Here is a 71,708-nt window from a genome sequence, read left to right as displayed (position 1 = left end):
TGATAACAGGGAAATCTGAGCAGGAGTCTTTCTCAACTTTTCTACGATGAGTGTTTTAGGTTTCCTTAACTCTTCCGGGGCAAAGCATCTCCCCGGACGAGTTAATCCCTGGGCCTCGTTAACTTCCTCTTTCACTTACTTCCCCTTATAGGTCACTATCACTCGCTCATAGTTCCATGGGACAGTCTTGGTATTAGCTACCGGTGGCTGGGTCATAGGTTTGATAATGATAGGGTCCGTGCGAGCACCCTCCACAATTATGACTGGCTTACTTGCTACCCGGGCACGATCACCTTTGGCTTTTCTTGCTTTGCTACAACATCACTTGGGGACCTCTTTTTAACTACCACAGATGGCTTATCATTTGGCATGCTCAACTTGTCTACCGATTCTTCAGCTATTGAAAAGGTTGCTTTTGTGACGACTGGGTCCTTGACTGACTTACTTTCACTAGACCGAATCATCATGATAGATTGTGAAGGCTTCTTGGGATTCCCATATTTGTGCACTATCTCAATCATGTGTATTTTAGCATGGGCTGGTAATGGGTTCTAATTGATGTTGGGTGCTTCTAGGCTTTGGACCACAATCTGGTTCGTATTAATAAGCTCTTGGATGGTGTTCTTTAAATGCCAACACTTTTCTGTGTTGTGCCCCGGAGTATCAGAAAAGTACACACATCTGAGAAAATAATCCAGGTTCTTGGGAGGGGGGTTTGGTAGTTTTGACTCAATTGGCCTCAGAACATCCAATTGCCTCAACCTTTGAAATAGGCTGGTATAAGATTCCCCAAGCGGGGTGAAAGTTTTCTTCCGTTGCAACCTTTCATTCCTGAATACCGACTTGGCCTGAAATTTGGACCAGTAGGGTTTCGATATGTTTGTGGAGGTGGGTAAGGGTTTTGTGGAGCTGGGGCACACCATTGTGGGTGAGTAGGGGGTTGAGCATATAACTGTTCATGATGGACATGATATTGGGGTGGCCTGACTGAGTACTAAGGCTCTGGTGGTGGGAAGTAGTGTTGGTATGGATTATATGGAGTTGGGGTATAGGTTTGAAGTTGGGGTCGAGGTTGGGTGTAGTGGGTAGGAGAATCCCCCGGTCCGTTCCATGATCCTGAAATGACCATAGCGACATCCTCTTTCTTCTTTTTCCCAAGCACGCCTCTGGTGCCATTCTGGATTGCCTGCGTAGTTGCTTTGATGGCAGAGTAGCTCATGATCTTGCTTGATTTGAGCCCTTCCTCCACCATTCCTCCCATTTTTACTACTTCTTTGAAAGACTTACCTATGGCCGAGATTAGATGACCAAAATAAGTAGGCTCCAAGGCCTGAAGGAAATATTCCACCATTTCATCCTCCTCCATTAGAGGGTTAACCCGTGCTGCCTGTTGTTTCCAGCGGAAACCATATTCCCTGAAACTTTCGCTAGGCTTCTTCTCTAACTTAGTCAAAGACAAACGATCTGGAACAATCTCTATGTTGTATTGTAAATGACAAGCGAATGCTTGGGCCAAATCATCCTAGGTATACCATCCGTTGTGATCCTGATGAGTGTACCACTCCAATGCCGTGCCACTCAGACTCTGGCTAAAGTATGCCATTAACAGCTCATCTTTCCCACCGACTCCTCTCATTTTATTGCAGAATCCCCTTAAGTGGGCCACGAGATCTCCGTGTCCGTCATACAAGTCAAATTTGGGCATTTTGAACCCAATAGGTAGATGTATGTCGGGGAAAAAACACAGATCTTTGTAGGCTACATTCACTTAACCTCCCAACCCTTTCATGTTTCTGAGCGACTATTCTAGGCTTCTCACCTTCCTAAATATCTCCTCATGTTCCGGGTTCTTAGGTGGTTTCTCAGTCTCAATAGGAAGGTCGAACGAGAAGTGTAGGAGTAATGATCTGGGGCCTTGAAAGTAGGCTCTGGGGGATAGTACTGATTATCTTGGGTTTGAAATAACGGCTCACTGGAAGATCGATGAAGCGTACCTGGTGGAGGTGCTAAGAAAACAGGGGTAGTTGGTGGAGGGGGGTATGGGGTTGTTTTGGCTGGTGGAGCTTGTATGGTTGGGAAGTGGTTCCATGATAGTGGTGGTAAGGGATGAAGCTTGGTGCATGTTGTGGGGGTAAATCAACAATGGGAGGTTCTTGGGATTGAGCCAGTGGTGGGACGAAAGCAAGGTTGGCGGGGTATGATGGTGGGGGATACCCTTTCATCCATGCCTGGTACATTTCGGCCATCTGGTGTTTCAACTTATGTAACTCTTCTTTCAAACCAACCTCCACCTTTCTCGGTGGATCAATAATACTTGCGTCCAGTTCTTGGTCAGCCATGATTAACTTGTTTTTAGACCTAGTGTTATACGGATGGGTTGCCAGAATGCCAAACAAACTAACCACCTTCTTGTTCTCAATGACAACAGCAACTTGTTAGTGTTTAAGATTTAACAAATAGGCAACTGCACATTTGGAATGCAATGCACCTAAACAGTTAAAGCTTCTATCATGTATTTGAACGGCTGCAAGCTTCATCCCGACTGTTAACCAACTCTTCTCATTTTGCGCTTTGATAATAGGTGAAATCTAGGTGATTTAGCTATTGTTTATGCTTCTGCTTGATTATATTCCGATGTCATATTATGGTTAATTGATGGAAAAACAGGCTCTACTCAAAATATGTATATCTTGCAGGATGATAAGCCTAAATGATGCTTTCAAGAGGAGATTGGAATGATTTATGAGCAAGAACAACCCCTAGGAGTCGAGTGTGTGCAAGGACGAGACGGAAAAATGGACAAAATCGAGCTACTGAAGCGCGCGAACTACTGCACGAAGTTCCAAACTTCGCGCAATAGTTCGGGAATGTTTCTGCCTGGAAGCCAATAGTTTCTATGATTATGAGTAGCTAAAAACTCTAATATTCTTGGGTCATGGATGTTAGATGATCTTGTTATTTGAAGCTTAGATTGAAGATCTTGAATCTATCGTTATGGGTTGTTTATTTGATTCTGCTTCTAATTATTTTACTGAGTAGCTAACAGTGAAATATTATTTACGAATCTTGAATTAAACTTGAAAAAGGTAATTCTTGGTTGCATAAAGAATCAAATAGAACAAGTTTTGAATCTCGAGCATCGGGTGAAGAATTCGCAATTAAGATAGACATATACTTAATTGCGTTGTTTGGTTGAAAAATAGGAGTTGTAAATGCATTCTTGCTAATATTAATACCATAGACATATAGGTATTAGTTTAACTTGAATAGATGCATAAGAACTCGAAAGATTCTTATGAATATTATTAACCCTATAATCAATAACCCCGATAATTCAATAAATCAATCTTAAGCTAAAATAGTAGCATGATCTCTAGCAAGCCCATGACCCGGGAATATATTTACCCAAATTGTTATCAAAATATTGTGAATTTGGTGTAGTAATTTTGTATTGAATTATTGTTTAATTACTAAGTAAATTGTAAATTGGTTCTTTATATAGTTTGTGATAATTAAGCTTAAATTGATAATTGTTTGAATCTACATCAGTCAAGAAGTTGATCACAATTCCTCGTGGGAACGATACTCTACTTACTACTATATTACTTGTCGATCGCGTATACTTGCGTGAGTGTTTTGGTCGCAACAAGTTTTTAGCGCCGTTGCCGGGGAGTTGAAATTAGCTACTTGACTGTTTTACGATTTTATTAGCTGTTAATAAAAAACCTAAATTTTCCATCTACTTTGTTTGTGTTGCGCAGGCTCTTCTCTTGAATGCGGAGGAGTAGAAGCACAAACAACCTCTTCCCTTTTGATCCTGAAATTGAACGAACAATTCATAGAACAAGGAAGGAGTGGGAAGCTAGAAACAAAACAGAAAAAGAGTTGGATATTCAAGTTCAACCACAACCAAAGTGATGGCAGGTAATCCAGAACGTGCGGTGATAGAAGCAGCAAGGCCAAACCTTGCTAATATGACTCAGGCCATTGTGAAACCTGAAATCACCAGTCACTTTGAGCTTAAACAGTACATGGTGCAGCTGATACAGTCCACTGGGCAATATGTTGGTCTATCTCATGAAGACCCACAAAGGCACATTCAATTTTTTTGGAAATAACGGATACTTACAATTATCCAAATGTTTCCAAGGATTATGTCAGGCTGACCTTATTTCCCTTTTCATTATTGGGGGATGCTAGAGAATGGTTGCAAAAAGAGCCAGCTAATTCAATCCACAATTGGGATGATTTAGCAAAGAAATTCCTAATCAAGTTTTTCCCCACCAAAAAGACAAAGTTTTTGCGGAGTCAGATTCTTGGGTTTCAACAACGGGATGGTGAAACTCTTCGCCAAGCTTGGGAAAGATACAAGAAACTACTTCGGGATTGTCCTCATCATTGTCAAACTGATGAAGTATTGGTCCATACTTTTGTTGATGGATTAGTCGAAACTTCCAAAATGAATCTTGATTCAGCTTGTGGAGGTAGTTACATGGCAAAATCATACAGTGAAATACAACTTCTGCTGAATAACTTTACTGCTAATGATCATAATTGTCAAGGTGAAGGAGAACCAAGGAGAGCAATGAAACAGAAAGCAGGGTTACTTGAACTGGATGACATTTCCGCCATGAGAGCAGATTTAGCAAAATTGGCAAATCAAATGACCAGAATGACAATGGGACCATCACAACCAATGCAGCAGGTTCAACAAATGTCAGTTTGTTGTGAAATGTGTGGCGATAATCACACAAGTGACATGTGCCCAACGAATCCTGAATCTATTTATTATGTGGGGCAACAAAGCAGAGGGCCGATGAACCAACAGGCACAATATGGGAACACTTACAATGTAAATTGGAGGAATCATCCTAATTTCTCTTGGGGTGGAAATCAATCAAATCAAAATCAATATAGACCCCAAGGAAATTTTAATCAACCTCAAAGGCCACCACAACAAGCAGAAGAAAGTACAAATGATTTGTTAAAAAAATTGTTGCAAGACAATCAGCAACTCAGAACGGACTTCAGAAATCTTGAAATGCAAATGGGACAACTAGCTGTAAATCAAAATACTAGACCTGCAGGGGCACTTCCAGGTGATACAGAAAAAAATCCTCAAGTGAGTGCAATTACACTTAGAACAGGAAAGGAGTTAGAATAAGTTCCATCAAAGAAAAAGAACAAGCAAATACCTGAAGGTGAATTAATTCCCAAAGAAGCACAAGAGGAAAAGAAAGATGATATAATTCCAGCACCTGTAAATATTCTAAGACCACCACCACCATTTCCACAAAGGCTGCAGAAAAAGAATAACGATTGCATGTTCAACAAATTTCTCTCTATGTTGAGTCAGATTCAGTTGAATATTTTGTTGGTAGATGCGATTCGTGATATTCCAAAATATGCCAAATACATAAAAGACATTGTGGCTAACAAGAGGAGACTGACTGAATTTGAAACAGTTTCACTTACTGAAAAGTACACTTCAAGGGTCCAAAATAAGCTTCCTCAAAAGCTTAAGGAACCTGGCAGCTTTACTATCCCTGTGAGAATAGGCAATGTTGATGTAAACCATGCACTTTGTGATTTGGGAGCAAGCATAAATTTGATGTCATTGTCTTTGTACAAACAATTGGGTTTGGGAGCTCCAAAACCCACCACTGTGATGTTGCAACTAGCAGACAGGTCCATAGCTTACCCGGAAGGGGTGATAGAGGATGTGCTACTGAAAATTGGGAAATTTATTTTCCCGGCTGATTTCATTATCTTGGATTTTCAGGCCGATGAAAAAGTTCCTATTATATTGGGAAGACCTCTCTTGGCTACAGGTGATGCTATAATTAAAGTAAGAGAAGGAAAAATGATCATGAGAGTTGACAACGAGGAAGTTGTTTTTAATGTATATAAAGCAATTCAACTTTCTCGGCAGTATAAAGAATTGTCTATGATATCTGTCATGGAGATTGATGAACAACTTATTACCTCAAGTGTAAATTTGAAGGATTCTTTAGAAAAGCAATTGTGTTGTTTGAAAGTTTGGATATTAATGATGAGGTTGAGGAGATGAAACATACTTTGAATGCAACATGTGAATATATAAAAGGTTTTAATCCCTTTGAACCTTTGAACAGGCCAGATGGTCCTCCTCTGAAGCCCTCAGTTGAAGAAGCTCCCAAATTGGAATTAAAGCCTTTACCTTCTCATATTCATTATGCTTATTTGGGTAGTTCTGAAACGTTACCTGTTATTATTTCGGCTGACTTGTCTGAATTGCAGGAGGAGAAATTGTTAAGAGTACTACGTGAGCATAAAAAAGCAATTGGGTGGACAATGTCCAACATAAGAGGTATTAGTCCAGCTTTTTTCATGCATAAAATTCTCATGGAGGAAGAGCACAAGCCAAACATAGAACAACAACGCCGCCTAAATCCGAACATGAAAGAGGTGGTAAGAAAAGAAGTGATTAAATGGCTTGATGTAGGTATTGTATTTCCAATATCTGATAGCAAATGGGTAAGGCCAGTCCAATGTGTTTCAAAGAAAGGAGGAATGACCATAGTAACAAATGAAAATAATGATTTGATTCCCATTAGAACTGTTACTGGGTGGAGGATTTGCATAGATTACAGAAAATTGAATAATGCCACCCGAAAAGACCATTCTCCCCTTCCCTTTATTGACCAAATGCTTGATAGGTTAGCCAGGCAGGAATACTACTATTTTTTTGGATGGATACTCGGGATATAATCAAATTGTTATAGCCCCAGAAGACCAAGAAAAGATAACATTTACATGTCCCTATGGGACATATGCATTTAAAAGAATGCCATTTGGTCTTTGCAATGCACCTGCGACTTTTCAAAGGTGTATGATGGCTATTTTCACTAATATGGTTGAAAGATTTGTGGAAGTATTTATGGATTATTTTTCTGTATTTGGATGTTCTTTTGATGAATGTTTAATGAATCTGGATAAAGTCCTTGCTAGGTGTGAAGAAACAAATTTGGTACTAAATTGGGAAAAATGCCATTTCATGGTAAGTGAAGGCATAGTCTTAGGACATAAAGTGTCCAAGAATGGATTGCAGGTGGATAAAGCAAAGGTGGAAGCAATTGAAAAATTACCTCCACCAACATCAGTTAGAGGCATTCGCAGTTTCTTAGGCCATGCGGGTTTTTACCGTCGTTTCATCAAGGATTTTTCAAAAATATCATCTCCTTTGTGCAGGCTTCTTGGGAAGATACATCTTTCAAGTTTGATGATGCTTGTCTGAAAGCATTTGATGAGCTGAAACGAAGATTAGTTACTGCACCGATTATCATTTCTCTAGATTGGAAACTTCCATTTGAATTGATGTGTGATGCAAGTGATATAGCCATTGGAGCTGTTTTGGGACAGCGGAAGGAGAAAATATTTTGTTCTATTCACTATGCGAGTAGAACTCTTAATTCATCTCAAATGAATTACACTGTTACTAAAAAAGAGTTGCTCGCAGTAGTATGGGCATTTGATAAGTTTAGATCCTATCTAGTGGGGACAAAAATCATAGTTTATACAGATCACTCCGCTATAAGGTATTTATTTGCAAAGAAAGATGCCAAGCCAAGGTTAATTCGATGGGTTCTTCTTTTGCAGGAATTTGATTTGGAGATTCGAGATCGAAAGGGAACAGAAAATCAGGTTGCAGATTATTTATCCAGGCTGGAAAATAGAGGCCATGTCACTGAAAGAGAATCAATCAAAGAAACATTCCCTGACGAACATTTGCTAGCCATCACTTCGGATGAAACCCCGTGGTATGCTGATTATGTGAATTTCATTGCAAGTGGGGTGACTCCACCAGAATTCACAGCTGACCTTAGAAGAAGGTTCTTATATGATCTGAGATTCTACATGTGGGACGAGCCTTTTCTATACAAGCAATGCACAGATCAATTGGTAAGAAAGTGTGTCCTTGAGGAGGAGATGAATGCAATATTGCATGACTGTCATTCTTCTCTTTATGGAGGTCATCATGGTGGAGCCAGAACTGCACAAAAGGTTTTGCAATCAGGTTTTTACTGGCCAAAATTATTTAAAGATGCACATGCTTTTGTTAAAAATTGTGACAGGTGCCAAAGAACCGGAACAATCACGAAGAAGCACGAGATGCCTTTACAAAATATTTTGAAAGTAGAACTCTTTGATGTCTGGGGAATAGATTTCATGGGACCATTTCTGTATTCTAATGGGCACAAATATATTTTGGTTGCAGTGGATTATGTGTCTAAGTGGGTTGAGGCCATTGCTCTTCCTACTAATGATGCGAAGGTAGTGGTAAGTTTTGTGAAGAAACACATTTTCACACGCTTTGGAACTCCAAGGGTGTTGATAAGTGATGGAGGAACACACTTTTGCAACAAATTGTTGAAAAATGTTCTAGCAAAATATGGTGTAAGACACAAGGTTGCTACTGCATATCACCCTCAAACGAGTGGTCAAGTTGAAGTGTCAAACAGGGAAGTAAAACAGATTTTGGAGAAAACTGTGAGCGCAAATAGGAAAGATTGGTCCGGTAAGTTAGAAGATGCATTGTGGGCTTACCGAACTGCATACAAGACTCCAATAGGTACTTCTCCATACAGGTTGGTTTATGGAAAAGCATGTCATTTGCCTGTTGAGATAGAACATAAAGCTTATTGGGCAATCCAAAAGCTAAATATGAATATGGACTTAGCTGGAGAAAAAAAACTGCTACAACTCAATGAACTTGATGAGTTTCGGTTGCATGCTTATGAAAATGCCAAGTTATATAAAGAAAAGATCAAGAAGTGGCACTATAAACACATCCAACATCGTGAGTTTGAGCCGGGTCAAGAAGTTATCTTGTCCAACTCAAGGCTAAAGCTTTTTCCTGGAAAGCTTAAGTCCCGTTGGGCAGGCCCTTTAGTTGTAGTAAGTGTAACTCCTCATGGAACAATTGAATTGCGAAACATTAATTCAACAGGCACATTCTTGGTAAATGGTCAACGAATTAAACACTATCGGGGTGGTGACATTCAACGTCACAAAACCTCAGTAGATTTAACTGATGTATAATGCAATATGGCGTCGTGCCGCGACGTAAAATAAGGCGCTGGTTGGGAGGCAACCCAACGATTGTGGTATTTGTGAATATATAATTTTTTTTATGTACTAATAAATGCAGGTGAACAAGGGCAGAATCTAAAAAAAAATTAAAAATAAAACTTTCTTCGTGAACTATCGCGCGAACTATCGCGCGAACTATATAGTTCGCGCGAAAGTTCGCGCAACTTTCTGCTGGGTGTAACTGAAACGCGCAAAAGTTCGCACACCTTTCTGCCTAAGGTCACTTAACGCGTGAAGTATCGCGCGAACTATATAGTTCGCGCGCCTGGACAAGTTTATCAGCCTGGAACTTTTCAGGCGTTTTATTTTCTGTTTTGTCTTTGTTTTACTTTTTGTTTCTTTTATTTTAGTAAGATAAATAGTTAATACCCCGTCACCTTTCATTAAAACCAAACCCAATACCCCCAAAACACAATCATCTCTTCCAAACCAACAAAAACCCCTAACTTTCATAACTTCAAGCACTCATCTCATATCTCAAAATACTTAGGGTTTCTTCCCTAAAATCATTAGCAGCTTCACCCCACCTCACGAATTCTAACAAAGTATGAATCCTAGTTTTAGTTTTCTTTAGTTTTATGTTTTTCTCTTGCTATTTTCAGATTTTAAGTTTCTTGTTGAATTTTAAGCCATTAATATAGTTGTATCTTGTTATTTGGGTTTCAAACTTGGTAAAATATATTGTGGGGTTAGTTTGTTGTAAGTGTGGGGTGCGTAGTACTTGAATTGGGTTATGAATGAACTTTTGTGGGAAGCCATTGATGCAAGACCATTAGAAAAAAGTTGTGAGAACCTACTGCCCACAAGGTGTTTGTGGAAAAGCCTCAATGAGCATGATTATGTAGTTATGACCAATTTTGCATTTGAAGTCTGAGTAACCGCAGCAAGTCATAATAGTTTTGTTGGGCTGAGTTCATATGTACATGTTTTGCAGGTATTATGGCACCAACGAAAAAGCGCCAAGCCACAGGTCCATTATCAAGCCGCCAAAGGGCAGCTCCAGCGCGCTCTTATGACAGCACCAAATTTGTCTCCCTGGATGCTCATAACAGTTTTATAGCAAAGGCGGCTAAGAAGGCAATTGCGGAAAGGGGCATCAACATCAACAAGGTCAAGGAACGATGCCCCCACATGTTCAATGAATAGATGGAGCGGGCGTTGCAAGCTTTCATTGACGAGCCAAGGGAGGCTAATGAAATGGTGGTACAAGAATTCTATGCCAATCTACCCGAACATGTCCACCAGGTGGTAACAGTGCGCCAGAAGGAGGTAGATGCCTCCATTGAGGCGATACGCACAGCTTATCAATTGCCCGACCCTCTGCCTGAGAACTCGGATTTTTATGAATATGGGCGCCATCCAACTGATGCCAAGTGGGAGCGATTCTTTGATGAAATTTGTGAACCAGGGAAAACGGTAGAATGGCTAGAGTCTGGAGAGAAGTTCCATTCAGTCGTCTTAACTCAAGAGGCGAAGTGCTGGCTGTACGTGATCAACAGTCGTCTTATCCCCTCCACAAATACTACAGAGGTGAATGGACCCCGGGCTGCATTGATTTGGTGTTTCATCAAGGGCCTTCCCTTCGACATGGCCAAAGTGATCCATGACGAGATGTTCATCAGATGCCCCCAACACCAGTATGGTTTTTTTTCCCCTTCTTTGGTGACTAGGCTTTGCAGGAATGTGCAGGTGCCTGAAAATATTTGTGTGGACGGGCTGTTAAGAAAAAGCCACAATATCTGACCTGGCCCAAACACCATAGAGGCAGCCCCAGCAGCAGAGATAGATAGAGAGAATGAAAGTGGTTCGGACGCTTCGGAGAAGGAAAAGCATATGGATGTGGAGGGAGAAGCACTGGCTCAAGCACCCAGAAGATCAGCTGCAGCACTATCATGCGCAGCATCCTCTTCAAGAAGTGCCAGAGTATCCCGGTCCACCACATTGGAACAAGTGGTGGCTGATATATGCACTTCCATTCATGATTTGAACACTCGTATGGACGCAATAGCTGACCGACAAGTCTTGTCGGAAAAGAAGTTCATGGGTTGGTTGCGAGCTTTGGGGCGTGCGTGCAACGTGAATCCCGAAACTGTGTCCGATCAAGAGTGACTCCTCAGGGAAGTATCTCTGCTTCATTTCTTGTTTATAATGAAAGACATGGGGACATGTCTCGCTTTAAGTGTGGGGTGGAGGATGGTAGTAATTATTATGGATTTTTAGGTTGTTTCAATTGTTTTGGATTGTTGGAATGTTTTGATGGTGTGGTACAATATATAATGTTTTAGGATTGCGTGATTAGAATGTTTTGGTGGTGTGGTATAATATATAATATTTTGGGATTGTGTGATTATTCCACTTTTGTTTTTAAATGTTTTGGTGATTTAGTATTGTTGGAGTAATTGTTCTTAAACAAATTTTTTTTAGTAGTAATATTGGCGCGGCCCGATGACAGATTCTTTTGGATAGGAGTTCTTGAGGGACTGAGCTTATTGAAAACAACAAAAAGATTTTTGTTTTTATTTTTGGTATTTTTAGGTAGTATAACAAATCCTCCTTGGTTTTTCTTTAAGCCACGGTTATTTTCCAAGGGTTTATTTTGAACCGGGCATATGTAGTTTTTCAGTGAGCATATGTAGTTTTCTTTATTTATTTATTCTTGTATATTAAATAAATGGATGCAAGCTATAGAAGAGAACTCATAGCGTTGACACACCTGAACACAATAGACCCTAGAGTGTAACGCTTAGTCTTAATTGTTGAATCTCACTGAAAGTGCCTTAATTTGTATGTTTGTACTGAATTGAATGCTCGTAATGGAGTGTCTTGATGAGCTGATCTGGAATGAGTCATATGTCATGTGTGGTGAGTATTTGTGTAGTCCATGTATTGTACTTGTGTCTAGAACTTGCCCGGTATGTGAGTTGAAGCGAAATTTGAGGTGATGCTCTGTTTGAAAAATGATGTTAGGCTTTCTTTGACCTTTTTGAGCTTAATTTCTTATTAAAAATAAAATTTTGTCCCTAGTAAACCCTTTTAAGCCTTCAGACTTTTTGTTTGGCACCTGTATTACAAGCCTATACCCTTTTGTTCTTAATTGATATTGTTTTGATCCTTTTACCTCTTAAAGCACTTTAATTGTGAGAAGAGCGCTAAAAGAAGTAAGAAGGAAATAAGTGTGGGGTGGCTTTTGAGTGGAACCAATAAAAGGATGAAAGGTGCACTTATGTTGTAAACAAATACACCACTAGCAGAAATTGAGTGACAAATTTGGAGCTAAGAATCTTGCTCTAGCTAGTGGGAATAAATTAATAGAGTGCTTAAAGAAAAAGGGTGTATATGTGGGATGACATTGTGTATAAATGAGAAGTGAGTTAAAGAATTTATGCTGAAAAGTGTTCGTGTGATGTGTTAAAGTGCTTAGGGGTTGAGTCACTATTCCTAAATACATCCTATCCGTCCCTTAGCCCACATTACAACCATGAAAAAGTCCTAATTGATTTTGGATCGAGCTAGCCTACATTAGTAGAGATTTACGTTAAGGGCAAGCTTATGGTACCAATTGCATGCATGTGACCTCTTTTGTAAGATTGAGTGATTTCCTTGATATATGTGGGCATATGAATTGAATGTGATGGATTGAACTCAGTTTTTGTTGATATAATTGTGAGGGCATATGATTCGTGACGGAAAAGCAAGTCTTGACTTCTATATAGAGTACTTTGAGGAAGTGTGAATATTGCATGGCACTTGAGAGTCGACTTTGAGGCTAGGATTGTTCACTGCTAAGCGTAATACATGTACATTGTTCTAGGTGTAAGGCGTTAAGGGAAAGGGTTGAGTAAAGAATTCTCTAGTTGATTGCTCGAGGACTAGCAATGAATTAAGTGTGGGGTATTGATAATAGGCGAAATCTAGGTGATTTAGCTATTGTTTATGCTTCTGCTTGATTATATTCCGATGTCATATTATGGTTAATTGATGGAAAAATAGGCTCTACTCAAAATATGTATACCTTGCAGGATGATAAGCCTAAATGATGCTTTCAAGAGGAGATTGGAATGATTTATGAGCAAGAACAATCCCTAGGAGTCGAGTGTGTGCAAGGACGAGACGGAAAAATGGACAAAATCGAGCTACTGAAGCGCGCGAACTACTGCGCGAAGTTCCAAACTTCGCGCAATAGTTCGCGAATGTTTCTGCCTGGAAGCTAAGAGAAGCGCGCGAACTATCGCATGAACTTTCAAACTTCGCGCGATAGTTCGCGCGGGTCCTATCCGGAGAGACTTTATTTAGGGGTAAAATCGGAATTCCTTCTTAATCCCACTCAACTAACATAAAGCAAGAACTCCATTATTGGGAAGATCAGATTTTGAGGGGAGTAAGTGCAAAAATACTATTCATTCTTGAGAGAGAAAGTGAAGGAGGAGCTTCATCTTGGAGCTAAGAAAGGAGAAGAAGAACAACACCTTGGAGAAGGATTTAAAGAGTTCTTTCAAACTTTCTTCTTGTTGCTTGTTAATATTATGTTTAAAACTTTTATTGTTGATTTTTGTATGATTATGAGTACCTAAAAACTCTAATATTCTTGGGTCATGGATGTTAGATGATCTTGTTATTTGAAGCTTAGATTGAAGATCTTGAATCTATCGTTATGGGTTGTTTATTTGATTCTGCTTCTAATTATTTTACTGAGTAGCTAACAGTGAAATATTATTTACGAATCTTAAATTAAACTTGAAAAAGGAAATTCTTGGTTGCATATAGAATCAAATAGAACAAGTTTTGAATCTCGGGCATCGGGTGAAGAATTCGCAATTAAGATAGACATATACTTAATTGCCTTGTTTGGTTGAAAAATAAGAGTTGTAAATGCATTCTTGCTAATATTAATACCATAGACATATAGGTATTAGTTTAACTTGAATAGATGCATAAGAACTCGAAAGATTCTTATGAATATTATTAACCCTATAATCAATAACCCCGATAATTCAATAAATCAATCTTAAGCTAAAATAGTAACATGATCTCTAGCAAGTCCATGACCCGGGAATATATTGACCCAAATTGTTATCAAAATATTGTGAATTTGGTGTAGTAATTTTGTATTGAATTATTGTTTAATTACTAAGTAAATTGTAAATTGGTTCTTTATATAGTTTGTGATAATTAAGCTTAAATTGATAATTTTTTGAATCTACATCAGTCAAGAAGTTGATCACAATTCCTCGTGGGAACGATACTCTACTTACTACTATATTACTTGTCGATCGCGTACACTTGCGTGAGTGTTTTGGTCACAACACGCATTCTCTTCTCTCTTTTTTTTTCTTTTCGCTCCAATCCCTCTTTAATCACTCTTGGCCTTTTTTGTTACTTCCCTTTTATTTTGCACTCGCTTTTCTCTCTTGTTTTGCCATTATTTCCTTCCCCTCAATTTCCTTTTATTTTCTCTCCTATTTTTCCTTTTTATTTTATGGTTATGATCGAATCCTATGGGGATTTCCTGCGTATCATGACGCGGCATGAATCAGATCATTACGTAGTTCAGGGGATAAATGCGGGAAAAAAAAAGACACATATTTTGGTTTTTTCTTTTCTTTTTCTTCAAATTTTGTAAAGTAGAACAATACAGAAATATCCTGATTACAACAACTTCTCTACTGACTTAAACATTTTCAAAAACTAAAACAAGACTCAAAATGGACTAATAGACTCTAAAAGAAATTGCAATACAGACTCGAAAAATAAAATCATGAATACATAAGTGCTTCCACTGTTGCTCCAGTTGGCCTTGCTACGGGCCTATGCGCCATATCTTCTTGGAGGCGAAACAGGTCATCCATGATCTATTGGACAAAAATCGTAACTGAAGCGAAAAACATGGATCGGGTCATGTCTTCACACTCGTTTCACTTCATCACAATGTAGTCTGCAGTCCTCCTAACCCTCTCCATGATAATACCCTTCTCTTGTAGCAACCGTCCAATCTGCTGAGATCTGGCCCCCAAAACTTGTTCGGCTGTATGATTTTGCTCTTGAAGCTGCAACAGGTCTTTTTCTAACTACGACATCAGGGCATAGTAGTGTTGCCTTTCTACTTTGAAATCTCTTGCCTGCTTGGTCATTTCGTTCTCAAGGACATTGACCTTTTTCTTTAGACCCACCATTCTTTTGTCGTACTTCTCCTTTAGCTGTCGAACGAAACTTGCCCGTCCCTCCACATTCTTAGCTAACTTGGCTCGGGCCTTTACTAGCTCAGCTTCAGTCTTCTCTAACTCAAACCCATAATCACATACTCTCAGCATGAGCTTGTCTATAAGTTTCTTATCTTTTTCACTCCTGACAGGGTTCTTAGCTGCTATTTTCATTTTTCGGATTTGGGCTCGGAGGGCTTCATTTTCTTTGGCCAACCTTGTCCTTTTACCTTCTGCTTCTTGTGCTTGGAGATCATTATTGAATTCCATGTTTCTCAATTTCTCTTCCAAGATGTGAATGGCGGCTTGATATTTTTTCTCCTTTTCTCCCCAGGCCAACCTTTCTTAGACTTTATCATCAAAAGTTTGAACATGAGGTATCTTGGCAGGCCTCTCGGGCTCGGTCTTGGGCTCGGGCTCGTTGTTTGCACAAGACCTTTTCTCAAACCATGTAGCATAATCTGAATCCACTTCCTCCTTTGCAACATCTGGTACCTGGGTGCCATTTTTCAGATACCGGCAACCATTCCAATCCTGCTGAACTAAAGTCTCGGGAAATGTAGCTTCTGGATGTAGCTCAATGACCTGGGTGGTTAGATCTTCATCTTCGGGCACCACCTGATATCTTCCTAACTACCTTAAGACCCTCTGCGGTGCATATGGTTGGACACTCCCCAAACCCATCAATATTAGGTAACCCTTGGTAGCCGTCATGTATATGGCTTCTATCATCAGGAGCCATCCTATAGTCCACTCGATCTAACTTGCTTTTAGAGCTTTCAAGTGGGAGACCCAGGCTTCAAACCCTTCTGGAGCATTATAGTCTTTCACCCTTTCCTCGTAGCTCTTGATGAAGTTATCTATGCTCGAACCATAGCACATGAATTTGGGGTGATGGCGGAGATGCTCGATCAACTACATTTGTAGAAAAATATTGAAACCTTCAAAAAATTGAGGCCCGGCCTTGCACAATGTCAATGCACGATAAATGTCTGCCAGCACTAACGGAGCAAGTGTATGATCTTTCTTAGTAGTGAGAATTTCTGCAATTTTGGCCATACGGATATCCATTGTCCCTTATGTATTTGGAAGGCGCATAATCCCCAAAAACGCCACAATGAAAGTGAACCGACGATGAATTTGCCAGATACCCTTATCTTGTTTATTGTTCAAACCCTTTTCATGCGTTTCGAACCCAGCTGAGTGCCTAAACCTGAAGTACAAGAAGTAGAAAGAACAACATCCTTTGTTTACATGGGCCTTCTTTATTTGATTAATGATATTCAAGAGGTCAAAGAAGTTGTGCACAGAGGGATCCATTGGGAATATAAGTAGTTGTTTCCTCAAGTCCCGACCAAACTCAATATACCCAGCCATTTCCTCCAGAGTAGGGGTGTGCTCAAAATCTGAGAAACAGAAAACGTTATGGACGGGGTCCCAAAAAGTTACCAAAGCCTTGATTAGATCCTCCCGTGGTTAAATTTCCATAATGTCTATAAGGGCGTCAACTGTTCTTTAACCTAATCTCGACCATCTTTATCTAGATCATTCCACCACATGCGTAGTTGCAGTTGAGCCTGTTCTATGACCAGTTGTGATGGGTTTTGGACAATGTTCATATGTACCTGTGGAAGGTTAAGGTTAGGGTTGACTCTGGTGGACTCTTTTGTAAAACAGGCTTTCAATTTCTTAAAAGAAAAATTAACGGAAAATGACTTCCCCCCTCCCCCCGTGCTATTTTTCAAAAGTGGTCATTTTGCAAACGTGGCCCCTTCACAATTCCGAATAGATTTTGAGGCCAGGGAAAGGTATTTTATGGAAAAATAACACTTTACCCACAGACTTATTCGTTCTTTACGAAAATAGCCCTTCGACAAATGAATATACTCTAAGGCTATCCCGCCAAGAACGGCTTAAGACATAACTGAAGCTGGATCGACTTATTCTTTTGACCAAAACCCTAAACTACATTTATTTGACCATTTACTCTTTTTAGTTTCTTTTTTTTTTTGAAAAATAAGGCTGAACCTTATGTAGGTTGCCTATGTATCCCACATCCGGTGAGAATCAGACCTGCGTAGTTCGGTTAGTTTTGACATATTTGAAAGAGACACATTATTGACTGATTTTGAAATTACACTTTTTCATTGACTCTTTTTCTTTTATCTCTCTCTCTTTTTAAAAATTTCGGCAGAGTTTTAAGACATTTCCAAATATCGGGGATTTTTCAGTACCGAGCTTTATTTCTTCCCTACATCACTCTTGGTTTTTCTCTTGATTTACTTTTCCTAGTCGGTCAACATGCAAGCCGAAACAAATAAATGTTTACATAGCACATAGGATGCATCAGGATGGTTTGTTATTTTGGGTACACCTTTCCTAGACGGACCCAACCCCTGTGTTAAGTCCCCAAAGTCAAATGCACGTGATACAAACAAACGTTCCTAGTAGGGATCCGGTATGAGGTTGTGTTATTCTAAGTTTAAACCTGGGGTTGTGTTCTTGACCTAGCTTACCCGACGCGACAAGTCTAGCCGAAGAAGGGGCAACATACCGGGAGCACTAAAGTCTACCCAGAAAATGTGGGCCACGCGAATGTGTGCACCATTTTTAGAAGACTCAGAGGGGTGGCATAAGATGACAGTTATATACAATTCAAATAATATCAAAGCAGTAAATAGATGGCAATTAGCATATTAGGTCCACAAAATACAGTCATATCAATAATAAATAAAGCCAAGTAAAAATCATATTAACAAACTCGAATTCTTGAACCTTGAACCAGAGATTCTGGGTTCATGTCCCCCGCAGAGTCGCAAGAGCTGTCACACCTCCTTTTTACTACCCCGAAAGGGTATAAGGGAGTTTTTTCCAATTTAAGTGACAATAAAAACATGATTATTTATTTAAAATCAGAGTCGCCACTTGGGATAATTTATGGTGTCCCAAGTCACCGGTTTAAAATCCCGAATCGAGGAAAGTTGACTCTTATTTATGGTCTGCAAACACAGAAATCCGGGTAAGGAATTATGTTAACCCAGGAGAAGGTGTTAGGCATTCCTAAGTTCCGTGGTTCTAGCATGGTCGCTTTGATCATACTTGGCTCAATCAATTTGTCTAATTACTCGTTTTAGAACCTATGTGTATTTGCCTTTTTTAATTAAGAAATTATTTTGAAATAGGTCACGCATACGTGTACTCATTTGTTTGGCGCGTCAAAAATTATGTCACACGAATGTGTCCACAATTAGTAATGCTTTATTATTATTAAGAAGTTTTGGTCAAAGTTGCGCGAACACATACTCCGGTTTTGTTTTTAAGATCATGATTATGTCATGTGAACGTGTCCACAATCACGATGATACATTAAATGTGCCTAAAGCAAACTACGAACATTCATTATTAATATCTAAGTTAGAATATTTATGAGGGCCATGGATGATTAACTATGGATGGCACACCTCAATCCATTTTTAAAAGTCATAATTAATTAAGCCTAAGGATGCTCTCATTTACAAATGGTTAAACTTAAAATATGTAACTACTGATTGTAAAAAAGCTTGGGGTATTTACTGGGTCTCCAACTATTTAAACAGATCTAGGTCGAACATAAGGAAATCCTTGGTTATTAAAGGGGAATTGGACCAACAACAGCCTGTCGAATGGTCCACAGGTAATAATCAATATCAACTGGGCTCAAAGTTGAACCCAATACATAATCAGGGGACCAAGGGCGTGGCTGGCTTGCCATGGTGTGGTCTTTTAATTGGGCTGATTTCTAACTCAATTCCCGGATAAGGAACCCATTTATCATTCTGAAGAAAGAAAACAGGAGCTCAAGGTCGTTTGGGCCTGAAGTTGAGCCCAAAGACTAAGAACAAGTTCAAATGAAGATAGCCTAATCTGAGGTCCACCAGGCTACCTCTCCTGGGCCTTTGCCAGGCCCAAATCAAAATTCTAAAATTCCCTTCTTATAGCTTATGCGAAATCATCAAAATTCACAGAAAAGCATCTAATTTAAGACACGCTGCTAACAGGAAATGAACTTCAAATTTTAACGCATACTAAATCATGTTATGATGAGATCAGTTTAATAAACATATACACTTACACAACTAATTAAATGCATTAATTGCGATCCAGCGTCAGAATATTACACAAAGTATATGCTGGAATTTACAAACACAGCCTGACAGTCCACTTATACATTCAAGTGTTTAATGAAATGCTCAATACAATACATCTCTTGATTTGAACTTCTAGGTTATGAATATTATCCTAACAATAATAACATGCTTAATAATAAAAGAAAAACTGCAGAGAAACTACAAGATGAACATTTTTAGGTAGCAATTTGAAATGAAGAACATGCATTCCATTTAACAAGCAATGAGCTACAACTTAATTTTTTCGCACTTTCAAAGTTCAGAACATACCTGAAACAGCAAAGAAAAGTAGAAATAAAGCTTCAGCAGAAAAAGGATGATGAAACAGTAGCAATCAACAACAGGTTTCAGCTTCTTTGAATCCTTTTTAAACCCAGAAAACCAGAATTCCCATGAAAGCTCTTAAGTTCTTGCTACTAGAGAAACCAAGGAACAATTTCGACCAATTTCTAATCAAAACAATGCAAAAACTTTTTAGTATTTTTAGGGTCTGGATCTCTGATTTTTGAGTGAAAGAAAGGTCTATATATAGCCCTTTTGGGGGTGCCATATGCTGCTGAAAACAGAATCGGAATCCCTCACAAGGCATCTTTCCTAACATAATTGTGACAGCTGGCAGCCTCTGATTGGCTCCAGCATTTGTGCTGGCCAAAATTGTGCCAACTACCCCAGATTCTAGAAGTTTCCCTTCTAAAAATCTGATCTCCTATTCCCAAATTAACCTCCTAAGTCTCATCTATTCAATTAAGACCCTAGAGTGTTTAACAATTACAAACTACAACAAATAACACAAAAAATTGAATTAAAAATAAAGAAGATCAAATGAGACAAATCCTAATTCAATTAAGCTTTTAACTGAACCAAAATTCTTTTATCATTGTACTTGAAATCAAAACAGCACAAAATAGAAATATTTGAACCTAACATAAATCCATAATTCCTAATTAATGAGCCATTTTCTGAGAATTAAACCTATTGTACTAACTAACATCATTGTATCAGGGAATCAAATAATAATAGGAAACTAACATGCATGATTTTGAATTAAATTAACTGGACATAATACTAATAAACCCTAAAACGACAAACTGACCAATCAATGATTGTGATAAAAAGCATAAATTAACCCTAAAAAAACTACTGATTAGTCTAAATCACTAAAGGCAAGAGTAAACAAATAATTCTGAACAAAAATAATAACCTAAATCCTACAGCTACCAACAGAACAAACACATGAAGAACAATCAAAGAAAAGAAAAATGACAAAGAAAAGAGAAATGGAAACAAGGCAGGAAATCACCTAGGCTGATGCAAGAAACAATTTGGACTCGGAGGACCTGGCCGGAGCTTGAATTGGTTAGGGCAGGTTTGAAAAATAAATCAAACCCACATGAATCAGTTGCTCCTGTTAAGAGCAAGTGACTCATGTAGGTTTGAACCATTTGCACTTCCGGAATCACTCGGTGTAGACTTTTAGGTTTTTTTCTTTCTTCTTTCTTTTCCAAAATTTCGATCTGAAATTGCTCAAATTTAAGAGGCCTTTTGGGCAAGCCAGTGGGATATTAGGGGTGAGGGGAGTGGGGAGATGGCATGGTGAGGTTTTGGAGTGATTTGGGTGAACTAGGGTTTTGGGGTTGAATTTCAGATTTGAAATTCGAGGAATTTGAGGGTGTTTTGGGGGAAATTGACGATGGAATAATGCTGGGAATGGGCTCAGGGTCGCCGTGAGGCGATTTCTGGTGGACGGCGGTTTAGGGTTCAGGCTGTGAGAATTTGAGAGAGAAGTAAGGCGGCTAGGATTTGATAGGTTAGAGATGAGAGTGTTACTAAAGGGGTCTTAGGGGGGAGGTTGTGTTAGGGCAGTTTTATATTAAATGGGGGTTATTTCCCATCCGTTCGATTAAACGAAATCAACGGATAGGATTAATGGCTAGGGAAAACGGTGTCGTTTGGTATGGGGTGGGGCTGGACCGGGTGTACTGATTTGGGCCATGGATTGAAGAAAGCTTGGGGCGGGTTTGGGATTCAACATTTTGGCCCACTAAAATCAAAAACAAAACAGCCCCTTTGTTTCTCAAATTCTTTTTTTCTCTTTTCTCTTTTTTTTCTTTAATTAATAAAATCCTAAATTAAATTCCTAAATTATTTAAATTGTAAAGCTACACTAATTAACTAATTAAAATAATTACAAAGATTACTTGATCCTAAATAAAAAAAGAGAAAAATCACTAAACTAAAAATTAAAGGTAAAATGTAAACATGAGCCATTTTTGGTTATTTTTAATAAAATAATTAATTAACTAATTAATCCTAAAATATAAAACAAAGATCTACATGCAATGCATGGTATTTTTGTATTTTTTCATAATTTTAATAAAAGTAAACATGCACAGAAAATGCAAACAATTAACACAAATTCTTACAAAAATCCTATAAAATTGCAAATAGTTGAGAGAAATGTATTTCTTTAATTTGTAGGAGTATTTCACATAGGGCAAAAATCACGTGCTCACAAAGTCCATAGTGATACGCTCCCACTTCCACTCAGGAATCTCAATCTTCTGGAACAAAACACCAGGCCTCTGATGCTCGTACTTCACCTGCTGACAATTCAAACACCAAGCCACATATGCAACAATATCCTTCTTCATCCTCCTCCACCAATAATGTAGACGTAAATCTTGATATATCTTAGCGGCACCCGGATGAATAGAGTACCAGGAACTATGAGCCTCCTCTAAAATTAACTCTCGAAGTCCATCTATATTAGGCACACAAACTCGACCCTGCAGCCTCAAAACTCCATCACCTCCTAATGTAACCTGTTTGGCACCACCGTGTTGTACCGTGTCCCTAAGGACACACAAATGGGGATCATCATACTGCCGATCTTGGATACGCTCTAATAAAGAAGAATGAGCGACTGTGTAAGCTAACACCCGGCTGGGTTCGGAAACATCCAACCTCACGAACTGATTGGCCAAAGCCTGAACATCCAAATCAAGCGGTCTCTCACTGACCGAAATATACGCAAGACTGCCCATACTAGCTGGCTTCCTACTCAAAGCATCGGCCACCACATTGGCATTTCCTGGATGATATAAGATGGTGATATCATAGTCCTTTAATAGCTCCAACCACCTTCTCTGTCTCAAATTTAGCTCCTTCTACTTGAACAAGTATTGCAAAATCTTGTGATCAGTGAACACATCACATGACACGCCATATAGATAGTGCCTCCAAATCTTCAACGCGTGAACAATGCCTGCTAACTCCAAATCATGAACTGGATAATTCTTTTCATGACTTCAAATGCCGCGAAGGATAAGCAATGACCTTGCCATCCTTCATCAACACCGCACCAAGTCCAATACGAGATGTATCACAATAAACTATATATGGCCCTGAACCTGTGGGCAAAACCAACACCGACGCCGTAGTCAAAGCTATCTTGAGCTTCTAAAAGCTCACCTCACACTCGTCCGACCACCTGAATTGGGAACCCTTCTGGGTCAACCTGGTCATCGGGGCTGCAATAGATGCAAACCCCTCTATAAACCGACGGTAATAGCCTCCCAAATCCAAGAAACTCTAGATCTCTATAGCTGATGCGGGTCTAGGCCAACTGCCTCTATCTTCTTCGGATCTACCTAAATACCCTTTATTGATACAACATGACCCAAGAATGCCACTGAACTCAACCAGAACTCACACTTCGAAAACTTAGCATACAACTGACTATCTCTCAGAGTCTGAAGAACCACTCTCAGATGTTGCTCAGGATCCTCCCGGTTGCGGGAATAGATCAAAATATCATCAATGAAGACTATCACGAACAAATCCAAGTAAGGCTTGAACACTCGGTTCATCAAATCCATAAAAGTTGTTGGGGCATTGGTCAACCCAAATGACATCACCAAGAACTCATAATGCCCGTACCGAGTGCGGAAAGCTGTCTTAGGGACATCGGATGCCCTAATCCTCAACTGATGGTAGCCAGATCTCAAGTCAATCTTCAAAAATACCTTGGCACCCTGAAGCTGATCAAACAAATCATCAATCCTCGATAATGGATAATTGTTCTTGATTGTAACCTTGTTCAACTATCGGTAATCTATACACATCCTTACCGATCCGTCCTTCTTCTTAACAAACAACACTGGCGCACCCCAAGGCGAGACACTAGGTCTAATAAAGCCCTTATCAAGCAAGTCTTGCAGTTGCTCCTTCAATTCTTTTAACTATGGCGGAATAGAAATGGGTTGAGTACCCGGAACCAAATCAATACAGAAGTCAATATCCCTGTCGGGTGGCATACCCTACAAGTCTGAAGGAAATACCTCAGGAAACTCACGAACAAAAGGCACAGAATCCATAAAAGGAACCTCAGCACTAGAATCACGAACATACGCCAAATAGGCCAAACACCCCTTCTCGGCCATACACCAAGCCTTCATATATGAGATAACACTACGGGTAGAATGAACAGGAGTCCCTCTCCACTCTAAATAAGGTAAAACCGGCAAGGCTAAGGTCACAGTCTTGGCATGCCAGTCCAAGATAGCGTGGTAAGGTGATAACCAGTCCATCCCCAATATGACATCAAAATCAACCATATCCAAAAGTAACAAATCTACTCAAGTCTCAAGACCCCCAATCACGACTATACATGAACGATGGACACGATCTACCGTAATAGAATCATCCACCGGTATAGACACATATATAGGAGCACTCAAGGAATCATTAGGCATGACTAGATACGGTGCAAAATAAGATGACACATAGGAGTATGTAGACCCCGGATCAAATAGAAATGAAGCATCTCTACTACAAACCAGAACAGTACCTGTGATAACTGCTTCAGAAGCCTCATCCTCAAGCCTGGCTGAAAGAGCATAACATCGGGGCTGGGCCCCACCACTCTGAACTACATCTATGGGATGGCCTCCTGCTGGCTGGCCTCCACCTCTAGCGGCCTGATCTCCACCTCTAATACCTCTACCTCCACCTCTAGCACATATACCTCCACCTCTAGTTGGCTGGGCAGGCGGTGGAACACTCAGTGCCTGAACCATGGTACGGAAACCCTGATGCTGAAAGCTGCTCGGTGCTCGAGGGCAAAATATAGCAATATGCCCTGTATCGCCACATGTATAACAAGCCCTCGGCGGCTGAGACTGCTGACCCTGAAGGCCTGAATAACCACTCTAAAAAACTCTGGAGCGGAGGTGCATTGATAGGGGTTGGCGATGCACTATAGGGCAGCTGATCGGAATACTGCATATGAGAACCACACCCACCTAGAGCACCGTGAGAAGCCTAAAGTGCTTAATGAAATGACCTGGGAGGATGGCCCCTACCAAAAGAATCTCTACCTCCAAATGAGGCACCACTGAACCTTCCCGAATGACGAGGCCTCTTGTCAGACCCCTAACCACCCCCTGTGATAGAACCATCTCAACTTTCCTGGCCATATTGGTCGCATCCTGAAAAGAAATCTCACTCCTCGTCTCCTTAGCCATCTGCAATCGAATAGGCTGAACGAGTCCCTCAATGGATCTCCTCACTCACTCTCTCTCAGTGGGAAGTATAAGAAGAGCATGACGGGCCAAATCGATAAACCTGGTTTCGTACTGAGTAACAATCATAGAACCTTGCTGGAGATACTCTAACTGCCTCTAATAGTTCTCCCTCTGAGTGATGGGAAGAAACTTTACCAGAAATAGCTGAGAAAACTGATCCCAAGTCAAAGCTGGTGACCCAACTGGTCTAGCCACACAATAATCTCTCCACCAAGTCTTGGCGGATCCAGATAAGTGAAAAGCAGCAAAGTCGACCCTATTGGTCTCCACTATCTCCTTGTTCCTTAGAACCTCATTATAGCTGTCTAAATAATCATGGGGATCTTCAGAAGATGCACTGTTGAAAGTGGTAGTGAAGAGCTTGGTAAACCTGTCCAATTTCCACAAGGCATAAGCATACATAGCTGTTTCGTCACCAGTCTGAGCTACCACACTCGGCCGAACTGCTCCAATTGGTTGAGCTGTTGGAGTCTGAAACTGGGGAGCCATCTGCTCCGGAGTGCGGATAGCGGGAGTCTGTGCTCCTTCCCCATCCTGAAAGACGGCTGGTCCTACCGGAAGTAAGCCTGCCCAGGTGACACTCTCCATAAGGCCCACTAGACGGACCAGAGCATCTTGGAGTATTGGGGTAGCAATGAACCTCTCTAGGACCTGAGCTAGGTCCACCGAAACTGTCTGGGCCGGAACCTCATCATCAAACTCAACCTAAGGCTCCGCCGCTGGTGCTGCTACTCTGGGTTGAGCTCTGCCCCTGCCTCGGCCTCCAGCACGGCCTCGGCCTTGCCCTCTGCCCCTTGTGGGAGCTGCTGTTGGGGGCTCGGGTTGCTAATCAGTGGATGAGGAAGCACGTGTTCTCACCATTTGCGAAAGAATAGAGTAAAAATTTAATTAGCATTGAGAAACCAAATCGCACGACAGGAAAGAATAGATATAAAGTTTTTCTTAACTCTGTAGCCTCTGGGGATAAATACAGACGTCTCCGTACCGATCTCTCAGACTCCACTTGGGGTGGGCATTCGGTATTTCTATTCGGTATTTAACAATTTCGGTTCGGTATTTAACAATTTCAGTTCGGTATTTTGGTATTCGGTTTATCAATTGTGTATACCAAATACCGTACCAAATTATTTCAGTACGGTTCGGTATTTTTTATTTTGGTTTGATATGGTTTCGGTACGATTTCGGTTTAATAATCGCTAAATAAACTTATGACCAAAGTATCAGATTCTGGCATTTCCTTATATCTACCCGGATTGGATTATTTGTACTCAAAATTCCTACTTTAATTTATATCTTTTTTAATTTTTTAATTATAAAATTGAAATGAGTTAAAAGGCGAACACGGCCTGGAGTTAAAACTGTCGGAGCTCAATCAGATGAGAACATTAGCAACATTCTCTGCAAGCTTCTTCTGGCAACCAGTTGTTGGATTTGCAATGTTAAACTTCATCTTCGAATGTCGGCGAAGATGAAAATGTTGAAGAATGAAATGTTTGGGCTTGGGCAGTTGGGCTGGGAATTAAATCAAAAAATGTTTGGGCTTGGGTACTGGGGCTGGGCAGTAAAAAAATATCTTAAAAAATTCGGTATTATATCGAAATTTTAAAATTTTAATACCGAGTACCGTACTGAAATACCGAAATACCGAAATTGCAATACTGAATTAGATCGAAATACCGAAAAACCAAAACCGAAATACCGAATTAATTCGGTTCGGTTCGGAATTCGGTTTTTCGGATTTTATGCCCACCCCTAGACTCCACTAAGCTTGCCCGTGAATTGTGAGACCTAAGTAACCTAGAGCTCTGATACCAACTTGTCACGACCCGAATTTTCCACCTTCGAGAGTCGTGATGGCGCCTACTAGTGAAAGCTAGGCAAGCCAACCATTACAATTATTTACTTATTCCATTTTTAATCCTTTAACAATTGTGAACAAACATCATATAAACAGCGGAATTAAATTAGCGGAAGAAACAAAATGTAACAGTTTAATATTAATACTGATAAAACTCCATAAACCAAAACTACCTAGATCTGGTGCCATAACTTCACAGACTGTCTAAGAATACTACAAATAAGGGTCTGAAAGATAAATACAAGTTGTTTCAGAAATACATAGAAGAAACAGTATAGAAAGATAGAAGGAGATGTTAGGGCCTATGGACGCCTGCAGGACTACCTCGAGTCGCCTGAATGGACTGAAGACATCACCCTCACTGCGGTCCAAAAGCTGCAGCATCAGGATTTGCACAAAGTGTAGAGTGTAGTATCAACACAACCGACCCCATGTGCTGGTAAGTGCCTAGCCTAACCTCGGCGAAGTAGTGACGAGGATAAGACTAGGTTACCAAATAAACCTGTGCAGTAAAATCATATAAAGCGGAAAATAAAGGCAGAAATGTACAGCTAAGGATAGGAGGGGGAAGCATGCTGCGGGGAACATCAAGTAATAACAGAAGAACAACAGATAAATATAAGGAACACCAAAGTTCAATTATCAACAAGAATCAGAAATAAAAGACAAGTGCACGGCATCACCCTTCGTGCTTTTACTCTCGTCCTCACTATAAAATCAATAAAATCGGCACGACATCACCCTTAGTGCTTTTACCTCACATAATCATGGCACAGAATGATCCTTCGTGCATTATCACTCATATCATGGCGCAGAATTGTACATCATGCGGCACGACATCACCCTTCGTGCTTTAACCTCACAAAATCGGCACGGCATCACCCTTCGTGCATTAACACTCTCTCACAAATATCATGCACGGCATCACCCTTCGTGCTTTAACACTCTTCCTTACCTAAAACAACAATCACAAAGCAATCAGGGCAAGGGAATCAATAAATCACAATAAAATCCCGGCAAGGGAACAATAGTATATCAACCATATCCTGGCAAGGGAAACAATATCAAAACAATAACATCCCGCACGGGAGATAACATCAAAAGTAACAACATCCCGGCAAGGGAGACAATTTCATAAACCTCTTCTCTTTTCCACATTTACTTCACAACTCAATTCACAACTTCAACCAGTGCTCTTAAATTGTTCAATTGCCAATAATACTTTCACAAATTATTTTACAACTTGAGCCAACGCTCTTCAATGTTCAATTACCAATAATACTTCCACAAGCCTTGTTCAACAAAAGAAATCATCATATAAAGCATGAACAATATGAATCAGAGTCACATTAATCATAGTATAAGACTCACAGGCATGCTTGACACCAACGTATAGATACTCGTCACCATGCCTATACATCGTACTCAACAACCAATACGTATCAAATAAGACACGACTCATAATCCCTCAAGCTAAGGTTAGACCAAACACTTACCTCGATGCCACGAACACAATTCAAGCCTCAACTACCACTTTACCTCTTGTTTCCACCACCAATTCGCTTGTATCTAGCCACAAGTTACTTAACTATATTAATAAATGCTAAATGAATCAATTCAAATGCATGAAAATAAGTTTTTCAATGAATTTCCCAAAAAGTCAAAAATTGACCCCGGGTCCACATGGTCAAAACCCGAGGTTCGAACCAAAACCCGATTACTCATTCACCCACGAATCCAAATGTATAATTTATTTTGAAATCAGTCCTCAAATCAAGGTCCAAATCTCAAAAATTTTAAGAACCTAAGTTCTACCCAAAACACCCAATTTTCCCCATGAAAACCCTTGATTTTGAGTTGAAATCATATGAAAAGATGTTACAGATTAAAAAAACGTGTTAGAAATGACTTACAATCGATTTGGAGGAGTAGTTGTCTTTGAAAAATCGCCCAAAAGTGTTTAGATTTTGAGAAAGTATGAAAAATGAGAGATTTTTGGCTAAGTCATGATTTACCCAGGCGCAGATATGGCAATTGCGAAGCCTGGTTCACAAATGCGAACCCGCAATTGCGGCCAAAGCTTCGCAATTGCGAAGGATGACCTATGTCTGCTTTCTTCGCAAATGCGAACAATGTTCGCAATTGCGGTGCCTATCAAGGTCGCATTTGCGACATAAGCTTCGCAAATGCGAAGGTTCCCTATCCAACTAGTCTTCGCAAATGCGATGGGTTTTTCGCAATTGCGAGCCAGGCTTCACAATTCCGAAGCCTACAGATCTGCAATATACCAGCAGTTTTCCTAAGTCAAATTTTACTTTGTGGCCTATCAAAAACTCACTCGAGCCCTCAGGGTTCCAAACCAAACATGCACGCAAGTCCAAAAATATCATACGGACTTGCTCGTGCGATCAAATCATCAAAATAACATCAATAACTATGAATTTAGCATCAAAATCAAAGAAAAATCTCATGAACTCTTAAGTTCCATTTTTATCAACCGATGGTCCGATTCACGTCATATCAAGTCCGTTTCTTACCAAATTTTACAGGCTCAACTTAAATCCCATATAAGACATGTACCGGGCTCCGGAACTAAAATATGGGCCCGATACCATCAAATTTAAACATATTTAAATTTCTGAAAACTCTTATAATTTCAGTTAAATAATTTTATTCAAAAATTCATTTCTCGGGCTTGGGACCTCGAAATTCAATTCTGGGCATACGCCCAAGTCCCATATTTTCCTACGGACCCTTGGCGCCGTCAAATCACGGGTCCGGATCCGTTTACCCAAAATGTTGACCGAAGTCAACTTATATTCATTTTAAAAGCAAAATTTATCATTTTTCGCAGATTTTCACATAATGGTTTTTCGGATACACGCCCAAACTGCGCATGCAAATCAAGATGAGACAAAAAGAGGTTTTTAAGGCCTCGGAATACATAATCGACTTGTAAAATAAGAGATGGCCTTTTGAGTCACCACAGGAACGAGCTAGCCCTCTGACTAATGTAGCATAGGAAGTATGAGAGTTCTCGAACATTTGAAAGGTATATATATGATATCAAATATATACTGTTTGAGTAAGTATTTGTTGAGTCAAGTATGTCATTTGGATAAATAACAAAAGAACTACTAACTCAATACCTTAACTTCACGATATATTGAAGATCCTTCACATTTCGAAAGCACCCAAAAAATAGAAACGACAACTACTTAAGCAAGATATTTTAATCCACTGGAACATAATTGTCAAAATTAAACATTTATAGCTCCAGAGATGAAAGAAAAATTTAAACTAATAAACTTACTTTCCAAGTCTCTTTTATGATACATCATAAGACCAAGTCCAAGACCATCAATCATTACAATATCCAAAGTACATATAAAACCTTGATAAGTTAATTAAAAATTAAACTCCACTATGTTAGATCTTGTGTGTATTGGGCTAAGCCAGCCCAAGAGTGACAACGAATATGGTATGATAATGTCTACTTTGACCATCATGAGTGCAAGTTTTCTCAAAAGGTCTCGCTGTTATATGTAGCTTCTATTTCTCTTCGACTAAAGACCTTGTTTACGTACCTAACAGTTTTCTCCTCGACCTAAATACCACTTGTTTCATCACCAAGACTCGGGCTTTATCTATGCATTCACTATGTGCCACTTATAATATTTTAAGGCCACCAAAGTCCACAGGCTTCCCTCCCTGTATGCGCCTCCAAACTATGAACCAAGGGTACCACTTTCACACAATCACTTTGTTGGGCTATAATTCTTAGCTCTCTATGGACATTAATATTTGTGCCATCCCCATGCTCATTCCACCAAACTGGTAAAAATTGCACGGGTCGCCCCTATTTAATCTATACCCAATTTTTTTAAAAGTTTTAACTTGTACCCACTTTTTAAACAACTTCAGCCCCTATTCTCCTCCTCCTTCTCCTCTTTCGTTTTCTTCTTCTTCTTCTTCTTCCTCTTCTTCTTCTTTCTTCTTCTGTTGTTGGTGCTGCTATGAAACTTCAATTCATTGGATGATTGCCATAAATATATTTATCAGATTATTTAAAAACACATTATAAATAATTACGTAAGTTAGTTGTGACGACCCGACTAGTCGTCTCATGAGTTACCGCTCCGTTTTCCACATTTCTGCTTCTTTATACTTTGTTTATCCGTGTTATGTGATATCGGGTTGGTTGGATCAAATCCAGAAGGAATTTGGTAAGGTTTGAGACACTTAGTCTCTTTTGAGGGATCTTAAGTTGGAAAGTCAACCGGATGTTGACTTATGTGTTAGAGGGCTCGGAAGTGAATTTCGATGGTTCAGTTAGCTTCGGGAGGTGATTTGTAACTTAGAAGAGTGATCGGAATGAGTTTTGGAGGTTCGGAGTAGATTTAGGCTTGAATTGGTGAAATTGATATTTTGGCGATTTCCGGTCGATAGGCGAGATTTTGATATAGGGGTCGGAATAGAATTCTGAGAGTTGCAGTAGCCTTTTGGGTCATTTGGGATGCGTGTGCAAATTTTCAGGTCATTCGGACGTGGTTTGGTTGGGTTTTTTATCAAAAGCGTATTTCAGAAGATTTTAGAAAGTTTGGCTTGAATCGGATGTGTTTTGGGTGATTTGATGTTGTTTGACGTTTTTTGGTGATTAGAACAAGTTTTAATAAGGTTTTAGGATAGGTTGATGCCTTTGGTTGAGGTCTTGGGGGCCTTGGGTGAATTTCGGATGGTCAACCGGATCATTTTGAAGTTTGAAAAATTGCAAATTTTGAGTTCCAGCAGTTGCAGACATTTTGGTCTTCGCGTTCGCGAGAGGACTCTCATGTTCGCGATGAGTCTGCTGAGGTAGGTGGAAGTTTAGCCTTCGCATTCGCAAGGCAGGTGACGCATTCGCGAAGGGCCGCGAGGTTGTGCATCGCGTTCGCGAGATGTAGGTCGAGTTCACGAGATGTAAGTCGCATTTTCGTAGGGTCTTTTTGGTCAGCTGGTCTGATGTCGTGGTTGCTCTTCGCATTCGCGAGAGAGGGGTGCGTTCACGAAGGGTAAAGTTGAGGAATCATCGCGTTCGCGATTGTCAGGTCGCGATCGCGAAGAAGAATTTTGGGTCAACGAAATTTTGTACTTCGCGAACGTGAGGCTTTGACCGCGTTCGCGAAGAAGGAAAATAAGGCCTGGGCAGAATGTTTTTAACTCATCTTGTCCGCGATTTTGGGGCTCATTTCCTCCATAGTTGGCCATTTTGGAAGATTTTTGAAGGCGATTTAAGAGGGATTCAAGGGGAATCGTTGGGAGGTAAGATTTTCGTACTTAAAACTCGATTATTATGTGAATTCTACCTAGAAAATCATGGAAACTTAAGCTAAAAATGGAAGAACTAGGGCTTGGAATTTCGGACTTATGATTAGGGAATTGGAGGACCATTTGGGGTCGGATTTGAAAACTTTTGATATGTATGAACTCATGGGGAGATAAGGAATCTATTGGTGTAAAAATTTCTGAATTTCCAGACGTGGGCCTGGGGGTCGGGTTTGGGTAATTTCAGGATTTCTGCCCTTTATTGATTGTTTTATCTTGGGCTTTGTTCCCTTAGCATATTTTGACGTCCTCATTCTGATTTTGGATAGATTCGATGTGCATGGAGGCCGATTTGAGGGGCAAAGGTGTCACGAGCTAGAGATTTAGCCGGTTCAAGGTGAGTAATGATTGTAAATGATGTTCTGAGGGTTCGAAACCCCAGATTGCACATCGTAGTGCTATATTGAGGTGAGGCACACGCTTGATGACGAGCGTAGGGTCGTGCACTATTGGGGATTGTGACTTGGTCTGTCCCGATTGATGATTTTACTGAGTATTTGATTGAAAACTATTTGCTATCATCATTATTTGGGCTGAATACAATATTTGGGCCTAGTGCCAACTACTTGAACCCTTCAAGGATTTTTATTGATATTTCCTCGCTATTTTGACTTTATACTTGAACTCAGTCATGTTATTTTCTACTGTTTTACTACTCAGCCATGTTTATTCAATTTTAATACTTAAATGACGTTTTAAATGATGTTTGGGCTGAGAAACACTATTTTACTATTGCCCGAGGGGCTTGTGAGGATTTTTTACCGAGTAAGGCCGATGGCCTATGTTGTGAGGAAACACTGATACTGATTTGAGGTTGAGGGCCTGAGATATGTATGCCACGAGGTGGGTTGATTAATATGAGGCCGATGGCCTAGTTTGATGCCACGAGATGGCTTGTTATTGTGCTTGGGCCGTAAGGGACCCCTCCAGGAGTCTGCACACCCCCAGTGAGTGCGGGTACCCATTGTGATGTGAGATTGAGCCCGAGGGGATGGTATTGTTCTATGTGATTGAGCCCGAGGGGTTGGTATTATTCTATGTGATTGCCCGAGGGGCTGGTACTATTCTGAGATGTTGCCCGAGGGGCGGATTTGTCGATATTGTGCTCGAGAGGCGAGCCTTTATATGTTTACTTTTCATAATTGACTGTTAATTACCTACTTAATCATTGAAAAGGGCTTTTTCATGAAGTTAAATTTTGAGTTAAAGGATTTTACCTACCTTTCACTGTTTTACTATTTTGAAATGGTTTTACTGCTTCATTATAGAATGCTTTGTGCCTTACGTGATTTCCTACTTTCAGTCTTTATTTACATTTGTTACTCACTGAGTTGGAGTACTCAATTTACTCCCTGCACCTTTGTGTGTAAATTTATGCGTAGCTGGTCCCGCTCACGAGTGCTATTTCATTCCAGCTTCAGGCGGATCTCGAGTAGTCTTTAGGTAGTTGTTGGCGTTCGCAGCCCGGAGCTCCTCCCTATCTCTTTCCTTTATGTCCTTAGCTCAGTATTTAAAACTCTGTAGTTACATTTGAGGATTTCGTATTGTTAGATGCTCGTGACTTGTGACACCCCGGTTAGGGCTGTGATGGGTTGTACTTCCATATTTTATTGATATTATCTGCCACTTCATATTATTAATCATGGTTTAGGCTATTTTATTGTTGCTTAACTGTTTAACATCCAATTAGGAATAGTTGGCTGGTCTTGTCTTCACGATAGGCGCCATCACGACCGAGTCTAGGTTAGGATCGTGATAAGTTGGTATCAGAGCCTAGATTACATAGGTCCCACGAGTCATGAGCAGGTTTAGTAGAGTCTCGCAGATCGGTACGGAGACGTCTGTATTTATCCTCGAAAGGCTGCAGAACCTTTAGGAAAAACTTCATATTCTTGAAATTCTTGTCGTGCAAACCTTTTGATCCGAGTACTGAATTCTGTTATTTTATTCTCTCACAGATGGTGAGGACATGTGCTACCGGACAGGGTGGACGATCACCAGTGCCACTAGCTGTGGCCACCAGAGGCCGAGGACACGGTCATGGTCGTGGTAGAGGCAGAGCAGCGAGGGCAGCACCTGTAGATCCACCAGCTGCCCCAGCTCAGGATCAGGCTCCAGCTATGGATGCTCTAGCAGCACCAGTTCAAGCACTAGTTGTGCCCATCATGATTTTGGGTCTTCAAGAGGCCTTGACACAGATCTTATCAGTTTACACTGCCTGGCTCAGGCGGTTTCAGCCACTACAGCCGCAACTACTTCACAAGTCAAGGGATGCAATCAAACTCCCGCCGCTCGCACACCTAAGCAGGTCGTGCAGGGACTTCAGATGTCGGGGACACATCCATCCCAACTGGTCACATCTGCTTAGGACTATGTGGTTCCTGTCATGCCGGAGGATGAGCAGCGTAAGTTGAAGAGATTTGGTAGATTGCAGCCTCCGACCTTCAGTGGCGCAAAGGGCGAGGATGCCCAGGGCTTTTTGGATAAGTGTTAGAGGATGCTTCGTACTGCAGGTATTCTGGAGACCAGCGGGGTCTCTTTTACCACCTATCATTTTTCAGGAGCTGCTTTCACTTGGTGGGAGGATTTCGAGAGGCGTAGGCCTATTGGTGTAGCACCCCTTTCCTGGCAGCAGTTCTCCATTCTCTTCCTGGAGAAGTATGTGTCGCAGTCCCGCAGAGAGGAGCTATGTAGGTAGTTTGAGTGGTTGCGATAGGGGGATATGATTGTGTCACAGTATGAGTTGAGGTTTTCTAAATTGGCTCATCATGCCATTTGGTTGGTTCCAACAAATCGAGAGAGGATCAAGAGGTTTATTGATGGTCTTACTTATCAGCTTCGTATCCTTATGACCAGGGAGAGGGTATCTGGTGCTACGTTCGAGGAGGTGGTTGATATCGCTCGTGAGATTGAGTCGGTTCACCGTCAGGAGTGAGAGGAGAGGGAGGCCAAGAGGCCTCGAGGATCTGGCAGCTATAGTGGTTCTCCTTTGAGGGGCCAGTTTCAGCACAACAGAGGCTGTTCATTCAGGCCTACTCAGCCAACTTGCCCAGGTTATCGTGGGGCATTGTCGGGTCATGGTTATCATGGTACTTAACAGGTCCAGTCATCACTTAGTGCCTTTCCAGCTCAGAGTTCCTCCCGTGCTCCATCAGTTAGGGGCTCTTCTATGCCGAGTGCATCTACTAGTCACTCCAGTGCGAGGGGTTCCCTTCAGCCCCCTTCTCCAGCACCTAGGAGTTGTTTTGAGTGTGGTGAGATGGGTAACATGTGGAGGCAGTATCCTCGTCGTTTTCCTAGTTCATCCCAGTAGAGGAGTCAGTCATCAGCTTCAGTGCTAGTTGCTTCATCACCACCCGCTCCGCCAGCTATGGGTGGAGTTCAGTCAGCCAGGGGTCGCCCCAGAGGTGGAGATCGATTAGGGGCCAGTCAGGCCCGTTTCTATGCACTCCCAGGCAGACCTGATGTTATTGCTTCAGATGTTGTTATTACAGGTATTGTTTCAGTCTGCCACAGAGATGCCTCTATATTATTTGATCCCGGTTCCACCTTTTCTTATGTGTCATCAAACTTTTCTCGTTATTTGGGGACACCCTGTGAGTTTTTTGATTTACCTGTTCATGTATCTACCCCGGTGGGCGATACTGTTGTTGTAGACCGTGTGTACCAGTCGTGTGTGGTAAGTATTGGGGGTCTGGAGACCCGAGTGGATCTATTGCTATTGAGCATGGTGGATTTTGATGTTATTTTGGGCATGAATTGGTTATCTCTGTGTCGTGCTATTCTAGTCTGTCACGCTAAGACAGTCACATTGGCTATGCCGAGTGTGCCATGAATTGAGTGGCAAGGTGTGACTGATTATGTTCCTAGTAGAGTGATCTCTTTCTTGAAGGCCTAGCATATTGTTGGGAAGAGTTGTCTTTCATATCTAGCGTTTGTGAAGGATGTCGGAGCTGAGACTCCCAGTATTGATTCTATTCCAGTTGTGAGGGATTTTCCCGATGTGTTTCTGGCAGACCTTCTGGGCATGCCACCAGACAGGGATATCAATTTTGGTATTGACCTGGTTCCCGGCATTCAGCCCATTTCTATTCCGCCGTATTGTATGGCACCAGCGGAGTTGAAGGAATTGAAGGAGCAGCTTCAGGAACTCCTTGATAAAGGGTTCATTCGGCCTAGTGTATCACCTTGGGGTGCGCCGGTTCTGTTTATGAAGAAGAAGGATGGCACAATGAGAATGTGCATTGATTATAGGCAATTGAACAAGGTAATAATTAAGAACAAGTATCCTTGGCCTCGCATTGATGATTTATTCAACCAACTTCAGGGGCGAGGGTGTTCTCCAAGATTGATCTCTATTCAGGTTATCACCAGCTGAAGATCAGGGATTCGGATATTCTTAATACAGCTTTCAGGACCTGATATGGTCATTATGAGTTTTTGGTTATGTCTTTTGGGCTGGCTAATGCCCCAGCAACGTTCATGCATTTGATGAACAGTGTGTTCCAGCCTTATCTCAACTCATTTGTCATAGTTTTCATTGATGATATTCTGGTGTATTCGCGTAGTCAGGAGGAGCACACGGAGCATTTGAGAGCTGTGTTGCAGAGATTGAGAGAGGAGAAGCTTTATGCAAAATTCTCCAAGTGTGAACTTTTGCTCAGTGTAGTGGCTTTCTTGGGGCACGTGGTGTCCAGCGAGGGTATTCAGGTTGATCCGAAGAAGATAAAGGCGGTTCAGAGTTGGCCCAGATTGTCCTTAGCCACATAGATTCGCAGTTTTCTTGGTTTGGCAAGCTATTATCGCCGGTTTGTTCAGGGATTATCATCTATCGCGTCGCCCTTGACCAAGTTGACTCAGAAGGGTGCTTCATTTGTATGGTCGGACGAGCATGAGGAGACCTTTCAGAAGCTCAAGACAGCTTTGACCATAGCTCCAGTGTTGGTCTTGCCATCAGCTTCAGGTTTATATACCGTGTATTATGATGCTTCAAGAGTTGGGATTGGTTATATGTTGATGCATGAGGGTAGATTTATTGCCTATGCTTCTCGTTAGTTGAAGCCCATGAGAAGAACTACCCCGTTCATAATTTGGAGTTGGCTACCATATTTCACGCATTGAAGATTTGGAGACATTACTTGTATGGCGTATCTTGTGAGGTGTTCATTGATCATCGCAGTCTTCAGCAGTTGTTCAATCAAAATGATCTTAATTTGAGGCAGCGAAGATGGTTGGAGTTACTTAAGGATTATGATATCACTATATTGTACCATCCGGAAATAGCCAATGTGGTGGTCGATGCTTTGAGCCACAAGGCAGTGAGTATGGGGAGTTTGGCATATATTCCAGTTGGGGAGAGACCTCTTTCAATTTATGTTAAGGCCTTGGCCAATCGGTTCGTGATGCTAGATATTTTGGAGCCCAGTCAGGTATTGTCTTATGTGTTTTCTCGGTCTTCCTTATATGAGCGCATCAGAGAGCGCCAGTATGATGATCCACATTTGCTTGTCCTTAAGGATAGAGTTCAGCATGATGATGCTAGAGATGTGACCATTGGTGATGATGGGGTATTGAGGATGCAGGGCCGGATTTGTGTGCCCAATGTGGATGGGCTTCGGGAGTTGATTCTAGAGGAGGCCCATAGCTCGCGGTATTCCATTCATCCGGGTGCCGCGAAGATGTATCAAGATTTGAGGCAGCACTATTGGTGGAGAAGAATGAAGAAAGATATTGTGGGATTTGTAGCTCGGTGTCTCAATTGTCAGCAGGTGAAATATGAGCATCAGAGACTGGTGGTTTTCTTCAGCAGATGGATATTCCTGAGTGGAAGTGGGCGAGGATCACTATGGACTTTGTAGTTGGACTTCCATGGATTTTGAGGAAGTTCGATGTTAATTGGGTGATTGTGGATCGGCTGACCAAGTCCGCGCACTTCATTCCTGTGTGTACTACTTATTCTTCAGAGCGGTTGGCAGGGATCTATATGCGAGAGCTTGTTCGCTTGCATGGTGTCCTAGTTTCCATCATTTCAGATAGAGGTACTTAGTTTACTTCGCAATTTTGGAGGTCTGTGCAGCGAGAGCTAGGTACTCAGGTTGAGTTGAGCACAACTTTTCACCCTTAGACGGACCGGCAGTTCGAGTGCACTATTCAGATATTAGAGGATATGTTACGTGCTTGTGTCATTGATTTTGGAGGGTCATGGGATCGGTTTCTACCGCTTGTAGAGTTTGCCTATAACAATAGCTACCAGTTGAGTATTCAAATGGCTTCATATGAGGCTTTGTATGGGAGGCGGTGTAGATCTCCAGTTGGTTGGTTTGAGCCCAGTGAAGCTAGGCTATTGGGGACTGATTTGGTGCAGGATGATTTGGAGAAGGTAAAGGTAATTCAGGAGAGGCTTCGTACAGCGTAGTCGCGGCAAAAGAGTTATGCTGATAGGAAGGTTCGAGATGTGTGCTACATGGCTGGCGAGAAGGTTCTGTTGAAGGTTTCGCCCATGAAAGGTGTTATGAGATTCGGAAAGAAAGGGAAATTGAGTTCGTGGTTCATTGGGCCTTTTGAGGTGCTTCGGAGGATTGGGGAGGTGGCTTACGAGCTTGCTTTGCCACCTAGCTTGTCGAGTGTGCATCCAGTATTTCATATTTCTATGCTCCAGAAGTATATTGGGGATCCGTCTCATGTTTTGGATTTCAGCACGGTTCAGTTGGATGATGATTTGACTTATGACGTGGAGCCAGTAGCTATTTTGGGTCGTCAGGCTCGAAAGTTGAGGTCAAAGGATATAGCTGCAGTGAAAGTGCAGTGGGGAGGTCAACCCATGGAGGAGGCTACTTGGGAGACCGAGCGGGAGATGCGGAGCAAATATCCTCACCTATTCGAGGCTTCAGGTATGTTTCTTGGCTCGTTCGAGGACGAACGTTTGTTTAAGTTGGGGAGGATGTGACAACCCGGCCAGTCGTCTCAAGAGTTACCGCTCCTTTTTTCCTATTTATACTTCTTTATGCTTTGTTTATCCGTGTTATGTGATATCGGGTTGGTCGGATCGAATCCAGAAGAAATTTGGTAAGGTTTGAGGTACTTAGTCTCTTTTGAGGGGATCTTAAGTTGGAAAAGTCAATCGGATGTTGACTTATGTGTTAGAGGGCTCGGAAGTGAATTCTGATGGTTCGTTTATCTTCGGAAGGTGATTTTTTACTTAGGAGTGTGATCGGAATGAGTTTTTGAGGTTCAGAGTAGATTTAGGCTTGAATTGGTGAAGTTGATATTTTGGCGATTTACGGTCGATAAGCGAGATTTTGATATAGGGGTCGGAATGGAATTCCGAGAGTTGCAGTAGTTTCGTTAGGTCATTTGGGATGTGTGTGCAAAATTTTAGGTCATTCGGACGCGATTTGGTTGGGTTTTTGATCAAAAGTGTATTTCGGAAGATTTTAGAAAGTTTGGCTTGAATCCGATATGTTTTAGGTGATTTGATGTTGTTTGAGATATTTTGGTGATTAGTACAAGTTTGAATAAGGTATTAGGATAGTTTGGTGCCTTTGGTTGAGGTCCCGGGGGCCTCGGGTGAGTTTCGGGTCATCAGCCGGATCATTTTGAAGTTTGAAAAATTGTAGATTTTGAGTTCCAGCAGTTGCAGACATTTTGGTCTTCGCGTTCGCGAAGAGCCTGCTGAGGGAGGTGGAAGTTTAACCTTCATGTTCGCGAGGCAGGTGATGCGTTCGCGAAGGGCTGCGAGGTTGTGCATCACGTTCACGAGATGTAAGTCGCGTTCGCATAGGGTCTTTTTGGTCAGCTGGTCTGAGGTCGTGGTTGCTCTTTGCGTTCGCGAGAGAGGGGTGCGTTCACGAAGGGTAAAGTTGAGGAACCATCGCGTTCGCAATTTTTAGGTCGCGATCGTGAAGAATAATTTTTGATCAACGGAATTTTGTGCTTCGCGAACGCGAGGCTTTCACCGCATTCGCAAAGAAGGAAAATAAGGCCTGGGTAGAATGTTTTTAACTCGTCTTGTCCGCAATTTTGGTGCTCATTTCCTCCATAGTTGGCCATTTTGGGAGATTTTTGAAGGAGATTGAAGAGGGATTCAAAAGGAATCGTTAGGAGGTAAGATTTTCGGACTTAAAACTCGATTATTATGTGAATTCTACCTAGAAAATCATGAAAACATAAGCTAAACATGGAAGAACTAGGGCTTGGAATTTTGGACTTATGACTGGGGATTTGGAGGACCATTTGGGGTCGGATTTGAGAACTTTTGATATGTATGACCTTGTGGGGAGATAAGGAATATTTTGGTGTAAAAATTTCTGAATTTCGAGACGTGACCCTGGGGGTCGGGTTATGGTAATTTCCGGATTTGCGCCCTTTATTGATTGTTTTCGCTTGGGCTTTGTTCTCTTAGCATATTTTGACGTCCTCGTTCTGATTTTGGATAGATTCGACGCGCATGGAAGCCGATTCGATGGGCAAAGGCGTCGCGAGCTAGAGATTTAGCCGGTTCGAGGTAAGTAATGATTGTAAATGATGTTTTGAGGGTTCAAAACCTCGGATTGCACATTGTAGTGATATATTGAGGTGAGGTACACGCTTGATGACGAACGTGTGGTCGTGCACTATTGAAGATTGTGACTTGGTCAGTCCCAATCGATGATTTTACCTCGTATTTGATTGAAAATTATTTGCTATCATCATTATTTGGGCTGAATGCCATATTTGGGCCTAGTGCCAACTACTTGAACCCTTCAGGGATTTTTATTGATATTTCCTCACTGTTTTGATTTTATACTTGAACTCAGTCATGTTATTTTTCACTGTTTTACTGCTCAGCCATGTTTACTCAATTTTAATACTTAAATGACGTTTTAAATGATATTTGGGCTGAGAAACATTGTTTTACTATTGCCCGATGGGCTTGTGAGGAATTTTGACTGAGTAAGGCCGAGGGCCTATATTGTGAGGAAACACCGATACTGATTTGAGGCCGAGGGCCTGAGATATGTACGCCATGAGGTGGGTTGATTAATATGAGGTCGGGGGCCTAGTTTGATGCCACGATATGGTTTGTTATTGCGCTTGGGACGTAAGGGGCCCCTCCAGGAGCTTGCACACCCCCAGTGAACGCGGGTACCCATTGTGATGTGAGATTGAGCCCGATGGGCTGGTATTGTTCTATGTGATTGAGCCCGGGGGGCTGGTATTGTTCTTTGTGATTGAGCCTGAGGGGCTGGTATTGTTCTATGTGATTGCCCGAGGGGCTGGTACTGTTCTGAGATGTTTCCCGAGGGGCGAATTTGTCGATATTATGCCTGAGGGGCGAGCCTTTATGTGTTTACTTTTCATAATTGACTGTCAGTTACCTGCTTAATCATTGAAAAGGGCTTTTTCATGAAGTTAAATTTTGAGTTAAAGGATTTTACCTACCTTTCACTGTTTTACAGTTTTGAAATGGTTTTACTGCTTCATTATAAAATGTTTTGTGCCCTACGTGATTTGCTGCTTTCAGTCTTTATTTACATTTGTTACTCACTGAGTTGGAGTACTCACTTTACTCCCTGCACCCCTGTGTACAGATTCAGGCGTAGCTGGTCTCGCTCACGAGTGCTGATTCATTCCAGCTTCAGGCGGATCTCAAGGAGTCTTTAGGTGGCTATTGGCGTTCGCAGCCCGGAGCTCCTCCTATCTCTTTCTTTTATGTCTTTAGCTCAGTATTTAAAACTCTGTAGTTACATTTGAGAATTTCGTATTGTTAGATGTTCGTGACTTGTGACATCCCAGTTAGGGTTGTGTTGGGTTGTACTTCCGTATTTTATTGATATTATCTGTTACTTCGTATTATTAATCATGGTTTAGGCTATTTTATTGTTGCTTAACTGTTTAACGTCGAATTGGGAATAGTTGGTTGGCCTTGTCTTCACGAGAGGCGCCATCACGACCGGGTCCGGGTTAGGGTCATGACATTAGTAGACAATAATTTGTGAATATTTCCACGTACGTAAGTTAGTAGACAATGATAATTATGTTCTTTTCACGTTTATTGTTTCCAAAATTTATGATTTAGATATTGTTGGCAATCTGATTATTTATCTAGTATGTTAGAAAGCTTTTTCAAAAACTTCAGCTTATATAGTGCTGGAGTTTTTACAAATGAACTAAATAACTTCACCATCTTTTGCTGAAGTTTTTGAAAAAACTTTATGACAAAATTAATGAATCCAAGACAAAAGAACTTCAGCTTTTAGTGCTGAAATTTTTACAAATGAACTAAATAACTTTAACATCTTCTGCTGAAGTTTTTGAAAAAGCTTATCCATGACAAACAAACTTCAGCTTATTTAGTACTGAAGTTTTTATAAATGAACTAAATAACTTCAGCATCTTCTGCTGAAGTTCTTGAAAAAACTTAATGACAAAACTAATGAATCCAGGACAAAAAAAACTTCAGCTTATTTAGTGCAATTACAAACAAAAACTTCAGCAAATAGAGAACAAACCGCTACTATGCTTAAGTTCAACAATTACAAATAAAAACTTCAGCACACTTGCTACTTTAGGCCTGTCTACTAGAATGCTGAAGTTTTGCGTGATTGTTTTTGCTAATTCAGCCTCGTATGCTAAAGTTACGCGAAAAGTGGGTACACTTGCAATTTTTTTTGCAAAGCGAACATAAGTTAAAACGTGACAAAAAAGCGAATATAAATACAAATGTACTTTTGTGAACGTTGATACCATTCATTGGGCTAAGCTGGCCCAAAAGTGGCTGTTGATATAATATGATAATATGTGCTTTGACTAGCACTTGAAGAAACTACTGATAATGTTTGTGATTTTATTTTTTTGCCATACATAAAAAGCGAAAAAAATAATTTGTGACAGTATTATAATAAACATAAAAAAGCGAAAGAAGAAATCTGTGACGGTTTTATAATTCTTCTCAACAACAACAATATGTAATCCTACAAATAAATTTATAAAGGAGAAATAAACAATAAAATATACTGAAATTGGATACCAAATAAACAAAAAAAAGAAAGAACCAGAAATAAAAATAAACAAAAAGAACAACCTTTATGGAAAATTCTTCGCATGTGCTTACATTTAATGAAGTTAATCAGTCAAAGTACATATTAATATTAGCAAAGAATTCATTCCTAACAAATTTCCAAAATTGGTAAGACAAGAAAAAATAGTATACCTAATTCCGCACCAAACCCCCCTCCCCCCCCCCCCCAAAAAAAAAGTTTTAAATTACAATATATGAAAAGAAAACAGAAGATCAAATATTTCCACTTGGCTGCCTCGTATCTACAGTATAGTCCTACGTAAAATCTCCTCACACAGATTCCTCCGAAAACGTACAGAGAGAAACAAAAGAAGAGAGAGACCTTACACAAAAATTCCCATTTTCTCTCTTTTGGTCTCTCTCTCTCTCTCTCTCTCTTTTTTCTCTTTCTGTATATAATTCTTTGGCAATTTTGTAATCACCCATTTAATTCAAGTAAGTTCATTTCCCTATCTCATGAATCACATCACTGTTTCTTGAATCTTTGATTCTTATTCTGATTCTACAAATTTTTATTCTTTTTTATCTTGTTTTGATGGTGACTAAATTTCAAGATTGGATTTTTATGAGATTTGTGGGTTTATTATGCCTTGAAATTATTGTTACATGTGAGATAAATCCATTTCTTGGTTTGAATTATTGTGGGTATTTTGTGATTGGTTCAATGCTATTGATCTGCCAAATATTGTGGAATTCAAATTCTAGCTCTAACCCTTTTTGGGTTTTAGCTTCTTGTTTTTTGAATCTTGTTTCCCTTTTATCTTTCGTGAGTCGAGGTCAATCGGAAACAAACTCTATGCCTTCTTAAAGATAGGGGTAAGATATGCGTACACTCTACCCTTCCCAGACCCCACTTACAGGACTATACTAGGTATGTTGTTGTTGTTGTTGTTGTTATTTTTTGAATCTTGTTTGTGTATGTAATTTTAGTTTGAGAAGAAAGAGTTGAAAGAAAGTTTGGATTTTGAAAATTTGCTGATGAATCTGCATTGGTATGCATTTGTTAATGAATGTTTGGCTCAGTTCTTGTCATTGGATTACTTAACTTTTTGAAAGTGTAAAATGAAGTAGATTGGTCTAAGGTGTCGGATTTAAGCTCTGGTCCAAGAGGGCATGGGTTCAGATCCCAGAGCTGTGATTATTTGCAACATTAATGTGCATTAGTACAAAATTAGACAAGATTAGCAATGATCACGTTCTAAAGAATATGCTAATAGCATATAAAGAGTAAAAATAAGAGAAGGTCGGTTGACATGATCTAGTCATGTCCTACATCGACCTCTCACTGCTCCAGTTTATAGGTGTGAAACAATGGTGATGGATGTGTTAAAGGGGATGAGATATTAGGAAGTTGTCTAGAAAAACCAACAATCTCTTGAAATACATGAAGATTTAGCACGAAAAGTGTGCAATGGAAGAAAAGATAGATATAGGCTATAGTCTTGTTAGAGATTTGTATGCCTGGAGAAAATGTAGAGAATCTCTAGTGCTAGAGAATCTACACTTTTACATATTGCACTGATACAGGTCTGAATGGAGTTTACATAGTTGTGAGGATTCATAAAGTCGACTCCGACTAACATGGGATTAAGACATTGTCTTGCTGTAATAAAATGAGATTTAGCAATTAAGGTCGTCATTTCGTCTCTAAGAGTGTTTATTTCGAGACTGGAATGGTTGAAGGAGTAACCAAGGGCTGAGTCTTGTACTACTTGTTAAGAATATTAAGATATCTCCTTTTGAGCATTATCTGTTCTCAGAGAATAATTTTGTAATGAAGGAATTAGTCTAACTACCAACAGAGGGGTAGATTGATGTATGCATATCTGACAGATTTCCATAATATATTGCAACAATTGTGAAATTAGAATGTGAGTTATGATTACAAATTATAAGGTAAAAGCTTTAAAGCATGATGGCACTCATTTCTTAGATGAAGACCTAATATGTGGAATTAAAATAGGGTGACTGAATGGAGGCTTGCTATAGGAGTGTTATGCGATAAAAACTAAGAAGATACCTACGAAATGAAAGGCAAGTTCTATAAAAAAAATTGTGAGACAATGATCTTTTATAGGAGTGACGCACCAAAATATCCACAGGATGATTGTTGTAAAGATTTGAATGTTAAGATGGCTGTGAAGTCATTTAAAATTAAACAAGAATTGAAATATCGCAACCTAGTGTGGGAGTAGTACACCTAGATGATAACATAGAAAAGATTGCCTAAAATGGCTTGTTCCTATTTTGGCTTTCAAATGCACTGGGGAATATGTTTGATATGACGCATGAAGCTATTACAAGAAGACAAGATAGACTTACAAAAACTTGGTATATAAGCAGAAAGGTAGAGGGGTGGGCCCATCATCTGCTGAGTTTCAAACCATGCACCAACTGACCCTCAGAGATTTCTTTGTGATAAGAAAAGATTACCTAATCTTATGCACACACAAAAAAAGAGGGCAAGATAGACTTAATATCTCATGGAAGAGAGTTGTTTCGAAGACTTAGAATCTCTCGGAATTCACCTAGATTTGGCTAAAAAGAGAACACACTGGAAGCAAAGGATCCATATAGGTGATACCAAGTAGTTGAGACTAAGATTTAGTTGTTCTTGTTAAACTTATATTCGAGTCTTGGTGTTTCCGAAGAGCTTTTTCAGTTTGGTTAGAGATTTTTCTATAAGGACAATGGTGAGATTAGACAATAGCTTTAGAGAATCCCTAATTTGTCTTGAAAAACAAATTATTGGGCATTGAAATGATAAGGAAACACGAAAACCAAATAGGCGATTCCATAGCCCTCTTGGTGTTGTAAGTTGACATAGAGTTAGGTGAGCTCTTGTGCTGCACAGGCGTGAGCTATGCCTAGAAGCAGTCATGATACTTTTGTTATTTCGTACATAGACTTCTATTTGCATGCCTCAATATTTGGTGGTATGTCGGAAAACTCTGATGCAACTCTCTCATATCAGTATTGTTCTTCAAGATATTGGTGGAGACCACAAACAATAGCTCCTTCTGTCAAGGTTTCTCTTCTGTCTTGTAATTGCATTCTTTTTATCAGCATATATAAGAGTGATTTACAACTAACATCAAAGGTGCGGCTTCCATGTAAAAGTCCCTTTTTCTGTTCGATATAGCAGTCAATAGCCCATCTGCTCATACCATTGAAAGGGTTCATTTGGAGGAATTAGTTTGACCTTGGTTATAGTTTTCACCACTTAGAGGGAAAACAAGGTCCAATCAGATTTTCTTTTTTGGATGGGGAGCTAATTTGTTTTTATAGCGGCTTAGAGAATATGTACTTTTTTCCTTTTTGCTGATACGTAATGATGGGCAGCAGGAACACTAAATTGGAGCTATTCGTTTTTGCTGTTAAAGATATTTGAGAGGGTTGTGATTGCATTTTATGAGGCCTGTAAACATCAGCTCTTCTCTTTCTCCATAATTGTTTGCTTAGAGATGGCTGATAAATGCTGCAGCTCTTTTTTACTCTATATTTCAGGTTCAAAGGAGCTCCAAAAGAGGTGCTTTACATTGAATAGGTTCTGCCTATCAGATCCTTATAGCACTTGTTGCATTGTGCTATGTGGAAATCCATTTCAAATGCCATTACAAGCTTCGGTCAGAAGAAGGATTCTGCTGCGCCCAGTAGAACTTGTCATGAATACTCAGATGATGATGATGATGTCTGTTCAAATGACAGCACTGAGGAAGGACTAGAATGCCCAATATGTTGGGAATCTTTTAACATTGTCGAGAATGTTCCCTATGTATTATGGTGTGGCCACTCTCTTTGCAAGAATTGTCTGTTGGGACTTAAACCGGCTTCTGTGAAGATATCCACTCAACAAGTCCAGATTCCGTTGTTCATTTCCTGCCCATGGTGTAATTTGTTGACACTTCGATTGTTTTACCAGGGAAATCTCAAGTTTCCAAGCAAGAACTTCTTCCTCCTTTGGATGGTGGAGAGCAGAAATGGTGACAGGGTGACGTCGCCATCTGCCATTTACAGGGATCAAACTTCAGTTACGGGGATCCAGACTTCTGTCACGAACTGCAGGCGGACTCATCGTCTAGGCTCTTCAGTGTCTAGCGCTACTGGTCCTAGAACTAGCAATACAAGTGGTATCACCACAATGCAAAGGTCCCAGTTTTCTCTTCAGAAGTCCCTTGATTTCTTTTTCCGGGTGACATCCAAGTTTCCATTGGTTATTGTGCTTCTTCTGGTTGTTATATTCGTTATACCTTCCAGTGTGGGCATCCTACTTCTATACCTGCTGATCACAATTCTCTTTGGACTTCCATCTTTGCTAGTATTATACTTCGCTTATCCTGCTCTGGATTGGTTGGTGAGAGAGATTACTGCTTGAAGTGTAGCTGGTTCAATTTGTTTGAGAATTGTTTCTTAGAGTTCCGAGTCTGTAATACAAAGTACTGCTTACACTAGTAAACAATGTCTCATCAGTTCGATCTTAGTTTTCATATCAAGAGATGGTGTAAATATTTGTTGGTTTTTCGTGGAAGTTAATGTTAATTTTCCTTGAAAGTTTGAATCTTCTGTTGTTATTGGATTTATGATATCGCGGTTCACAGCCTGATCCTTTCACATTCAATTTTTTCTACTATAACAGGGGTAGGGGTAAGGCTGCGTACATCTTACCCTCTCCAGATCCCATTTGTGGGAGACTATGGGGTTTTTTGTTGTTGATGTATAACAGTATTGACTTGCGATGATCTTATGAAAGCTTATATACGGCTGAGTGTTGTGCCTCAGTATATATATACATGTTTTTCCCTGTAGAAAAGCTATCTCTAAAATTTTTACAGCTTTATTATGAAGGGTAGTATTTAAAAGCATAAACATGTTGCTGGCATTTTCCCAGTTGATCTGATCTTATTTGCCTTCTCTTTAACCTTAAGCTCTTCGTTTTCGCGATTTTGATCTGCTTGTTCTTTGGCTCCTCCTGCAATGCTCTCAATCCTTCCAACTTCATTGTTGAAATGTCGCATGGCTTTCGCCCTACGCCTGTCTAATTCGGCCTGTAATTTCATTCTGTTTTTATTTGACAATATTTCAGCCTGTAATTTCATTCAGTCTGTTGGTAAATAAATGAATTCCAGCAGATTCAACTATAATAAAAATTTAAGATGGAGTCTACCTCAATTCTCTCCAAATTTCTCTTTGCCTTTTTCTTCTTCTTAGTCTCCCATTCCACAATTTCTGTTATGAGCTTCTTGTACCTGAAACTTCTCTTCTTAGTAAAAGGCTAATGAAGTAGGTCATACATAATATATAAAAAAGAAGGGCTGACCAGTGCACTAAGCTCCGCTATGCGGGGTCTGGGGAAGGGCCGGACCACAAGGTCTATTGTACGCAGTCTTACCCTGCATTTCTGCAAGAAGCTGTTTCCACGGCTCGAACCCGTGATCTCCTGGTCACATGACAACAACTTTACCAATTACGCCAAAGCTCCCCTTCAGGTCATATATAATAGAACAACCAAAACCAACCCATTTCCTATTTTGAGGTTAGGGAGCAGTATTGTAGTGAACTCCTTGACTATGTTTATGTTGCAGCTAGAGGTGGCAAAATCAACTCATTTCCTAATAACCTAGTCAACTCGTCTAGGTTTAAATGGATTGGGTCATGACTCGCTTGTTGACTTGACTCAACAGGTTGAACCCGGGAATAAACCATCAAATTATTGGGTAAAAATTGGTCAAAGTAGTTTAAACCGACAGGTCAAAATGCAATGTAAACCGAAACATACAAAATCAAATTTGGGGATTGAAAATTCTGTAAATTTGGAAGAACTTAAGCTAATAATTTACGAAAATAAAGTAGCTTTCACTTCTTTTTTCCAAAAAGCAAAAATAATGAAGGAGGGAAAGTTGAATCGTGTTAGACGGATTGGATAATGAACCGTTACTTGACCCAACCAAACTTCGGACGGGTTTGGTCATGATCTGTTTACTGATTTGACCTATTTGATCTGCTCAAATAGGTTGGCTACATTACATCCCCTTGGAATGCGGCCCTTTCCCGGACCCAGCGTGAACGCGAGATGCTTTGTGTACCGGGCTGCCCTTTTTTTAGCCGCAGAATAAATAATACTGCATGGGGCATGCCTTATAATGATGTTTTTGCCCTCATGATTTTGGAAGACTAGTTTCATGCAAGAACTCTTTTAGTGAAAAGGGTATGAATGAAAGTTTTTAGTGTACAACAACAACAACAACAAAACAAAAACCCAGTAAATTCCTGCGAATAGGGTCTGGGAGCAGTAAGATGTATGTAGCCTTACCCCTACCCTGGAAGGGCATAGAAGTTGTTTCCGATAGACCCTCGGCTAAAATGAAAGTTTTTAGTGTGATGTCAATTATAAGGCATCAGTTTAACAAAATACCTTTCTATGATCTTCTCCATCTCTTCTTTCTCCCAAATATCTGCCTTAGAATTTCCACTTACAGGCTTCATTGTATTTGTCCCTTTAGCCATGCCTGTTTGAGATGAAGATAGTCTAGTTGGCCGAACAGCAGCGTCGGAAACAGGAACCTCAGGAGCTTTGGGAGGTTTGATATCAATGCTTTGGTCTGGAAATGTTGAAGTTTTCTTCATTGATGGAACTCTTTTGGCCTTTTCAGATACTTCACTTTCATGTTTGCTATCTCCAAAAGTTGGTGTCTTTTTAATAGATGGAACTCTTTTGGCCTTTTCAGTAACTTCACTTTCAGGTTTGGTATCTCCAAAAGTTGGTTTCTTCTTAATAGATGGCACAGTGTTAACTGGCTCTGGATTGGTTGTTGCTGTCCTTATTGGTACACTTTTATCAGGAAGTTTTGGTCTTGGCTTTGAAACTTCATCTGATACAATTCAATGTTAAGAAGAAAGTTAGTATGTTACAAAGTTGAAATAAAAAGACTTAGAAATATAACCATGTGAGACCACTCATCAGATTCCTACCGAGATAAAAATATTAGGTGATTTCTTCGCATCTGCCTAAGTTTTGGCCTAACTGGTAAAGTTGCTGCCGTGTGACTAGGAGGTCACGGGTTCGAGTCGTGGAAACAGCCTCTTACAAAAATGTAGGGTAAGGATGCGTACAATAAACCCTTCCCGGGACCCCGCGCATAGCGAGAGCTTAGTGCACTGGGTTGCCTTTTGCCTAAGTTTTGGCGGGTAGAATTACTCAATAACCGTGTTGGTGGGAGGTAACAGGTTTACGATGAAGTATTAGAGGTTCGTACAAGTAGGGGCCCGTACACCACCATTATACAAGGAAAAAAGATGGAAATTTTGCAAGATTTCTTCCTACCTGGGAACTTTTCAGGTTTCTTAGGGATAGTATCATCTGATTTAGTTTTGATCTTGGTAAAAGGTTTATCAGCTCCTCCACTATTTGTCCTTCTGTGGTCTTTTTCGCCCTTGTCTTCGATTGATTTTACAGCAAATGCAGCTGCAGCCACTGCAGCTGGATAGTCAACACTATCGCTAGAATCATAATCGCGACTCATTGTTCTTATAAACTGTCTGTGCAACCAGCTAGGTGCTCTTTTTGTCTCTGCCAAAAACACAAACCAAACTTTTAGTATTATTCTGAAGTTTCACTATTACAATGTTCTTGTTTTCCTAAGATTGAGATTTTGAGTCTAAGTTACTACCTTTAAAAGGTTGAGTTTTCTGTGGCGGTATTGTTCTATCTCTTGAGCTGCTGCCTCCTTTCTCTTCTTCTCCTATACCGGAGAATCTCACCCTAGAACAGTATATTAATTGTAACGCGAAAAAGCTATATCTTTATGCTAGAATTTGAAGTTGACGTGTTACGTTACCTCATTTGCTTAAGCATATCCATTCTTTCTTTGTACTGAAGACCTTATTTTGATATCTCAAAGATTTGATAACAGTGAAATTTGAAGGAGAAGCACAGAAGAAAAAAGGAAGCTTTCTTTTTCAGTTTGATAAAAGCTGTGTTCTGCTTTTTGATATCTTTGCATGTACTTATTAAAGAAGATATCTTTGCATGCAAGTCTTGGTTTTGGATCTTGAAAACAAAGATATCAAGCATTCTTTTCTTCTGTTAAATGGTTTGCTTTTTGTTGAAGTGATTCAGATTCCTTTTATATAGATGCAATTTCCTTTATCAGAATCCCATAGAAGAAAGAAAGAAAACAAAACTGAGAATGTAATATAAAGCAACTTACTAGAAAAATAAAACAAAGTATTAAGTTTGATCTGAAACTTCTCTAAACATTTTGATGAAAAGGATCTAGTGCCTTTATCCTAATTTAAAACTAAATTATTTTGTAAATTATCTATGCACAAGCAGGAGCTTGGAACCCTCTCAAGGTGGCAAAGACGATAGAACGTGGAGCAACGGAGATAGGCAACGTTGGATCAACGAGCTGAGGATTCATTTCTGGGATGTCGAATGAGGCAGTGAGCTTCAATGGAGTGCCATTTAGCAACAAAACATCACTTTGGATGTTGCCATCTTTTGGTGTCAAATGGTACTCTTCCCTTTGATGTATAGGCTCAATCCTACTAGGATACATGTTCAAGTCATCTACCACAGATACTTCAAATGTTGTCGACTTGTCCATGTTAATCAGTAGAACTGTAACACCCTGAGAGACAAAAACAAAGATTATTCAGACATCTTTAGAATCATGTTACACTTAATAAGATCATACTATTCTTGATAATGTAGTATCTTACACTTGACTTTGAGCAATGAGCATAGGTTCGCAAGTAAGGAGAGCCCTCATGAGTAGTAGAAAGCACATTCTTTCCCATCAGCTTATGCCACAAAAGAGCACTGCAAAAAGTTATCAGAAAAAAACCTTGTAAAACAGCTAGACTATTGAGAAAAAGGCAATATGAGATCATGAGAATAGCGTTAAATACCCATAGTAATCTGGATTTGGGATGAAACTTGTAGTGTTGAGAAGACCATAGTTTCCACCAATTAAGGATTGTCTGCAGTATACCTTATGGTTGAAAGTTGATGTCATTCCGAGTTGATCCAAATACCTGCAACACCAAGACTAACTTAAGACATTCTAGCCAATGAAGGCGAAAAAGTTATTACTACTTTATTATATCAGACTTGCTATGAAGAGTTACCAGAAGCCGTTGACGAAGGTATGTGAAGTGGTTTTGCCACCACTATTATATGCTCCACCAGATTCACCAACCCAAGGTCCAGAAGATGGTGAAAACAATTTAGCAGTATTTAAAACATCATTAAATGTTTGAGCTACTTGACTAAGGTAAATTGGATCCTGAAGTTTGTCAATCAAAGTTGGATCAACACCTGCAGTATAACAAAATTCTTAGTCCAAAACAACTCAAACTCAAACTAGAGGGGGAAATCAAGAAGACAATACAACATTTTTTACACGGAGCATAGAATTATATATGTGAGATAATTGTGACAAGTTCAGTAGTAGGAAGATAAAGGCTGAATACATCAAGTTTAAATCCTGGATCAGCCTCTGGATGCAAGAATGTCGTTATATACCTGCTCCAAGATTGTAAATATGATGTGTCAATCCGTCTATGACGTCTGGACCGGTAGTTTGAAGGAAGACTTTGAACCATTCTTCATCATAAAATCCACCAGGGGCCAAGATTTTTGGTCTAGTAGCAGGGTCAGGGTACATATGTGTTATAAGTTTCTTTAATTTCTTGACATCTTTGCCATATTGTTGAGGCCTTATTTTTGCAGCAACCCCTCCTGCACAAAGCTCATTACCTACAAAAGATTTATGTTAAATACTTTTATAAACAAGAAAATATAATTCATTGGCTTAGTATTACAGTTTGTATTTTTACCTAATTCATATGAGTCAATCTTGTATCCTTTTCTAATAGTGTATTTCATTAATGATTTTGCATTAAACTGATTCCAATCTCCTTCCCAAAGAGTATCATCTTCATCTGATTGTATCCTTCCAAGTAAGGCATTCAATGAAAATGTTAATGCAGCCCTGCATAAATTCACAAAGATGATGAATGTCAACATAAATAACAAAAAATAATTTCAGCATAAAATTTCGCATAAGTAATACTCCCTCTATTCTATTTTATTTGGCACTATTTTCTTAGTGGTATGTTCCAAAAGAACCGCACAACTTAATTTTCATAAAAAATTTAACTTTATATTTTTCATTTTACTTTTGATGACATGTTTTTAGTGGCATATTTAAACCACGAGTTCTAATTTTTTTCTTTCTTGAACTATGTGTCTATTCAAACACCACCACACAAAATATCATCTTTGGTTGGTTATACAGGGAAAAAAAATCACCTATAACATTTTCTTATTTTTGAGAAACGCTTGGTTGGTCTTATTAAACTCTGCTATTGATAATGCTATTAATTATTATTTTATATAGGAGTATCAACAATACATGGATAAGAATAACTAAAGACAAAAAACTCTTAAAGTGTCAACGGCTCAACGCACACATAATAACACCTATTATATTATTCCGCACATAATATTTTTGTATTATAATCTCTGCATAATTAATCCATGAATCGACCTTCTTTTTGTTCTACGAGTAATTAAGATCCATCTACATTGAGTGTCTCACTCGTGACCATGTACATTTATATATAAAAGGTAAAATAAAATGTAGAATATTAATTAATAAAATTTAAGAGGAAAGCAATTAAAGGAGAAGAAATGATGATCATACCCTGTTTTGTTAAATAAATCATGCAATTCATCCCATCTATTCATGTGGAGACATCCTTCAGCAAATCCAAAGAGGCCATCTGATTTTTTCTCAAAGTTTGAGCATTGCTTTGGGAATTTTCCAACTTTGTAGTAAACCTGATCTTGTAGTGAACCTCCTATTCTGATTCTTAGTGGATTGAATGCTGCAAATTTTTCAAAAATAATCAAAATAATCTAAACAAAAAAAAAAAGCTGCAAATTTTAGTTAACGTCTTTTTTTGGGTTCAAAATAAGAAGAGAGAAATATATAGACGTTTAGAATAAAAACAAAATTGGGTCACGAAAACCATGAGAACATCAACAGGAAAAAACAAGTTCCCATAATTAAACTCTATTTTCAAGCAAAATGTTTTTTTGTTTGCATGATATTCTCTAGCTGTTTTCTGTTTCTATTATATTCTCAAAACTCTTTTCTATTTTGTTCTCACATTCTATAATAACATTGTACATTGGTGTACATAGCGGTATTTGTGCGAGTCGTGTCAGTCTATTATCACAATTTTGCTTTTAAGTGAGTTTGAATCTAAGACTACAGTGAATCTAAAGTCGTACAAATAAAAGCAATGTCAGCTTTTCTTTTCTTGTGGATAACACGAGTTAGAACGAGAGTCTTGGAGCAACAATAAAGTTGTCTCCATATAATCTATAAGTCACAGGTTCAAGCCATGGAATCAGCCACACATGCATGCATTAGGTTAGACTGCATGCCTACATTAAACCTCCTATGGAGTGTGTCCCTTTCTCGAACTTTGCATATATACGGGATGCATCGGGCTGTACTTTTTATTTTTATTTTTTTAAACACGAGTTGCAAGTTTTGGAATATTAAGTATGCAAATATAAAACACTATGCAAAGTCTACAACACAATGGAATAGATCTAGAGAAAGCAATGAACTATAAAACCAACCTTTAACGGCGTTTGTAAGAATCTTGTTTTTCAAGTCCTGCATGTTTTTTTGGTCAAAATCAGTCAATAAAATCTCCTTTAATTTCCTTCTTCTTTTCAAGAAATATAAAACTACAAAACTTGGAAATATCAAAATAGAAAAATTACCAGATTAAGGATACCAGCTTTTCCCCATGGACATTGATTATAATCACACTTGTTTTCTGGCCACCAATCTAAAGTTGCACATATGAAATTATCATCTGTTTTAGCTATAGATGTCACTCCTTTTACTATCACCTTTAATTCATCTGAATTAGACAAACAAAAACAAGACGACACTAAAAGAACCAAACAAAACAACCTAGTTCTTGAATCCATTGTTTAATGAACAATTAATGAAATACGTGAAAGGAAAAAATGAGAGAAAAAGAAGAAGGATATAGAAAATTATAATAGCTTGGAAAGTTTATATAGAGATATAATAGCTAAGGATTTTAAATCCTTGTTGGCTACTGCTACAAATGAGCGCACTATTTCAACTAGGATTCTATTCAAAAAAAAAAAAAAGTTATCCAGTAATTATCCTCTTTTATTCAAAATTCGTTTGCTAAAAATGGGATAATATAGAAGAAGAGTTCAAGATTTGGTAGGATTCAATTGTAGGATTAACTTATATACACACAATTAAGTTTTTTTTTTAATTATTAATATACTTTAACTTGTTGTACTAATAATTTATTTTATTTTTAGGTTACTAATTTCAGCTCTTTTTTTTTTTACAAACAGTTACCAATATAGTTAAACTAACCCCTTGTTGACTACTAAATTAAGCTGTTTACTTTAACTAGGAAAATTAATTTATACGTAGTTTGTAGTCTGAAATTCGTACTTTATGTTATTCAAATAGGTTATATATAGAAGACGATTTAAAGATTCAGCAGGATTTAAGACAAACACAACTTATGATATACTATTGAGATACCAAAGTCAAAGTAAAGACTTGAGTGTTGATAGATGTATAATACGTGTTTGATTGATTGTATACTTTTTTTTATTTAACCATAGTTAATTATTGTATATTTTCATCTTATTAAAGTACTTAACTATGGTAAAAAAATATGATTTGATGTAAACACTTGGTGCAGATAAGTTTTAATTAATTTTATCATACTAGAAAGCTTTTTCCACTTTAAAGTTTGATACGATGATGAATAACAATCAAAATTAAAAAATACCACAAAATGTACTAAATCATGACCTAATATAATAATGATGAAACGAGAAGTTTGGCTCTGTAGAAAATACATAGGACAAAAGCGATTAGTAAGGTAGTTAATTGTCATGAAATACTTGTGCACAACATTTATAATCAAGTTAGGTTTCGGGAAAAGAGAATATTATCATGTTTGCAGTTTATAACGTAAAATCTAAAGTTATGGTGATTTTTGGGTGCTAGTGCTACAATTAAGTAAAATTTTAATTGCGGTATCTAACATGTGAACGGATTTTGGCTTCTGTCCATTTCCTCAAGTACTATTTACATCTTAAGCGTCTAGATAAAAATAATCTAATAAGCATTCTAACCATAATTAAGCGACAAGTTTTAGGAACGTAATCGCTAATTAATATCAGATAAGATTAAAAAATAGATGGTTTAGTCATATCCTGCGTTGATCTACAGATGCACCGATCTTAAGTATGAAACTATCACATGGTTGACCTTAAATCACATGGAAGGAAGTTGCCTTGAAAGACCTACAATTCCTTGGAATCTTAAGTTTAGACTTAGTGGGCGTTTGGACATAAAAATTCTAAAATTCCGAAAAAAAATGATTTTTTTTTCAAAGTGAAAATGGTATTTGAAAATTAGAGTTGTGCTTGGACATGAATATAATTTTTGGTTTTTTTGAAGTTTTGTGAGTGATCTAAGTGAAAATTTTGAAAAACAGCTTTTTGGAGTTTTTCAAATTTTCGAAAAATTCCAAAATCCATCTTCAAATGAAATTTGAATTTTTATAGCCAAACATTGATTTTGAAAAAAAGTGAAAATTTTTCGAAAAAAGTGAAAAAATTATTATGTCCAAACGGGCTCTTAGTAGAGAACCTCTATCATTATTAATTACTATATATATTTATATTTTTTTACTTGCACTTTAATTTTATTTTGGTAATGAGTTGAATTAAAAAGAAAGGATTCATATCGCCTACCCCAATTTATTTCGAACTGAGGTGTTATTGTTGTTGTTGTTTCAAGTAAAAACTTTTGTAATACTAATTTAAGTATCCAACTAGCTTTGGTAAGAAAACGATTCAGATTTTAATTCGGTAATAATTTAAATCATTCCTACAAGATTTTAATTTAGAGTAGCAGAGAAACTGTTCTATGATGCCACAAGATGTCTCATCTGGTGGAATGCTTTTATGGATTTGATATGAATGGGAATTTGAAAAGGCCCTCTAATATCATTTAGTGAGATGAAGGATGCTGGTATTAGGCCATATGACAGTACATTCATTTCTATGTTCACTGCTTATTATAAGATGAAGCACAAGTTATAATAATGCTTCAGCTTGGCCCAACCTCTGCCCATTACCTTAGAGTCTGCTGCCTGTTGCGTGCCTAAAGTTTCCTATGATCCATCAGAAAATGAAAAACACCTGAAAAAAGCAAATTCCTGTCACATTGCATTACATAATGTGATTCATAAATACAAGTCAAAGAAAGATTACATAATGCATTACATAATGTGATTCATAAATACAAGTCAACAGGAAGTTTTTGTGCTTCCTGTTGCTAGGGAGCACAAAACTTAAGGTCCGTTCTGCAATATGTTCAGTCCTATCAGCGTGACATTGCGAGTAGGTCAATGAAACGAGAGACCCGTGCGAAATTGAGACCAACCCTAATAACTAAATAAGCGAGAAAGAAAGCTGATTGCAGGTGGCACTATAAGCTAAACCAACCACAAGTTTGGACTATGCTTATTTGCACAGAAAAATATAACCTACACTCAGCTGGCAACTAAAGAATAGGGACAAAAGGATTGCTATGTTTCTTTCAATGAGGTAATTACTCTAGGCTGATCATGACTAAATAATTGGTATAGCGCTCTAAAACAGAAAGTCTGAATCTGAAAGTTCAAGAACTTTGTGCAAGCCAATTGGATTTACACCAGGCCGAAACGCATTTCCTTCAATGTACCTGTAACATAATTTAATATCAGTATCTACATGGTGCCCACAAAGTTTAATTGCTTATAGTTATCACTTAATTACATTTCTTTCAAGAAGGGTGTTTGTAGAAGGTATCAGGGATCCTCCCAGAAAACTGATTGTGATCAAGATACCTGAAAACAGATACAGCGATTCAAGAATCAAAACCACATGTATGCTGAAAGATGTTTGCAAGGAAAAGATCTATTATACAGTTATGAAAAATAAAGAGATGATCTATAACCACTTCAAATGGAGAAGGAGCAAAATTTAGTAACTTTGATTTGGTCTAGTTAAGTATGGACTTCTACATAGTGAGCTTTTAAGTACTAGAAGGAATATCTGTTCATAGACTAACAACACGAGCCCATTTCATGGCAGGCCTACCACCATCAGTTAGAAAGAAACAAGTACTATAAATGTCGAGCTTATTTCCCAAATATATTTGGGTTAAGCTAAAATACAGATCGTTCACATTTCGTAGGACTGTCCGGTTGTCCAAAAGGTAACTTGTAGTTTTGGGGATGGAAAGAGATTTAAGTCTTCATATATTAAGAGGGTTTTAGGGGATAGAGGGGATGTAACTTTTCAGACACATAAGGTCGGCCAGCTAGCTCCTTATCAAAAAATAATAAGTATGCCAAAGCGTTCTTACACTAAAAAATCTTCATCTCCTTTAGAATGAATTCAAGAAAGATCCTTGATGACATACATGAAAGAAACTGTTATAACCTCATAACCAAAAGAGTTAAGTAGTAGATAAAACTACAGAGAGAAAGACTTAAAAGTAAGTTAACTTGGGAATATGAGCAATGCTAGCCGGTATAACTCCAGTCATCTTGTTGTAGGATAGGTATCTGTAACAACCAGAGATATCAAAGTTGACACTAGTTGAAAGCTTAAGCATGAAAATATTTGTAAGTACTGAATAAAGATAGTGGTTATTATCCAGAAATATACACTTAACTTGAAGACCAAAACATAGAACTTACAAGATCTCCAAGTTCGTCAAATTTGCAAGCTGTGCTGGAATGCCACTAAAATAATTATTATTTAAGTAACTGCAAGTTAAAGTGGTAAGATGAGAAGTCCTTATATTAGCACATATTCCATCAAGTTAGAAGCAAGATAAGTCTTCAAGTGAGACTTGGTAATCAACTTAGAGGTTACGAAGGGCAGGAAAGCATCCTTCACGCGTATGAGTTCCCGAATAGTCCCAACCTAACAACTGTTACCAACATCCCTCGAATTGCATCAGATCACACTGTCGACCATGTAGGAGACAGATTGAGTTGCTTAATTAAAAGGAAAAAAGAAAGATAGAAGACAGTATCTTACAGGTGCCGAAGATACTGCAAGGTGCCCAACTCAGGTGGAATTCGTCCAGCAAAATGATTTTCATGCAGATAGAGATAACGCAGCTCTGGGAGACTAGCAAGCTCCTTGGGGACTTCGCCTTTAATATTATTAAAACTCAGGTAGCTGAATAAGATCGAAGGGATCAATTATTAATTATGACCCTAAACAGATCAGGACATAGATAGTAGACTGAAAAGGTATTGAAGTACTCACAGATGTGTTAGCTGCTTTAGTTCACCAATTTCAGGAGGAATGACATCTTGCAGCTTATTCCACCTTATATTTCTGGAAGAGAAAATTCAAGAACAGGATGTAATCAACATGAATAGCAATATACACTTGGAAAGTACAAGGCTCCAAATAGTTTCACTAACCCAACAATATCACCCAAAAAAAAAAAAAAAGAGAGCACAGGGCAAGAATCACATTCGTTAGTCAAAATCTCTATGCTAATAAATAACAATTACTCCAAAAGCATTGATCATGTTAATTAATTACCTAATAATCATTTATCTAAATACAATACAATAATTTGGATAATGCAAACCAAATGAGCCTTAAAATGGTAATGCCATTGTTATACATTAATTTCCTTTCCTTCCCATCCTTCAAATGATTAACCCCTATAGGTGGTTGAATGACAGCGGCAAGTAGACCACAATGTTCTATAAGAGAAAAAGTGAGACTTCGTAGTTACTTGATAATAGAAGAAAAAATATTTTTACTTTTCAGGTTAACAATTATATGTCTCCTCAATTACAGACTACAGTTGATTTTGACCACCAAAAGACGCGCCTCAAATAGAAAAACTTCAGTAGTTGAGGTCATTGCCCCAAGCGCAAGTATCTGATAAACAGAGGCGGATTTAGAATGTTAAGCTTATGGGTTCCTACAACGATCTCAAGTTAATATACATAATAATTGGATCAAAGAAGTGGGTTCCAAGCTAAATATTCTTACATTTTTAATGAATTGTTTAGTATAAATACATGGTCTATGCAAAAGTTACTGAGTTCACGGGAACCCGTAAACCTTGCATTAGATCCGCCCGTGCTGATAAAGATTACGTTTGATCAGGTTGAGTTTTCATTTCTTGGCCAAATTGTTATGGATGTGGTCAGTTTGTATGATGTTCATCCAGATTTCAATAACACAGCATAGAGTCTAGACATAGTTATGATGCAAAAGAGCAACAAATTAGAGAGACATCACATGAACATTTAGAGAAAAGATGGTACAATATTTTCAGCCGCTTCAAACAGCCAATTTGAGGAGGAAGTGGACCAGTCATCTTGTTGTTATGCAGATCCCTGCCATATATAAAAGGATAAAAAACATTACGAATCTCAAATAAAGATTAAAATGACAGAACAATGCAAATGCAAAGTCCCCAAAAAGAACAGAACAAAAGCACCTTATGATTAATGTGCAGCTTGATAATTCGTTTTATTGGATTAACAAGTACAAACGACTGGAGAGCATAGAATCACATACAGATTGGAGACTTACAGCAAGTTTATCTGTTTGAATCAGATAAAAATATAGTTTAAGAAAAGAAATTGCTAAAACTCATCAGGAATAAAATTCTGGTATAGAGCCAAGAAGCATCTTACAGCCGAGTAAGATCCAATAGATTAGTTACAATGGGCCGACAATAGAAACGGCATAAACTGCCCTGCAAGTTGAAAACTACAAAATTGTGAAGAGAAGCGGTAGTGATATTGGAAAATTGAAAATGACAATAATCAGATAGATATATATTATACTACAGGTCGTTCGAACATAAAATAGAGAATGATTGGCAGATATTATCTCCAAAAGCAAGAGAATGACTATTCAGAAACGGAGAGGCAATACTTAGAGTTCAGTAACTACACTAAAATCACCCTGTGTGGTACATGTAACACCAGACCATGGGGGTAAATTACCATCTCCACAAGGATCATCACCAACCCATGCATACACTACTCTCCATCCAAGAGATGCCCTAATTTCATTCAAAGCTTTCACTGAAGTCACAAAAAACATACTTTTAGATTTAACAAGAACTAACTTTTTCTGTCCATGAATGCATTGAAAGATATTAGTCAAACTATAAAAAAATTCATGCTTGAACAAAAACATTAAGTAATTTCCCTTCCTTGTGGAATAAAAAATATACACCATATAACAAAGTTTTCGTCAGAAGTACTAATTAATACTCTCTCTGTACCAATTTGTACGACATTCTCGAGCTGTTAACTTTTAATATTTCAAATTCATTAAACTATAAAAAGTATAAGCTTTGATGGAATGTTTTCTCCATCAAAGTAACTTTTCAAATATTATTTAAAATATGTACTACTATCAGTAGCATAAAGTCATAAATATAGATATATAACACTGTATCAAGTCAAATACTTTCATATAACTTTTGATAATCTGAAATGCCATCGTAAAATGGAAAAGGATTACAATACAAACATGAACACTACTACTAGTAAAATAACAATGTATTATTACACCATGATTCTACATTATAATGCCCCATGTTGGACTTCGCTAAGGCTTTTGGGTTGGTGATTGCGAACTCTAGCTTCCGAAGAGGGAGGAGCATTTGGTTACTTTTCAGAATGCGGTGGCGCAAGGTGATTCTGGGTGAGATACTCGCGGCGCAGCATAGACTCTTGGTGATGGACGTTGGCTTTAGGTTAAAGAGGAGGAAAAGGTCTACTCGAGGAAGACCGAGAATTAGGTGGGGAGCCTTAACTAAGGATAAAGCCCAAGAGTTGGAGTGGCGGTTGTCGGTTATGGGAGCTTGGAGGAGCAGTGGGGACGCGAACACTATGTGGTCAACGACAGCAGACTGTATAAGGGAGGCTGCGAGAGAGGTATTAGGGGTCTCGACGGGTGTCTCTGGTGGGCACAAAGGAGACTGGTGGTGGAATGAAGTGGTCCAAGGTAAAGTGGAAGCGAAGAAGGCGGCGTACCTGAAGTTAGTGGGGAGCATAGGTGAGGAGGAGAGGCGAGCGTGCATGGAGAGGTACAAGGTAACTAGGAAGGAAGCTAAACTGGTAGTCACGGAGGCTAAGACTGCGGCTTATGGTCGTATGTACGAGGAACTGGGGGAAAAAGGCGGGGAGAAGAAGTTATTCCGGCTGTCCAAGTTGAAAGAGAAGAAGGCTCGGGATTTGGACCAAGTGAGATGCATCAAGGACGAAGATGGTAGAGTATTGATGGAAGATGTCCAGATTAAGAGGAGATGGAAAACTTACTTTCATAAACTTCTGAATGAAGAAGGGGATCAGGATATTGTGCTAGGCGAATTGGAGCATTCTGAGAGTCACTGTAACTTTGGGTATTGCAGGCGTATCAAGGTTGAGGAGGTCGTGGAAGCTATGCGTAAGATGAGCAGGGGCAGAGCGACCGGGCCAGACGAGATTCCGGTGGAATTCTGGAAGTGTGGGGGGAGAGCAAGTTTGGAGTGGTTGACTGGGTTGTTTAATGTTATTTTTAAGGCGAAGAGGATGTCGGATGAGTGGAGGTGGAGTACAGTGGTTCCATTGTATAAGAACAAAGGTGATATCCAGAGTTGTAACAGTTATAGGGGTATCAAATTACTGAGTCATACCATGAAAGTGTGGGAGAAGGTGGTTGAAGTGAGGGTGAGAATGACAGTGTCTGTATCCGACAACCAGTTCGGGTTCATGCCGGGTCATTCTACTACAGAAGCTATACACCTTGTTAGGAGGTTGGTGGAACTGTACAGAGAGAGGAAGAAGGATCTGCACATGGTATTTATTGACCTAGATAAAGCGTATGACAAGGTTCCTAGAGAAGTTCTCTGGAGATGCTTAGAGGAAAAAGGTGTGTCGGTTCCCTACATTATGGCGATTAAGGACATGTATGATGGGGCTAAGACTCGGGTTAGGACAGTAGGAGGCGACTCTGAGTATTTAATGGGGTTACACCAAGGTTCTGCGCTCAGTCCGTTCTTATTCGCCCTGGTAATAGATGCGTTAACAAACCATGCTATTCGCCGATGACATAGTTCTTATTGATGAGTCGCGAGTCGGTGTTAACGAGAGGCTGGAAGTTTGGAGACAGGCTCTTGAGTCTAAGGGTTTCAAGCTGAGCAGGACGAAGACAGAATATCTGGAGTGTAAGTTCAACGATGAGCTGGGGGAAGTGGGTGTGGATGTGAGGCTTCAATCACAGGTCATCCCAAGTAGAGACAGCTTCAAGTACCTTGGGTCGGTTATCCCGGGGGAGGGGAGATCGATGAGGATGTCACACACCGTATTGAGGTAGAATGGATGAAGAGGAGGTTAGCATCTGGAGTCCTGTGTGACAAAAGAGTACCACCGATACTCAAAGGTAAGTTATATAAAGCGGTGGTTAGACCGGCCATGATGTATGGGGATGATTGTTGGCCTGTTAAGAACTCACATATCCAAAAGATGAAAGTAGCAGAAATGTGGATGTGGATGTGCAGACACACTAGGATGGATAAAATTAGGAATGATGATATTCGGGAGAAGGTGCACGTGGCTCCCATTGATGACAAGATGCGGGAAGCGAGGCTTAGATGGTTCGGGCATGTTAAGAGGAGAAGCCCAGATGCTCCGGTAAGGAGGTGTGAGCAGCTGGTTGTGGAGGGCACAAGAAGAGGTAAAAGGCGGCCTAAGAAGTATTGAGGAGAGGTGATCAGGCAGGATATGGCGAGACTTCAGATTTCCGAGGACATGACACTTGATAGGAAGATGTGGAGGTCGAGTATTAGGGTTGTAGGTTAGGAGTTAGTTGAGTCTTGCCTTACTTTGTACCTTTGTGAGCCTAGTCTGGTAGGGTTTTTGTCTAAGATAGCTAGTGGCAATGTTGTGTCTTACTATTTCGCTTTTCAGTGCAGGACCTATTTACTAGCCATCGCTTTTGCTTTGCATCTTTCTTCTGGATTTCATGTTGTTCCTATTTTTCCTATGATTTCTGTGGTGAAACTAATATTGTCTCATTTTGTCTTTTTATTCTCTTAAGTCGAGGGTCTTTTGGAAACAACTTCTCTACACCTTCGGGGTAGGGGTAAAGTCTGCGTACACACTATCTTCCCCAGACCCCACTAGTGGGATTTTACTGGGTTGTTGTTGTTGATTCTACATTATAACAAGAGTTTAAGTGCTATGAACTAACAGTATAAAAAAAATATTTACAAAGTCAGGTCACCTAAAAGGTAATTACATATGATCTTATTTAGAAGGTAGAATGGCCTAAATGGCACCTATACTTGTGTCACTTTGTCATGCCGGTCCTCCTACTTCACTTTTTTTCATCCAGACACTTCAACTTGTTCAAAATCTATATTTTAAACCCCTCTGACCATTGACCAAGCACATGTGGCAAAATAATGGTTGAGATGGACAAAGTTAGTGTAATTCACGCAGATAATGAGTGTGAATATGAACATTTTGAACAAGAAATTATTAAAATAAGAAGAAAAGTCATTAAAATAAGTATAAAAAAAAAAAAAAAAAAAGATATTTGTTCCTCCCCCAAACGCTTCTTCTTCTTCTTCTTCCGCACTGTAACCCCCCCATAACAACACTCCCCTCCCTTTTTGTTCCCCAGTACGCTTCTTCGTCACCCCCCCCCCCACACACACACACACACACAAATACCCAACAACACCTCCTCACTTTTCGTTCCCCCTGTACGCTTTTCCCCTCCTACTTTTCATCGCTGATATGTTCTGGAATTTATACTTGTTCTTCTTTTTCAAAGAAGTTGCATTTGGCATAGGGATGCAACAATGGTTGCCGTGTATGATCCAGTAACTGAAGGTGTAGATCCAAAGTCCAAAGAGATTGGTAGAGCTCAAGGCATGTACATAAATTCACAGTTAGATGGCAAGGGACTGCACTTGACGTTTTCTGTTATTTTCACTCATGGGGAATTCAAAGGGAGTACTTTGGAGATTCCAGGTGCTGATCTTTTTGCAATGAAGGAGAGGGAATTCTCAATTGTTTCAGGGACTGGTTTTTTTTAGATTTGTTAAAGGTTATGGCATTATGACAACTCACTTTATTGATATGCCTAATCTCATAGCCATTCTTAAGCTTCATGTTACTGTCAAGCACTATTGACGTTTACTAGTTCTATTTATTGGTAGTTTTGTGGGTCCTATCCTAAGTTAAAGTTGCTTCATGATTCAATTTACAATTCGAATTGTAATGTCTAGGTTAATATATTTCATGAAGAATGTGATTTATGATGTTGGAAGGTTTTTTTTTAGGCAACTGAAAACTATTTGGTGATGTACGCTTCTCCCTTCCCCGGCTTCTTCTTTCTCCCCTCCACCTTCTGGTTGTGAATGGAGAAGGGATATGAGATGGACAAGGAAGAAGAAATCTGTGCATTTGAGGGAAGAAAGGTGAGGTTGAGGTATTGATTTTCTTTTTCTTTTTCTTTTTCTTTAAGGAAATAGTATATAATAAGTTTTTAGTAGATAAAATATAAAAAATGACATGGAATATCACGTAAGCAAGTGAGATACACACGGTCAGAGGAGTTTAAAATATAGATTTTAAACAAGTTGAAGTGTTTGGATAAAAAAAAGTAAAGTAGGAGTACCGGCATGACAAAGTGACACAAGTATATGTACCATTTAGGCTTTTCTGCCTATTTAGAAAAGTGGAGTAACTTACTATAATAGTTTAAGTTATACCGTGTAAAATTCTTACTATGTCAGTGCGTAGAACTTAAAATCCTTATAACAATAGCTATACTTTGACTAAATCGTCTAAAGACTATACCTAGAAACTACTTAATAAAGTAAATTTGAAAACTTGATCAGCTAATACGTAAAAAGCAGCATAAAATCTCAATAGACGGAATCATAATTACAGAAACTAACTAAAAAATGAAAAAGTAAATGAGGCGAGCTGAGGGTGAAAAGGCGAAATACCGGCACGCTTGAGGGTTTCACAGTTAACGACGCCGTTTTTGATGAAGGAGAACACGAATCAAGAGAAATACTGAAGGTAAATGACAATGGCGCGCCATTTAGTTTGATATAGAAGTTGAGATCGAAGCTTCGAGAATTATTCACACTAGAGAGAGAACTGAAGAAGAAGATGAAGAAGAAGAAGAAGAAGAGGAGATCGCAAAGTGATATAAGATGATCTCACTATGTGCGTGCGTGTAGGAAACGAAAAATTGGAATTCTTTCGCATGAATACCAGAAATGTGTAAAACGCAAGCCAGAGATGGCATGCCTCGAACAGTATGACGTCGCATATATTTTATGCGAGGTACTAAAAACTGAATTTCAGCCCAATTAGGTAAAATTACACAACTTAATTAATTGATCAACTTAGAATTTAGAGCAATTGAGGGGAGCAATTACAAATTCCGGGGGGGGGGGGAGAGGGGCAGCTTTTAAATTCTTTCTTTTTTCCATTTTTATATTTCTTATAGACCCATATTTTTGTCACACATTACAACTTATTTATCTGTTTATATGAAAAGAGTTAATTTAATTTTAATTTCAAAAAAGAACATCAAACTAATAAAAGAAAATGTGTCTATAAGAAATATTAAAGATGAAAAAAAAGAAAGGATTTAAAAATTCATTAGCAATTACACCATATTTACATACTTATATGAAAAAATTTAATTCAAATTTTATTTAAAAGAAAAGAACATCAAAATGTGTATTTTACTTGTGCAACTAAACATAGCACTGAGAATTTTGATGTAATTCACTACTGTAATCAAGCATGATATTGAACCTCCTTTTCAATGCTATTGTATTCCTTATAGTCTCATTGGCGAAACTTTTCCAAATCTAGAAGCATCTTTTTAAAAAACTAAAGAATTTTTTTCAAAGTTGAAGTGTTTGGCCAACCTTTTAAAAAAAATGTTTTTCAATATTTGAAGAAACAGAAAAAAATAGCTTCTTCCCAAAAGCACATTTGTGTGATGACCCGATAGGCCATCTTATGCTTTAAAATCAAATTATGTGTCCTGAGGCCTTAAAAAACTCACTTTAGTCTTCTTCGATTTGCGTGCACAATCCGGATGTGTTTCCGGGAAGCTTTTATGCTAAAACTTAAGAAAAATGTGAAATTTTGCTTTGAAATCCATTAGAGCTGACTTGGGTCAACGTTTTGAGCAATCGGACCCGAATTCGTATTTTGAGGGTCCCGGTGGGTCCTATCGTGATTTGGGACTTGGGCGTATGCCTGGAATTGAATTCGGAAGTCCTTAGCCCGAAATATCGGACTTTGTTGAAATTTGAAAGTTAAAGGCTTAATGAATTTGAAATGTTTGACCAATAGTTGACTTTTTGAATATCGAGTCCGTATTTTTATTCCGGAATGCAGTATAGGTCCAATACCATATTTATGACTTGTCTGTGAAATTTGGTGAAAAAAGGAGTTGGTTTGACGTGATTCTGACATCCGGATATAAAAATAGAAGTTTCAAAGTTTTCTTGAAAATTTCAATTTGATTTGGTGCTCAATTCGTAGTTCTAGGTTTTATTTTCGCGATTTGATCACACGAGCAAGTTCGCATGATCTTTTTAGACTTGTGTGCACTTTTGGTTTAGAGCCCCGAGAGCTCGGGTGAATTTCGGATAGGCTACAGAGTGAAAATTGGACTTAGAGCATTGCTGGTTCTGCAATTTCTGTAACTGGTGTCTGATCTCGCATTTGTGAGATCAGTGTTCGCATTTGCAAACATTCCCTATGCTGACAGGCTCGCAATTACGAGCAAATTCTTCGCATTTGCGAAGTGTACCTGGGCCAGCCTTAGTTCGCATTTGCGATCAAGAGGTTGCATTTACGGGAGCCAGTGTTCGCATTTACGGAGAAATCTTCGCATTTGCGAAGTACGAGCTATGCAAGTAGGGATCGCAAATGCGATCAATGGGTCGCATTTGCGGAAGGATCAAAGTTCGCATTTGCAAACTATTCGTCGCAAATGTGATGAAAGCAGGGATGTGAAACCTTCGCATTTGCAAATCCCAGGTCGCAAATGCGACACCTGCAACTGATCAAACCTTGACGTAGACGGGATATTTGGTTTATTCTTCAAATTTTCAAACTCAAGAACCCTAGAAGCGATTTTTCAAAGAACTTTTCTTCCCCAAATCATTGCTAAGTGATTCTAAACTAGTTTCTTTCAATCTTTTACTACTTTTCCTAAGATTTCAACCTAAAATTTAGAGTTTTCATGGTGAAAATTGGGGGGGGGGGGGGTGGTAGAATTAGGGATTTTTATAAAAATAGGAATTTAGACCTCAAATTGAGGTCGGATTCCAAAATAAATTACATAACTGGGCTCGGCAATGAATGGATAATCATAGTTTGGTCTGAATTTTGGGTTTGGACGAAGCGGGCCCGGGTGTTGACTTTTTCAATAATGACCTAATTTGAATTCTTTACAATTGTGGGTAGTTCATAAGGCTTAATTTGAATCGTTTAGTTGGTAAATTGCCAGATTCTATTGGTTCGGAGGCTTGTTTGAAAGGCAAAACTGTGGTTGAACTTTGAGTTTGGTCTTTGGAGCGAGGTAAATATCGTGGTTAACCTTGACTTGAGGGATTAGGATTTATTTGTCTATTTGCTACGTGTTTAGATGTTGGATACAACGTATATGTGAGGTGACGAGTATTTATGCGTTGTTGTCAGGTTATAGCATGCAGGTGGAATTGGTTCTTTGTAATTGTTGCTTTACTTGATCATATTATCCATGCTTAGACCAGTTAATTATTAAATTGATTGTTCTTATCATATTTATGAGGTTTGGTGATAATTGATTATGGATTCCGAGTTGAGATTGGTATGGTCGGACCGTTGTTGAAGTAAGGCTTATACTTATTGATCCTATCTCCCTGTTTTTACTTGTTCATTGTTATGTGGTAAGAGAGAGTGTTAATGCACGAAAGATGATGTCGTATCGTATATGAGTGTTAATGCACAAAGGGTGATGCCGTGTCATGTTATAAGAGTTAATGCATGAAGGGTGATGCCATGCCGTTTCTGCTGATTTATATGATGACGTGATTCGGACGTTCGGTTGTAAAAATAGAAGTTTCAATATTTTCTTGAAAATTTCAATTTGATTTGGTGCTCAATTCGTAGTTCTAGGTGTTATTTGGCTTCGGGCACTTAACCCATTTCTATTCTGTCATACCGTATGGCCCCGCCAGAGTTGAAAGAATTGAAGGAGCTATTGCAAGATATGCTTGATAAGGGTTTCATTAGACCTAGTGTCTCGTTCTGGGGTGCGCCCGTGTTATTTATAAAGAAGAAGGATGGATCGATGAGGATGTGCATAGATTATCGGCAGTTGAACAAAGTCACCATCAAGAACAAATATCCATTGACAATGATTGATGATTTATTTGATCAGCTTCAGAGTGCTAAGGTATTTTCAAAGATCGAGTTGAGGTCTGGCTACCATCTATTAAGGATTAGGGCATCCGATGTCCCTAAGACAACTTTACGGACTCGGTATGGGCATTATGAGTTTCTGGTGATATCATTTGGGTTGACAAATGCTCCAACAACATTTATGAATTTGATGAATCGGGTGTTCAAGACCTATCTGGATTCCTTTATGATTGTGTTTATTGATGATGTCTAGATTTACTCCCGCAGTTGAGAGGAGCACGAGCAGTATCTTCGGATCGTTCTTCAGACTTTGAGAGACAGCCAGTTATATGATAAGTTTTCAAAATGCGAGTTTTGGTTAAGCTCAGTCGTTTTCTTGGGGCATGTTGTGTTGGCAGAGGGTATTCAAGTGGATCCTAAGAAGATTGAGTCAGTTCAGAACTGGCCTAGACCCACTTCAGCTACGGAGATCCGGAGTTTCTTGGGATTGGCGGGTTATTAGCGTCGGTTTGTGGAGGGGTTCTCATCTATAGCAGCCCCGTTGACCAGGTTGACCCAAAAGGGTGCCTCATTCAGATGGTTGGACGAGTGTGAGGCGGGCTTTCAGAAGCTCAAGACTGCTTTGACTACGGCACCGGTGTTGGTATTGCTCACAGGTTCAGGATCTTATACGGTATATTGTGATGCATCTTGTATTGGACTTGGTGCGGTATTGATGCAGGATGGCAAGGTGATTGCATACGCATCAAGGGAGCTAAAGGTTCACGAGAAGAATTACCCTGTTCATGACTTAGAGTTCCATTGTTCTTGTTCATGCGCTGAAGATTTGGAGGCATTATCTTTATGGCGTCTCGTGTGAGGTATTCATAGATCATCGGAGCTTGCAATATTTGTTCAAACAAAAGGAGCTCAATTTGAGGCAAATGAGGTGGTTGGAGCTATTGAAAGACTATGATATCACCATCTTGTATCATCACGGTAAGGCTAATGTGGTGGCTGATGCCTTGAGTAGGTAGTCAGTGAGTATGGGCAGTCTTTCGTACATTCCAGTCAGTGAGAGACCGCTTGCATTAGATATTCAGGCCTTGGCCAATTAGTTAATGAGGTTGGATGTTTCTGAGCCCAGTCGTGTTCTAGCTTGTACAGTCGCTCGGTCTTCATTATTTGAGTGCATCAGGGAGCGGCAATATGATGACCCTCATTTGCTTATCCTTAGGGACACAGTGCGGCACGGTGATGCCAAGCAAGTTATGGTTGGAGATGATGCAAGATCGTGTTTGTGTGCCTATGTGGATGGACTTCGTGAGTTGATTCTAGAGGAGGCCCACAGTTCCCGGTATTCTATTCATCGGGGTGTCGCCAAGATGTATCAGGACTTGCGGCAGCATTATTGGTGGAGGAGGATGAAGAAGGATATAGTTGCATATGTAGCTCGGTGTTTAAATTGTTAGCGAGAAAAGTTTGAGCATCAGAGATCTGGTGGTTTGCTTCAGAAAATAGAGATTCCTGAGTGGAAGTGGGAGCGTATCACTATGGATTTTGTTGTTGGACTCCCATAGACTCAGAGGAAGTTCGATGCAGTTTAGGTCATTGTGGACAGGCTGACCAAGTCAGCGCATTTCATTCCTGTAGCAGTTACCTATTCTTCAGAGCGGTTGGCTAAGATTTACATCCGCGAGATCGTCCGTCTCCACGGCGTGCCTGTGTCTATCATTTCTGATCGAGGTACACAATCCACCTCACATTTCTGGAGGGCAATAC

At 39.3% G+C, this 71,708-nt stretch overlaps 3 protein-coding genes and 1 pseudogene across 7 annotated transcripts; 1 reads left to right on the top strand and 3 right to left on the bottom strand.

Annotated features, from left to right (window-relative positions):
* The first annotated feature begins 43,580 nt into the window (after nucleotides 1–43,580).
* Nucleotides 43,581–47,912, top strand: LOC107798121 (uncharacterized). 3 transcript variants are annotated; one of them, XM_075240696.1, is made up of 2 exons: nucleotides 43,581–43,796; nucleotides 46,846–47,912. In XM_075240696.1, exon 2 carries the CDS (start codon nucleotides 46,951–46,953, stop codon nucleotides 47,734–47,736), a length of 786 nt encoding a protein of 261 aa, XP_075096797.1. In that variant the 5' UTR covers nucleotides 43,581–43,796; nucleotides 46,846–46,950; the 3' UTR covers nucleotides 47,737–47,912. The 3 variants fall into 3 exon arrangements, with proteins under 3 accessions (XP_075096797.1, XP_016476570.2, XP_075096796.1); XM_016621084.2 differs by having other exon boundaries at nucleotides 43,582–43,796; nucleotides 46,869–47,912; XM_075240695.1 differs by lacking the exon at nucleotides 43,581–43,796 and adding an exon at nucleotides 43,848–44,232 and having other exon boundaries at nucleotides 46,869–47,912.
* A 179-nt stretch (nucleotides 47,913–48,091) lies between these two features.
* On the bottom strand, nucleotides 48,092–51,354 carry LOC107798120 (uncharacterized). 3 transcript variants are annotated; one of them, XM_016621081.2, is made up of 6 exons: nucleotides 51,197–51,354; nucleotides 51,029–51,120; nucleotides 50,683–50,928; nucleotides 49,774–50,230; nucleotides 48,526–48,607; nucleotides 48,092–48,445 (listed from the first exon to the last, which is right to left on the bottom strand). In XM_016621081.2, the coding sequence occupies exons 1-6, from the start codon at nucleotides 51,217–51,219 to the stop codon at nucleotides 48,215–48,217; spliced, it is 1,131 nt and encodes a 376-aa protein (XP_016476567.1). In that variant the 5' UTR covers nucleotides 51,220–51,354; the 3' UTR covers nucleotides 48,092–48,214. The 3 variants fall into 3 exon arrangements, with proteins under 3 accessions (XP_016476567.1, XP_016476568.1, XP_016476569.1); XM_016621082.2 differs by having other exon boundaries at nucleotides 48,092–48,406; nucleotides 51,197–51,350; XM_016621083.2 differs by having other exon boundaries at nucleotides 48,230–48,419; nucleotides 51,197–51,350.
* A 177-nt stretch (nucleotides 51,355–51,531) lies between these two features.
* On the bottom strand, nucleotides 51,532–55,447 carry LOC107798119 (heparanase-like protein 2). The gene is made up of 9 exons (XM_016621080.2): nucleotides 55,168–55,447; nucleotides 55,021–55,057; nucleotides 54,071–54,254; nucleotides 53,202–53,356; nucleotides 52,888–53,121; nucleotides 52,491–52,680; nucleotides 52,272–52,397; nucleotides 52,083–52,182; nucleotides 51,532–51,991 (listed from the first exon to the last, which is right to left on the bottom strand). The coding sequence occupies exons 1-9, from the start codon at nucleotides 55,378–55,380 to the stop codon at nucleotides 51,680–51,682; spliced, it is 1,551 nt and encodes a 516-aa protein (XP_016476566.2). The 5' UTR covers nucleotides 55,381–55,447; the 3' UTR covers nucleotides 51,532–51,679.
* A 2,214-nt stretch (nucleotides 55,448–57,661) lies between these two features.
* LOC107798118 (uncharacterized) lies at nucleotides 57,662–66,913 on the bottom strand (annotated as a pseudogene).
* Nucleotides 66,914–71,708: the final 4,795 nt, after the last annotated feature.

The sequence above is a fragment of the Nicotiana tabacum genome, chromosome 20 (genome assembly GCF_000715075.1).
Source record: "Nicotiana tabacum cultivar K326 chromosome 20, ASM71507v2, whole genome shotgun sequence".
NCBI lineage: Eukaryota > Viridiplantae > Streptophyta > Magnoliopsida > Solanales > Solanaceae > Nicotiana > Nicotiana tabacum.
The sequence above is the reverse complement of the archived record's forward strand: the minus strand, read 5'-3'. Positions and strand labels throughout refer to the sequence as shown.

Bases quoted from the DNA above. Each gene is read 5' to 3' on its own strand.
- LOC107798121 (XM_075240696.1), top strand. From the start codon at position 46,951: ATGTGGAAATCCATTTCAAATGCCATTACAAGCTTCGGTCAGAAGAAG.
- LOC107798119 (XM_016621080.2), bottom strand. From the start codon at position 55,380: ATGGATTCAAGAACTAGGTTGTTTTGTTTGGTTCTTTTAGTGTCGTCT. The intron at 53,357-54,070 runs GTATGATCATCA...GAATTTATGCAG, and splicing joins GATTTATTTAACAAAACAGG to GGCTGCATTAACATTTTCAT. The intron at 51,992-52,082 runs GTAAGATACTAC...TTTGTCTCTCAG, and splicing joins CTCATTGCTCAAAGTCAAGT to GGTGTTACAGTTCTACTGAT.
- LOC107798120 (XM_016621081.2), bottom strand. From the start codon at position 51,219: ATGGATATGCTTAAGCAAATGAG. The intron at 51,121-51,196 runs GTAACGTAACAC...ATACTGTTCTAG, and splicing joins GATATGCTTAAGCAAATGAG to GGTGAGATTCTCCGGTATAG. The intron at 48,608-49,773 runs GTATTTTGTTAA...GAGAAGTTTCAG, and splicing joins ATGGAGAAGATCATAGAAAG to GTACAAGAAGCTCATAACAG.